At 39.4% G+C, this 70,139-nt stretch overlaps 7 protein-coding genes across 11 annotated transcripts; 1 reads left to right on the forward strand and 6 right to left on the reverse strand.

Moving 5' to 3' along the window:
• Window positions 1-598: 598 nt before the first annotated feature.
• LOC116264814 (delta(7)-sterol-C5(6)-desaturase-like) lies at window positions 599-2,355 on the reverse strand. Its single transcript, XM_031645224.2, has 2 exons — window positions 2,101-2,355; window positions 599-930 (listed from the first exon to the last, which is right to left on the reverse strand). The coding sequence occupies exons 1-2, from the start codon at window positions 2,309-2,311 to the stop codon at window positions 614-616; spliced, it is 528 nt and encodes a 175-aa protein (XP_031501084.2). The 5' UTR covers window positions 2,312-2,355; the 3' UTR covers window positions 599-613.
• A 14,430-nt stretch (window positions 2,356-16,785) lies between these two features.
• Window positions 16,786-19,936, forward strand: LOC116265023 (probable leucine-rich repeat receptor-like protein kinase At1g68400). The gene is made up of 2 exons (XM_031645536.2): window positions 16,786-18,329; window positions 19,012-19,936. Exons 1-2 carry the CDS (start codon window positions 16,952-16,954, stop codon window positions 19,650-19,652), a joined length of 2,019 nt encoding a protein of 672 aa, XP_031501396.1. The 5' UTR covers window positions 16,786-16,951; the 3' UTR covers window positions 19,653-19,936.
• Window positions 19,937-26,270: 6,334 nt separating this feature from the next.
• LOC116263963 (glycosyltransferase BC10-like) lies at window positions 26,271-30,048 on the reverse strand. 2 transcript variants are annotated; one of them, XM_031643814.1, is made up of 3 exons: window positions 29,861-30,048; window positions 28,930-29,745; window positions 26,271-27,119 (listed from the first exon to the last, which is right to left on the reverse strand). In XM_031643814.1, the coding sequence occupies exons 2-3, from the start codon at window positions 29,674-29,676 to the stop codon at window positions 26,478-26,480; spliced, it is 1,389 nt and encodes a 462-aa protein (XP_031499674.1). In that variant the 5' UTR covers window positions 29,677-29,745; window positions 29,861-30,048; the 3' UTR covers window positions 26,271-26,477. The 2 variants fall into 2 exon arrangements, with proteins under 2 accessions (XP_031499674.1, XP_031499675.1); XM_031643815.1 differs by having other exon boundaries at window positions 29,887-29,903.
• A 1,014-nt stretch (window positions 30,049-31,062) lies between these two features.
• On the reverse strand, window positions 31,063-33,714 carry LOC116264948 (glycosyltransferase BC10-like). The gene is made up of 2 exons (XM_031645419.1): window positions 33,153-33,714; window positions 31,063-31,708 (listed from the first exon to the last, which is right to left on the reverse strand). Exons 1-2 carry the CDS (start codon window positions 33,702-33,704, stop codon window positions 31,076-31,078), a joined length of 1,185 nt encoding a protein of 394 aa, XP_031501279.1. The 5' UTR covers window positions 33,705-33,714; the 3' UTR covers window positions 31,063-31,075.
• Window positions 33,715-35,701: 1,987 nt separating this feature from the next.
• Window positions 35,702-37,819, reverse strand: LOC116263588 (glycosyltransferase BC10-like). Its single transcript, XM_031643325.2, has 2 exons — window positions 37,331-37,819; window positions 35,702-36,405 (listed from the first exon to the last, which is right to left on the reverse strand). Exons 1-2 carry the CDS (start codon window positions 37,814-37,816, stop codon window positions 35,785-35,787), a joined length of 1,107 nt encoding a protein of 368 aa, XP_031499185.1. The 5' UTR covers window positions 37,817-37,819; the 3' UTR covers window positions 35,702-35,784.
• Window positions 37,820-39,471: 1,652 nt separating this feature from the next.
• LOC116264827 (glycosyltransferase BC10-like) lies at window positions 39,472-43,312 on the reverse strand. Of its 2 annotated transcripts, none has more exons than XM_031645237.1 (4): window positions 43,232-43,312; window positions 42,846-42,926; window positions 40,953-41,458; window positions 39,472-40,209 (listed from the first exon to the last, which is right to left on the reverse strand). In XM_031645237.1, the coding sequence occupies exons 3-4, from the start codon at window positions 41,451-41,453 to the stop codon at window positions 39,565-39,567; spliced, it is 1,146 nt and encodes a 381-aa protein (XP_031501097.1). In that variant the 5' UTR covers window positions 41,454-41,458; window positions 42,846-42,926; window positions 43,232-43,312; the 3' UTR covers window positions 39,472-39,564. The 2 variants fall into 2 exon arrangements, with proteins under 2 accessions (XP_031501097.1, XP_031501099.1); XM_031645239.1 differs by lacking the exon at window positions 43,232-43,312 and adding an exon at window positions 43,045-43,117.
• Window positions 43,313-44,539: 1,227 nt separating this feature from the next.
• LOC116264153 (uncharacterized) lies at window positions 44,540-59,807 on the reverse strand. 3 transcript variants are annotated; one of them, XM_031644200.2, is made up of 12 exons: window positions 59,442-59,807; window positions 58,647-58,794; window positions 57,652-57,803; window positions 56,642-56,824; window positions 56,478-56,553; window positions 55,053-55,130; window positions 52,996-53,081; window positions 50,853-50,926; window positions 50,105-50,150; window positions 48,626-48,735; window positions 47,789-47,963; window positions 44,540-44,980 (listed from the first exon to the last, which is right to left on the reverse strand). In XM_031644200.2, exons 1-12 carry the CDS (start codon window positions 59,709-59,711, stop codon window positions 44,822-44,824), a joined length of 1,557 nt encoding a protein of 518 aa, XP_031500060.1. In that variant the 5' UTR covers window positions 59,712-59,807; the 3' UTR covers window positions 44,540-44,821. The 3 variants fall into 3 exon arrangements, with proteins under 3 accessions (XP_031500060.1, XP_031500062.1, XP_049936484.1); XM_031644202.2 differs by lacking the exon at window positions 50,853-50,926 and adding an exon at window positions 51,058-51,131 and having other exon boundaries at window positions 44,543-44,980; XM_050080527.1 differs by lacking the exons at window positions 44,540-44,980; window positions 50,853-50,926 and adding exons at window positions 46,874-47,066; window positions 51,058-51,131.
• Between the last annotated feature and the right edge of the window lie 10,332 nt (window positions 59,808-70,139).

The following is a 70,139-nucleotide window of genomic DNA, read 5'->3' on the forward strand; positions in this document are numbered from 1 at the left end:
GTTCTCACATCACAAACACGAAGCAATGGACATTTGTGGAGGGGTTATTTGTTCATGTAATTTCTTATTCAAAGCAAGCTCTGCACCTTGTGTGTGCGCGTTTGTGTTTATGTATCACTTTACATGTCAACCAATATCAAGGTGTTTTTATATTATATTTATAAAGTTAAAAGTAGTTGTTACTGGTGGTAGTTTGACTGTGAATCATCATACGGGGTCATGTCAGCCGCTACAACTTTTATGTTGGCCACTATCTATCTTCAACAGCCATTTTAGGGATCGTAATTTTTGAAACTTTTATTCTAAGAACACCATTTTTTTGTTCTATGAAATATGGTTTAATTGTGGATGTTGTTTTAGAAACATGCATTCTTAGAATATAGTCTTTTTTCAAGAGGCTGTTCAGATCAATAACAGATGCATCTGCCGCAAAAAGTGGGGCAGAGTCACTTTAGTTTCATTTTGTTTTTGGATTAAATGCATGGGACAGTAACATTATTATGTTACTGTTACTAAATTAAACTGCCTATTGAAGGGTTATTTAAACATAAAATCAACATAAAAGCTCAAAACAGTTTCTAGATTTTTTTGTGTAAAGCACTAACAAAAATCATCAACATGTACCTGCGAACGGGGAAATAGTATCTTCCTTGTTAAATTCGTGATGGGTTGCATGAAAGGACTTGTAGAGTGGCCGTATTTCATGCATTAATCTATGTGTCCAGTAAAGTCCGAAGTCGGCGATGAGCAGATAAAGAGTCGTGTAGAGGATGTGCATGGGCCAACCAACTTCTTCTACTCTCACGAAGGTCTTTGTCCATCCCATCTCGATCACGTACTCTCCAACTGCTGGCAACAGAGTGGAGAGAGGCATAACCTTCATGCTCACCCATACTTGCTTTAGCATGACCCTGCTTGTTGGTATCCGACCTGCATAATATTGGTTGCACTCAAATATCACAATGTTTTCAAGTACATCACTCGGTCGAACGTTTCACAAGTCACAGTATATGTAGAATATGGAATACGAGACGTTCTTTATTTTTTTGGGGGGTTGAAGGATTCCGATCGAAAACCCACCTAGAGCAGTGCCCTTCAGTTAGAAGGGTGCCGAAAATATTAGTTTTCAGATGTCCCAACATGTTACAGTTTGAGTCTAAGCTCTCTCTAGCAACTTTTCACAATTGAAAAGTTACCTCCAAAGAGAGAGAGTCTAAGCTCTTTCTGGCACTTTACATAATGCAAAAGTTTCACAAGAATCGGCTAGTTTCACAAGAATCGGCTCACTTAAACTCATAACGACACAAATAATGTCAAGGTCAACACTATTCATTAATACCATCAAGATAGAACCTTCCAAAAGTTGACATAGAAAGAGAGAGATGGAAAGAAGAGAGAAGGACCACAACGGGTTCACTTAGCTTCCATAAGAGCACCCTTCAAAATTTGAACTGAAAATGTGTCTATAACATGTTACCAAACCCAACGGTTGCGCTACCCATCACTGAAGAAAGAGCCGAAAACTAATTCCATTCAAATATGTAAAACTTACAACAAATTTGAACAAAAGATGATGAGTAAAACTAAAGATAAAATCAAAGCCCCCAAAAGCCTTAACGATGGAAGTGACTTTTGTTATGAGATTGAAAGGTAAAACTTGAAAGTAGAACGTTTGTTCTCTAAAGAAAGCACTATTCTTTATCATCCGAATATGCCACAAGCCATAACCTCCAAAAAAAAATCACCATCTCTTGGATTTCTAGATCTCTCGCAGAACAAAAAACATGGTCACGCACAAACAACTTCTCGAACACGAAGGGGTAATTGATTCCATGATGCACAGACCCCATTTTGTGCTTCTAAACACCTTTAAAATAAGTGAAAATAGCTTCTTTTTTTTTTGCTTTGTCCCATAAAACACATCGATTTGCTAAGGGAAAACCCTGCAGGTTGACATGGGTTTGGACCTTATTCAAAAGACTAAATGGAAAATCATTAAATAAAATTTGGTGACAAGAAGTTACGAAAATACAAATATGAAAAACTAAAAAAGAAGAAAACAAAACAACTAAAAGCAGAGAAATAGGAGGGGAGAGAGACCATTAGGGAAGTAGACATGTGGCTTTAGGTGGTAGATATAGAAGCACCAGATGGTGCTAGGAATGAGGAGCAAGAGGGTGGCGGTGATGAAGTTTCGGAGCCACGACTGAGCAAAATGAGGCAACGCTGCCCGCCAAGCGTAGTCACCAAGAACCACATCGTTCCACGACTCCGTCATTCTCACGAACTGCCTCAGGTACGCCTCTTCCATCTCTCTCTCTCTCTCTCTCTCTCTCTCTCTCTCTCTCTCTCTCTCTCTCTTTCTCTCTGCTTGAGAACTGAACTGCTAAGAGTTGGCAATTTAAGTAGCCAGAAGAAGAAGGCAGGGGGAGAGCTCGCCTTCTTCTTGGATGAGAAGTGTTGGGATAAGGGTTACCCACACACCACCAATGTCTGCAACAAACATGCACCACAAAGGAAATAAAGGCATTTTTTTTTCTTTTTTTTGTAAAGTAGAGAACATTTTAAACGTTGTTTTTTCGCAAATCGTTATTTACCTTTATAAAAAAAAAATTCTTTTTCTATGTTAATGAGATATTTTGTTCATTGCATATCTCTGTGCATGAAAAAATCGTGTTCAAGGCGCTATAATACATAACCTGCTTCCTTTATAACTAGTGGCGGAAAAGGTCAAATCTCAAATAATGAAGGTGACCTTGTATTAAGAAAAATGACCTCCTTGTAATCACAAGAATGTAAAAGAAGAAAATCGTTTTGTTACATGACTTTAATATCAAATGATCCAAGTACTTCTCAAACAAGGCGACGCTTTTATAATAGCCTCCTCGTTATTTGGTCATTCCAAAACTTGATATTAACTTTATAATGTTTTGGCTGTTTGAATGCTCGACCGAAAGGGACATTTACAATGAAGTTGTCCTCGCACGGCGAAGAAGGTATTCTTGTTACCACACTAAACTAAGCACATGGGCAGCCGACACCTTCTTGGATTAAATCTCTCTGCGACACTTTTCTACAGCTTGGATCAGCGAGCTTTTATTCCTGACCTCATTAATAAATCCATTTTTGTGGATAAGGAATGCACCTGGTCTTACTTTTCTACCTTTTCTACCAAATAGAGATTATCTTCAGTATCAGAAAGAGAGGAAGAAGATAGAACGAGAGATATGGCAAGCTTAGATAAATTAAGGCTAAGGTAGAACTATTTATTTATTAAGGACGTGACAAATTGAAAATTGTCCTACGACGTCCTTACTGTTAAAAACATGAAACTAGAATAGAAGAGCATAGAAAACACTCAAGCATATACGTGGTTAGACATTGTGATGCCTACGTCCACGGGAATGAAGGAGCTCTCACTTTATTTTCTGTGATACAGGATAGGGAGGATGAATCCACAATTTATGGAGTACAAGCCAGACCAGATTATGGTAAGAGAATCACGCAGAATTCTCATAATTGTTCCTTTGATGAAAAAGGCAGTGATTGGATTCACCTTCCTAAGAAATAGAGGCAATCCCTGTAATTCTGCTAACACTTACATAGTTACCAAGCCGCCACACAGAAATTGGCTAATCGCCAGCCATTTCCCAACACAACTTTCCTAAGCCCAAGATAGCAGGGATGTACGCTGATCAAATTAGGATTGGATATACTAATCATATTTGTTTTTTGGTATATTCATATATTTGGACTTGAATCCGTAATCTGATTTTACAATCCGAATTAGATTTTTATATTCATATTAGAATCGGAATTTGAACGTATGTGATATTTGTCTGAAAATAAATCCGATCAAATATTGATGTATATCCAAATCCGAATCTGATCTAAATTGGATATTAAATTTTTTCATGTTTAATTTTTTCAGGTCCGTTCCGTCGAATATATGATTCAACTCAAAATATATTGACATCCCTAAAAAAAGAGCAGAGTTATATATCTATTTTACGGTCCAAAGACTATTTGTCTTCAGATATTTGAACGTTACTAGCTTATCCCGTTCTTCAGTTGGTGTGCAAACTGTATTCCAATTCCATTCAACAGAGGACATATTTTCAAACCATCAGAATTCCCCAGTAAAAAATGACGAGTCATCTTCTCATTTACCTTAGTAAGAGCCTCGATTTGATTAATTCGAGGCAGCTACTGATTTTTGTAATTTTATATACGTAAAATGGACATAGGATAAAAGTGGGGATATTTAACCTGTTTTATGAAATAATACAGTAAAATGTGGGGCCAGTTTTAATATATATATATATATATATAAATAACCGTTGATTTCACAAGATGAAGGGTTTTATTTTGATGTATCAGATGTCAATTAAGAGTTATATATATATAATAAACTGCCAACGTCCATTGGTTTTTTATACGTGGCAACATTAGACAAATGTCATAAATAATGCATTCCATAAATAGTGCACCATTTCCGATTAACATCACAAAATGTCAAAAAACTCGTACAATAATGGGGTTGGCCGACCGATTTTATATATATATATATATATATATATATATAATTTGATAGGTTCGACCTATTTGACAAAGATTGGAGGGTGCGTCATGGTGGTGACGGGTGTTGATTGATGGATGGTCTTGACAAAGAGGATCGTATATTTCCAATAGGCCAAATTTTCAGAAATGTTGACGGACACACCTATGCTTCTTCTATCGGCCAAATCTTCATACTAATCAAGAAAATGCGAACATCATGTGTGTTATGTAGACGCCACGGACCTCCAACCAGGTTATATTTTAACCATTGAGAATGGTAAATGAAGAGCCTTTATGTAATGCTAGTCCAAATCTTGCATATGGCTGTGGGAGAAATTATTCCACAAACTATTTAAGATAAACTTCAAGATGTCGTGATTTAACGTCTCTCCCCTTCCATTGAAGAACATCGTATCTCTCATCCGCATCCATTTGATGATTCTGGAAGCTCTCCTTGATGAACTAACTGCAACAAGTCCCTATCCGAATTAGTGTTTGTTCACTTGGAAAACAGTAGATCATAAGGTGGGGAACTTAATTCAAGGGGGAGTGAGTAGGACCCCACCACCCAATGTCGCCTCTAATCACTTTCTTAATGGATATGGATGGACTTTTGTCCCCTATATTTCATTTGTGCTCTCTCTCTCAGTCTCCAAATCTTCATCCAATCACCGCCACCGCCCGCAGACATGATTAGACTCATCGTTTGGCCAATGCAATGTGTGTTGTGAGAGGTTGGGTTATCATTTACTGAGAACCTGTCATTTAGTATCGTGCTGCAATTGCATGTGGAATTTCAGTCGGTACTCAAATGCAGCAAAAGAGTTTAAAGTTAAACGTGTTAAGCTTGAGCTCGACACCATCTATCTGGATCACCTTGAGCTGACCTCATCAAACCGAATCAAGCTCGAGTTGAGTTTAAGCTGGCCGATTTCGAGCTTAACTTGGTTCAAACAAATATGACAAGAACTCCTCAAATGTAGGCGTATTTATTTTAGGAATGTTGCTCACCTTACTTATTGGCAGAACCAACATACAATCTACTATGTATTTATTAGAAGAAAACCTAGTTGAGGTTATGAGATTGAACTTTTTCATGTGACTTGACGTTGCATGAATATTCATATGAGTAGACATATTTTCAAGAAGCGATAAATTGTTACAAGCTGAACATATGCAAGGTTTCCATATGCAATTGCAGAAAATACTGCCCTTACCTAGTGAACAACCTATGGTGCTACTGACATAACACCAACAAGTTCTGATAAGCAATGTTATCCATATCGTATGATATATATCGTATAAGTCTAAACGACCTATACGATATGCTTGCGATACGCGATATGCTTGTGTATGGCCTGTATCGTGCGATATGGGCACTGTATCATATCATACGGGTGCCGTATCGTACGATACTGGAGAAAAATGAAAAAGGGGCCCGACGGCCCCTTTTTTGTGTTCTTTTAAAAGCTACGCTCCTCTCTCTCTCTTTTCGTGTTTCTAAACACTGCAAGAGACGTGGGAGGGAGAGATTTTCTCCATTTGCATCAAGCTTTGCCACCGAAGAAACTTTCATTACGAGCCTCGTAATGGGAAGTGGGCAAGGTGGGAAGCATGGAGAAAAACGATTTTTTTGTTTCCAACACCAAAAATGTGAGAAATAACTCGTTTTCGCCAATGAATCGTTCATTTCTCTTATTTCATACATTTGTTTGTATGTTTTTACTTGTTTTGTGAAGATACCATGTCGGACTGTGCATGGCAGTGGGGACGGTGGGAAGCTTTCTTATTTTGGAATGTGTTGTTTATACTTCATACTTCATATTCATGAATGTTTCCTTAAATACATTTTTCTTTATTTTTTTCTTGTTTTTTTGGATTTTTTGTGAATTTTTATGATTTTTTGGAACTTGTTCGATTTTTTAAAAAATAAAAAATTAATTTTATGATATGCTACGCTACGTTTATAATGTGTTACGATATGGCATATAGGTCGGCCCAACTGATACACGATACGCTACGCCTTTTATAACATTGCTTATAAATATGGCCATTTTCTGTTAATGACTAAGGGGTAGTAAAACTTATTCATAAATTGTAGGCAGCAGATAACGGTTGCTCTTTGACAAATTTATCTTACTCAACTACTAATGCTTCAAATTAAGTCAAATTTGTCAATAAAGTGTTTTTCTTACCGTTTGACGGCCTTGAATTTTGATTCTAGAATTAAAGTTTCAAAGCAAAATTCCACCCCAAATCAGAACTGAAAGGAAAATTTAAGTTTTAGTTTTCCCTAGTGTTTGATAGTTTGGAATTTCGCTCCCAAATTGAACATAATGTATTTGATAAAACAGGAACTAAAACTATATGATTGATAGAATTGAAAACCCTTGGTGCTCTAAAGAGAGATGAAAAAAATTTAAAATTCTGAAGTCATAATTTCACTGCTTAAGATAGAATCGCCGTTCTGAAATTTGATTCAAGAACGAATGAATCTATAATTCTAGAAACAAAAAATTTTATTTGATAACACCAATTCTTATTTTATCAAAAATGAGAATTTTATTTTTTTAAATTCCACAATTTCGACCTCATGAAACACGCACTAAATTTAGAATGGTGGGAGAAAATTTTCTTTTCCACCCATCGTAGACTTCCTTGCAGATACGGGTTTGGTCTTCCTTCTTTGCTCAAATAAGGATGATTTTTTCTCCGAATCCGGAAAGGATCTGAGAAAAGCTTCAACGATTAGGAAAAAAAATTAAACTAAACTTTCTGTAGAGAAAACATCTGGCGACTCTTCTCGATCGACTATTTGTAGGCTTGCTGCGCCTCCTCTCCATCTGCCTCTCTCTCCCCGTGCACCAGTAGCGGAGCCATTGTGGGGCATGCGTGGGCGCCTGCCCACGCCAGCCAAAGAAAGCTCCACAGTTAAGTGGAGGCTCATCTGCCTCATGCCCGTGTGTTGACGCCGTGCTGCCCACGCCAAAAATGGATTGGGTCCAAGCCCAGCAGTCCAATTGATCCAGCTCCAGAAAACATAAAGCATTTTGCCCGCAGCCCCCCCAAATTCACCCGAAAGTCGAAACCGAAAGTAGAAGGCGACGAAGGGGCGAACCGGCGAGCGAAGGGCAAGGCTGCAGCCTGTAGAGGGCAGGCCCACAACCGCGCAGGCTCGCAGCAGCGCAAGCAGCAAGGGTCAAGCCGGTAGTTGGTAGGGTGCTTCTTCTTCTTCTTCTTCTTCTTGAATCATGAATGAATTGTTTCTTCTTCAATGGTGTTGGCCCTTTCATTTGTTTTCCATCTTTTCAATGCTTTTGAGTTTTGCCTCATGCGTCTCATTTTTGTGCTAGAGATAGAAGAAGCGGCTGAAGCGCCCGGAGAATCAAAGATCCACGGACCCAACTCCCACGGTGGTTGCTTTGTGACAACAAGCTACTGCTACCCTCCCTTTCTGAAAAGGTAACCTACCCTCCTTTTCTGAACACCGTTGTAAATCTATAGATGTGGTCTGCCCATCGCCAGTTGAAAATAAGATTAGATTTGTTTGTTTAAATGTTGGATTGAGATAAGACCTTGATTGCGATTAGAAGCTGGTATAGGTTTTCTTATGATTATATTTGATCCACATATCTGACCATCCAAAAGATCAATTATGGTAAATGAGATTCGATATGATTTGTTGAATTGAATGTGATGCAATTGAACTAATTTCACTCTAGAAATATATTTTAACTATTTTATGAACTCTTCCATGTGATAAGGTGAAAAGCGGTGATGGATTTGCAAAATTTTCAATTGAACACATCGTGACCATGTACACAACATAATTATCCAGATTGTCAAATTTTTTCTCTACTTCTTGCAAAAGGTCTGAGCTTATTCAGAAAGCAGAATGCATGAGAATTGCTGAAGCACTGGAGTTAAGTAAACTTTAAACATGACGCGGATTAAATCAAGAGATGAGTCTCAAACGACCTAGTGATACTCGCTGGAGTTCTCACTATGATGCCTCAGTCAATTTAGTCAACTTGTATCCTTCTGTGATTAAGGCATTAGATTTTATTGCAGAAAATATAAGTAAAGGAAAATGGGAGGCACTTGAATTGATACGTTCCTTGCGAAATTTTAAATTAATATTTGGCTTACATTTGATGTATAAATTTTTGGGGATCACTGACATGCTTTCACAAGCACTCCAATGGAAAGATCAAGATATTGTAAATGCTATGAATTTAGTTATTGTATCAAAAACATGCCTTCAAGATTTGAGAGATAAAGGTTGGGACTCTTTTATGAGTGAGATTTCTATATTTTGCAACAAATTTGATATATATGTGCCTGATTTAGAGGAGAACTATACACCTGAAGGACGACCCAAACGTGGACATGAAAGGATTACATTTTTGCATCATTATCGTGTTGAAGTATTTCATGCTGTTATTTGATATGCAACTTCAAGAGTTGAATAGTCGTTTCACTGAGGCAAATACAGAGCTTCTTCTTTCAGTAGCATGTTTAAGTCCAAAGAATAGTTTTTCTGCTTTTGACAAGCACAAATTGATTCGTCTTGCTGAGTTTTATCCTAAAGATTTCAATGGAGCAGACTTCTATAGACTTGAAAGTCAATTAGATGTATATCTTGAAGACATGAAAACCACTGAAGAGTTTTCAAATTTGAAATCTTTGACTGAGCTATCTGAAATGATGGTAACAACTGGAAAGCACATAATATTTTCTCTGGTGTATTTGTTGATTAAATTGGCACTAACTTTACCAGTTGCAAGTGCAAGTGTTGAGAGAGCATTTTCAGCTATGAACATTATCAAAACTAGGCTTCGTAACAAGATGGGAGATGAATGGGTTAATGATGCTTTAGTCACTTACATTGGGAGGAACACATTTGATAATATCAGTGACCAAGCAATCATGCATCGTTTTCAGAATATGAAAAACAGACGAGGCCACATGTAATTTTGTACATGACTATAGTTTTTTTGACTTGCTTGTTGAGGCCAACTGTAAATTTGTTTATAACTATAATCATTTGATTTATTTTTTATGCTAATTGTAAATTTCTTCATATTCAGTCATTTAATTGACTATTTTGATGTCATTGGCCAATTGTAATTTTGTCCATAACACTAATGATATGATTTGCTTGTTGGAACTCATTGTAAGTTTGTTCATAACTATGTTTATTTTGCTTTATTTTTAAAATAACATATATTTTAGTTTGAAATTTTTTTCACTTACTATGTACTAGTGCCCTATAGTTAAAAATTTCTGGCTCTACCACTGCCGTGCACCAAAGACTCGATGAGAAGAATACCAACTGGTGCAGTTCCTTTTCAAGATCTGTCAGCTGGCTCCAAGAATCCGCCGCCATTTTCTTCAGGTGTGGTACATTCACGTACTTCATCATCACTTTGTCATGAAATCATCTTATTAATTCCCATTACTTGTCATGTTCCTCTTCTTTCTACTTTAATTTTCCGTCTTCCCCCTCCCTCCCTCCCGTTGCACGGCTGAAATTCCTAGCTCTCTCAATTGTCCTGTCACACCCCTGGTTACACCGACCATGCACATCAAGTGTTTGCTGCAATAACTTAGACGCATTTCATAGTGCCATAGCATGTTGTCTGACTGGCCTAAGCATTTGCCTTGACCCATTGAAGCAATGTGCTTCTTCCTACCAAGCTATCCGGTAATGCTGATAGCAAAAAATCTGCTGGAAAAAGTGATGCAGGTTCATGTAGCCTTATGAATCTGTTAATGTCTGACTGGCAAAAGTGATGCTCAATCGGATGCAGAAACCTCTGATTTTGAACCTTCATTATGGCAGCCTTGTATGATATTCCTGCCTACATTATCAAAGATATTCTCCTTCTAGAAATCTGCTCACTTTCGTTTGTCTCGATGATCAGGGCTCATGGTATGTCGAGAAATATCTTGTAGTTTGTGATTTTAATTTTCTTCAAACATAATATGTCGGTGCATGCATCTATTTCACATCTTAAGGGGTGTCTTTTAGAAGAAGATTTTGTTATTGGAACTCATGTTCCTATAGCACAGCTTTCAGAAATCTTGTGTTCTTGTTAGGGAACATGCATGTAATTGTTATGAATATTGTTTTTGAAATCCAAAAATCAAATGATGGACATATTGAATGCATCATGTTTTCTAGAATAAGAACATGGTGTTTGTAGAAGATATATTTCGGGAACATGTATTCAAGGAATGCAATATTCTTCTTACCAAATGGCCTCGAGTGTGACTTGTTTGTTGGACAACTCTGATTCATTTTAGCGTTATGCATGGTTCCTCGGTGAGTTTTTATTTGGTCATGAAAACTACTAGAAATGAGTTTGCTGAAGAAGGTTACAAATATAGTCAAGAGGGAGAAGCCTATAATGTTTCGGCTGCTCATAAAATTATGCCGGCTGTTAATCTTTTCATATGCTAAATAGGTCACTCTCATAGCTAGTTGGTAAGGCTGTTCATAGTGTGTGTTTCAGGTTTGATTCCTCTTAGTGTTAGATTCTGGTAACTGTTAGATGTAAAGGCTGAGGGCGAAGTCACGCAAGATTTCAGGACAAGGGTTATACTTGTTGTGCCCCTTCCCAACACATCTTTACTTCTCTTGGATGAAAATTGATCAGTATATTTTTCATAGTAGAATATTTATAGTAGTGGTAGCATATTACATGTAGCTATAGAAGGCGTGAAGTGAAGGCAAAATCAAACAGCATAAGGTAATTAGTTATTAAGTGGAAGATAAAATAATTGCATTTCTCAGTTCATGAGAAATTATCTTCTTAGCTTTACTAGGTAAGTTTCTCCATGTTTGTAGTTCTTAATTGAAGAATTCGGTATTCTTTCACTACCCAAAGCATGTTTTCGGAGAACTGAACTTTTTCAAGCTTCAGCAACTATATCTAAACATGGGCACTGGGTCGGGTACCCCGGACCCAGCCTGACTTGGGCGTGGGCTTAGCACTAAAAAAACAGCATGTGTTGAGCCTGATTCAACTCCATAATTTTTTTATTAATATATATAAATATATAATCATATATATTATTACAATTTGTTGTATTTATATATTATTATATATATATATATATATTTAATATAATATAATCGAACTGGCCCAAGTCAGGCTCGAGTTTCAGGTTTTGGGCTGAGATCAAGAGGTATGGCAGACCTCAACGTGACTCTTGTCAAGCGGGGCTTAACCATATCAAAGTGGTGGCTTGAACATCAGAATGCTGCATTCATATGTTTGGGCTCTGTTCCGTTGTTCCCCTAAATTAACGAAAGCGAGTAAGGGTCGGTATCGGGCCGGGCCGGCCCGGCTCGGCCCATTTAAATTAAAAAAATATTTTTAATTATAAAATAACATTTTTTAAATATATAATATATTTATTAAGAATAAAAAATATTATTAAAAATAAAAAAATTTAAAAATATATATATATATTTTTAACTTACTGGGCCTAAACGGGCCGACCCGAGCCTAGCTGTCAGGCCTGGCCCAAACCCGGCCCATACCGAGCGGCCCGATGCCCAACCTCCCTTCTGTGCAGTGCTGGTCGTCCCATTGGGGATTGTGTCAAGGATGCTCAAAAAAAAAAAAAAATACAGCAGGCATTCGTTCTATTTGCTTGTCTTGCACACATCAAAAACCTTTGTTTATTGTACCCATTTATCTAATTACATCTTGAAACGTGACAGCATGAAATAGCATCATTACTATCTATAGTCTCCTTTATGGTAGCGGTTTGATCAATATATATCAACTCTTATCTTGTCTCCATACTGTAGCAGTTTTGTCAATACATATTGCTCTGATCCCTTTAAGAAGTATAATGCAAGCTGGTGGTGTTGGTGTTAAGGCCGTTCACACTAAAGAAGTTAGCATTTCGAATCCCATCGGCACTCTCATGATCCAGTACTCGTATGCTTTTACGCTGGCTCCTCCTATAAGGTTATGAAAAAGAAAAAATGATATTTGAATGTGTTGAATTGTTGGTCCCACCTCTACTTTGAAGGAACTTTGCTTTCCCGCTGGCCGAGGCACGAGATTCCCAAGAAAGCAGAGGACGACCAACTTGACTGCCTGAGGGTCCCAGCCTGACCACCAAGGGCCAAGGCTGGGTTCGGGCTCCGGTTCGGACTAGGCTGTTTGAAAGGCCGTCCCAAATACTTACACCATTTGGCGGCACACTGTCGGTCCAGATCGCAAACCTGGCAGAGGAAAAAGTTAGAAATTTTCTTGGGCATCGGAAGATCATCAGAAGATATTGCCAGATTCCGCATTATAAATAAATTGAAATCACGAGTCAAAGCCCGAACTGGACGTGTTTGAAAATGGACAAGTCGTTCTGCCATACAATTTCAAACCGAGAACTTGTTCCTTTAAGGGATGTTTAACAACAGTAACATAATGTTGTTAATGAGTCAGGTTTATTAAACACTTATCGTGTTATTTTGCCAATATAAATATTTTCTAGGACATGTCCATGAAACAGTAATAGATGCCGAACGGCCTCTTAAAAGTTCAACTTTTTGTTGTCTAGAATTCCCTTTCTTTTTGAATTGTATGCTTTATAAGCTCCATATGAAACTCAACTAAGCTGACAAACGACATCTTGATAATGCATAGTGATGTAATAATGTCAGTGTTAGCGATGGCAACTGAACACTTCTCAACTTGGATAGCAAGTCTCCACTATTGGTGTACGGAACTTGATTCATACTGCACACTCATATGCAATACCATGGATCCACTGAGATTTTTTCCTTTGTGATGGCATTTATGTCATTTTGTACAAATATGGGTTTCGCACTAATCCTTATATTGAGAGGAGGGCCGCAATTGTATTTAGTCTTCTCTGAGAGTGTCTGTTTTTCATCTGTGAGTGAATAGTAAAAGATCTGTGCGACCGTGGACATAGGAGATTTTTTGATCCAAACCATGTAAATATTTGTCTTCTTCCTTGTTGTTTCTAACTCCCTCTTGAGAGTGCGAGAAAAGAGTTTCGTGTTGTTCCTAACATCCACCACTTAAATTAATTAATTGTCCTCACATAAGGTCGCCATAAGGTTTGTAACTAAACCGATCGGAATTACTTCTTTCCCTTCTTTAACCCTCCTTGCATTGTCCAAGCTGCATTGCATGCGTGTGTATCAGATCCTAGTAAATACCAAACTCTATAACTTCTGGCCTCATATGTTCACCACCTCATCTGATCGGAACATTGTGCAAAATCAGCTTCAGTTCAGTTTGTATGGCTCCTGTTAATCATCAACATCCAAAAATTCCGGTCATTAACTTTCAGGGTAGCTCTAAGCTCTTGAATCAATCAGCTCATTTCCAGATAAATGTTACCAATATTCTCTTCATCCTATGCGAAGTTTACATAGACATAAATTAAAAATACAGGGTGAGCGTCAGAGTGGCAGATGCCCTCAACGCATCACATCATGACATGAAAGGAAAATGGAGGCAGCAGGTCCCAAGACCCTTCCCTCCCCTTGTGAAATTCAGAGCCCAAGCGGCAGTACTCTGTCGCTGGGACCTGAAAATCTGGGGCAGGGGAAGGCGCTCTACCATATTGAGTTCTCAACGTGTTTGATGGCATTGTGAAGTGAAATAATATGGGCAGGTATCGATATATTTTTAAAAACAAGAAGCCCTTTCCAGAAATCAAGAGCAAAATCGATGTATCTAAGAGGTAAAAGGAGAAGGGAAGAAGATGACAAAAGGTGAAAGATTAAAATGCAAAAAATCTTTGGCACTTAATATTTAAAATATGAACTTGGTTACTACTATAATGTAGCAATTTACAAAGGAAAAGAGACAAGCAAACGCTTTTTGCTTTCCCTCAGTGGACAAAGGCCTAGTGTACTGCAACAACCATTAGGGCATCTGGCTTTGTAGTTTTCCTGATTTCAAGAACGAGGCAAGTAGTAAAAGCTTTGGGTCCACATTCCTCTTCTCCTAAATTTAAAATAAGTCACTATTCAGTATTCACGGACGGTCAAAGCAACAAAAGTGGAAGTGAAAAGACCAAAAAATGGGTCCGCGGAGTTCTTTTTGCCTTGAATTGGCCCATTCGAATCGAATTGGTGGCAAACTGATTTGATACTTTGGTTGATTTGAGGATACATGCATCACATTTTGTGAGAGTTTAATCGAATGTTAAAGGAGGAATCATTGGGAACACATAAGTTTGCCGGTTTTGAGATTGATTGTCATGGTCCTTAACCCTTTTGCAGAAGAACCATAGCTATCACGGGTGGTCTGGTGTGACATTTTAGTATAAAAAACGATTCAATGTTCGGGCTTTAGACCTACACATCCAAGTTGAATGGTGCTCCTGTGTTTTAAGGTGGTAGAACGTGACATTTAAGTTGAATGGTACACCGTTCTATCACTGATATCGACGCTGCTCAGGACCTCGAAGGTAGGAGGAATGAGGGACCTTTGTGCCTCGCTTCGGGCGGCGGTAGGATGATCCTCTCGCTCACCCAATTAACACAAATACAATAAATTGGGTTAATGATCTCCTTCAAAAGTTTAGAGAACAAGAATCGTAAATGCGCGATCCTGATCAGATCGGTCAATGAATGCTACTGACCTATGGTGCACCGATTATTCTCATCGTACAGTATTCTCTTATTTGAGGTTGCGATTCAAACAGTTATGGCACCTGGATTTGGATATGGACCTTTATTCCCTTTGTCTGGATCCATGATCTTACATGGGAACCTCGGATCCACATAAGATTGGATCTCAAAGGGTCCATCCGTCGTTCGACTTTGGGGATGTAGCAAACCAAGATCCAGGATTTGAATCCAATAATTTGAATCCTGGTCCACTGGCGCTCACTTATATCCGGGTCCGGCAACGAAAATTTAAAGTCCGAACGTCAATCAATAAAGTTTTATGGCAAGACACAACACACAAGGCTGGCGTGATCGTGTCCTGCAAACATTCTTGATCTGGATTTGTGAACCGACCCGGATCCATTTAATACAAAGCCAGCTGACCTCTCCAGTTTCGTACCATCAAGCTCAGATGCCGACCCGTCCCATCCCTATCAAGCGGGGGCATTTTCGACTTCCCCGAGAGAAAGGAGCTTTCCACTGGTAGCGTTGCACCCCGGCCAAAAGGCTAAGAATAAACGCTCGCCACGTGAAGGAAAGAAAGAAAATAGATGTCCGGGAAAGAAATGGCTTGATTTCAGGATGACAAGCGGGTTAAGCACCTTGTAGAGAGAAAAAGCGGGACGCTCTCGATCGTGTCAGTAAAGAGGCGCCTGCGCCTGCGGTGAGATTTCTGCATGCACGGACGAGCCAGTGCTCGCATTTAACACACCTCCTTTGGTTCACAGATTTCCAGAAAAGGGCTTCACCCGGAGAAAATTTTGCAAAACAAATCTTTAGGAATTTATTGACAGCCTGGAAAATGATTTTTTTTTTAATTTTTAATCTAAAAATTTTATTTCTATAAATGTTGGCAGAGGTGGAGCCACATAATGTGGAGTTTGCTTATCAATTCTATTCGATTTAAACAAGCGATACTTTAATTGACAGCTTCATTACATGCCTTTCATATCCTTATGCAACTCTACACAACATTTTAATTGGTATTCTTAGTTCGTTTTTCAAGTAATCCCCATATTATCGGTCTGCTTAATCTTTAAATGAATAGCAAAAAAGCTTATTGATTTGTTAAGATTGGAAGTAAGTACGATTCATATGACTACACTAAACGCATTAAACGAGTTTGCGGTGAAACACGCAAGGTATAGCCAGGAATTTTTTTAGGAGCGGGGGTCAAGAGGAGCGAACGCCAAACTAAACAAAATTTATTTTTTCAATATAAATAAAAAACGGGTGGGCCATTTTCAAAATTTTTTTTCCTTTTTTTTTTGTCTTCCAAAGGTCTGGCGTGATCAGAATTTTAAAAATATACAAAAACCTGGAGTAGGATGCATACCCGGTTCGATTTTATGAGGGGGACCGATCCGAAACCGGGTCCGATCCAGACCCGGGAAAGGGGGGCAACAGTGTTAATTGACAAGAAGGGGAGGGTCTTTCTCGCTGTTACTGCACCGATCTTCGCTCCACGTGAAATGTCAAAAATAAACAAAAGAAAAAATGCCAAATGAATCCCACAATAAAACATTTATTAAAAAAAACCCGTTAGCCAACTTCCTCTCTCTCTTTCTCGCTCTCTCTCTCTCTCTCTCTCTGAGCAAACTGTCGCTCACGCTGTCCCAGACTCTGCAGCAACCTCCCTTTCTCCTTCTCTTTCTCCCTCAAACGGGTGGGTGCTCAAGAAAAAGAGAAGGGGAAAAGGAAGAGCAAGAAGAAGAAGAAATGGGAGCTCCGAAAGCCTTCTTCCATCACTGGCTTCCCCTCTTCTTTTTGCTTCTTCATGCCGTCAATGGCTTCTCTTCCTCTTCCCACTCTCTCGGCCCCGACCTTAGAGCCCTCGTCTCTTTCAAGGCCACTGCTGACCCGTCCAGCAAGGGACTCCCTTCCTGGAACCTGGAGAACCACCCCTGCAACTGGACGGGCGTCACCTGCAATGCCCGGGGTGACCGCGTCTTCCGCCTCGTTCTCGAGGAGATGAACCTCACCGGCAGCATTCTTCCCCTGGCCTCCCTCTCCGGCCTCCGTGTCCTCAGCCTCAAGGGCAACGCTCTCGCCGGCCCCATCCCCGACCTCTCCAACCTCACCTCTCTCAAGCTCCTCTTCCTCTCCCACAACCGCTTCTCCGGCCCCCTTCCCTCGTCCCTCTCTCTCCTCACCCGCCTTTTCCGTCTCGACCTCTCGTTTAACAGACTCTCCGGAAACGTCCCGCCGTCCCTCAATGCCCTCTCCCACCTCCTCACCCTCCGCCTCGAGGGCAACCTTTTGTCCGGCACCATCTCCTCCCTCAACATTACCACCCTACGCGACCTCAACGTCTCCGGCAACCACCTCGCTGGTCCCATCCCGCAGTCCCTCTCCGGCTTCCCGGCCTCCGCTTTCGCCCTAAACTCCGCCCTCTGCGGCGCACCGCTCCCTCGCTGCAAGGCCATCGTCAGCGACCCGCTCTCTCCCTCAGCAGCTGGCCAGATCCCGGCCATCGTCTCGTCCATGCCGAGCACCAAGCCTGCCGGCGCAGGTTCCGGGGCCGAGGCCGGGGCCACATCCGGTGAGGCGACGCCGCCGAAGCGAAGTGGGCGTATGAGCAGAGCGGCATTGGCGGCGATCGTAGCGGCGGACCTGGTGGTGCTGCTGGCCGTCGCTGGCGGAGTTGTGTGCTTCATGTGGCGGAGTTACGCCGGGCGGCGGGCAGGCAGGAGGGTACGTGAAGGGGAGAAGATCGTGTACTCATCGTCGAGCCCGTGTGGCCGGCCGGGTCCGGCTGGCGCCGGCGGTGGGTTCGATAGAGGGAGGATGGTGTTCCTGGAAGGAGAGAGGCGTTTCGAGCTGGAGGACCTGCTGAGGGCCTCGGCGGAGATGCTGGGGAAGGGTGGTCTGGGCACGTCGTACAAGGCGGTGCTGGACGACGGCAGGGCGGTGGCGGTGAAGCGGCTCCGGGAGGTGCAGGTTGGGTCGAGGCGGGAGTTCGAGGAGCGGATGGAGGCCATCGGGCGCATCCACCACCCCAACCTTGTGGGACTCACTGCCTACTACTACGCTCGCGACGAGAAGTTGCTCGTTTCCGACTACCTCCCCAACGGTTCCCTCTTCTCCCTTCTGCACGGTAAAGCCACAAGCGGTTTTCCGGTCACCGGTTAAATCCGCTCTCCGCCTCCTCTTTTCCGTTACCTTTTTCTCGTTTCTTGTGCTCTTTCTGGTCCAAGTCCAGAGAATTTTTTTTTTCCCCTGCAAGGATTTGGACCAAAACAGCCTCGCTTGTGACTTTTTTATGACGGAAACGTCCTCGTCACGTGTCCGCTCCCTGCGCTAGTCGTTCACTCTCTCAACAGTCCTCGTTTTATTGGCCGAGAGAGACAGTACACTTTTTAAAATCCGCTCTAAGTCGGGTAAATATCAGGTTAAATATCAGACTAGAAACAGGACATGCGGATTAAAAAAAGATTAAAAACTAGTGTATTTAAAGTATAATAGTTAATTGAATTTAAGTATAATAGAACATGTCCTAACCACATGGTATGAAAAATTCATAAGATAAAAAGTAATGACGAGATTTTCTACATATAATTGTAATCCAGATATACATGTGAGAAGTGTATATGTAAAAGCTGATGTCGTAAGGTAAATTATTTCAGTTATGTTCATATGAAAAGTGTGCTAAGTCGTCTCGGTGACGGAGTTGCATGCAGGGTTATGTTGAATATGATGATTTTCTTCCGATGTTTTGAACTTGTCAAGTATATTTGTTGTTGACCGATTCTGTAATGCCGATTTGCATTTTCCGGCAGGAAACCGCGGGCCTGGTCGGACGCCACTGGACTGGACGAGCCGGATGAAGATCGCTATCGGCGCCGCCCGCGGCCTAGCCTACCTCCACCACACCTGCCGCTCCCCCCGCATCTACCACGGCAACGTGAAGTCCACCAACGTCCTCCTCGACCGCTCCGGCAACGCCTGCGTCGTGGACTTCGGCCTTGCCAGCCTCGCCTCGCCAGCGGTCGCGGCTCGACCGACCGGATACCGCGCACCGGAGGTATCCGACGGCCGAAAGGCCTCCCACAAGGCGGACGTGTACAGCTTCGGCGTGCTTCTACTCGAGCTCCTCACCGGGAAGTCGCCGGCCGCCCCGCCGGAGGAAGGCGGCGTCGACCTGCCGCGGTGGGTCCAGTCGGTCGTCCGGGAAGAGTGGACGTCGGAAGTGTTCGACCTCGAGCTCATGCGCTACAAGAACATCGAGGAGGAGATGGTGGGGATGCTGCAGATCGCCTTGTCATGTACGTCGATCTCCCCAGATCAACGGCCCAAAATGGCCCACGTCGTCCGAATGATAGAGGAGATAAGAGGAGGAGAGCAGTCGCCGTCGCACGAATCCTTCGACTCCGTCTCGTACTCGCCCTCCGTATCGGAAGATAACACGAGTCAGGAGTGATCAATCGGGCCGGCTCGACTCGGCACGTCCCTTGTTTCTTGTTTTCCTCCGTTTTGGTAGTGAAGAGATAATGCTGTATGATACTGCAGATTATGGGTTGGTTTCTTGTGGAATTTGTGGTCATGGTTTTTTTTTTTTCTTGGGTTTTTAGGTTTTTATTTTTATTGTGTAAATCTCTTTCGTTCCATGATTTAGAAGTGAAAATGTATGATGATCATTCCCGAAGTTTGTCAATTAACATGATAGCAATGAAAGCATTAAGGCATTTATCATTTTCTATTTTATCCTCGAATTGTTCTTCGGATTTGAGTCAGAGCTCTAGCGTGGATCTGACCCAATTCCATGTAAATCTTGAATCGGAATTTGTTTCCAAAATCTCGCCTCTAGTGAATATCATCCAATTGATTCGGACGCAGTAAAACTTTGCGGCTTCCGAGGCATTTTCATCATGGTCGGCAGCCGCCGGAATAACAACCGGCGGCTGCCTTTTGAGAAGGCGTCGCGTGACCGGACTATGAGTAAGTCTTGCCTGTGAGTTTAATGAGTAGCTGTTGGTGCGTGCTATTAGAACTCAAGGAAAGGAAAAAGGTTCTATTCTAGCGGCGCTGTTCAATTGGTGCAGTTCTTCATGAATAAACAATTTGACCTCAAAGAAAGTGTTAGAAATCATTTACTAGGCCTTTAACTAAGCACTATTTATCACTCCACCTAATTTAGAGGAGGCATTGGAGCAAGAAAATAACATAGTAATGGGACATTTATAAGACATTCATAAACCACAGTTGCCATTCTTTACAGGGTTCTATTTTTTTTACACTTTTTTCCGACAAGTTGAGGTTTGGCCGATCCCCACAACATTTATGAAGAAAGATGCACCATGAACTATTCTTCTTGCTTTTTTCCTCAACATGGAGGACATAATGTGATCTACTATTCAAGTTCGAAACCTAAAACCTTTAGGTGTTGTTTGACGATAATAACATATTATTACTGTCTGGTGAATCTGGTGAAAAAAAAAAATGAAGCAGATGCACAAAGCATTTGTTACGGTATTTGAGACAAGTTTTTGTTACGGTATTTGAGACAAGTTTATGAGACAGTAACATAATGTTACTATTGCAAAACAACTTCAAAGGTGATCTACAATCCGTTTTATATGGAACCCACAATATAAACAAGCACTAGAAAGGTGTATGAAAACTGAGATTCCCTATTATCTCAAATCACCTTGAATATCATACACCAGATAAAAAAAGCCCCTTAAGAGTAATGTTGTTAATATTAGTTTGCTTGTGAATACAAAAAAAGTTGATCGATATACATCAAGTATTTAAAACAGGCCGTATCGAATTTTTCTAATTTTAAAAAGAAATTTAGAATATTTTAGATTGATTTTAAGACATTAAAAATGTAGATCACGAATAAAATCAGCAAGGGGTCAACACCCTCCCATTTTAACGACATTGTTTAAGAGACAAGAAGCTGTATTTAATAGTTGCAAGTACAGGAGGAAGAGCTTCTCACCAACTCTAGAACCCTTAAAAGTTTTCATCAAATAGTTTAGCCAGGCTTCTTCCTTCACATCAGGGCCATCACATGTCCCTTATTAGACATGAAGAATATGTGCTTCCATAAATTAATTCCTCGTGTTTCGGCCGATGCATCGGGAAGGTCGTGGCTCGACCTGGTTCGTCACCTCATACTAGGGCTGCACACGAGCCGAGTTCAGCTCGAGAAGCTCGACTCGACTCAAAGAGCTTGAACTCGAGTCGAGCTCCCTGACACAAGCTCGAGCTCGACTCGATTATACAGCATTGAGCTCGACTCGAATAACTCGTTTATGTTTTAACTTGTTTTTTTAAGTTTGCAACTCGTTTAACTCGTTTAATAACAAAACTGCACATCAACAAGAACAGTACAACCATGAAAACAAGGAGTTCAACATAAAAAATGCAAACAAGATTGGGGAACAGTTTAACAAGCAAACTATTCCTCGTGCATCGGCCGATGCATCGGGAAGTGGTGCTTCAGTAGGTCGTGGCTCGAGCTGGTTCATCACCTCATGCCAACCAACCTTGTCTATAAAAATATTGATCCATACACGATCTAACTAAGTTGGTAGGCAACATTGACTCGCCGATTAACATTCTTGTTCGTGGTCGCTTAGTTGGTTTCTAGTTTTTTTTATGTACCGTGTGCTGATATGAATCGAGCTGCATCGAAATCATGATTTTATTCATAAATCATGAATGATGAATTAATTTTATAGGTAGGGATGTGAATGGGTTGGATTCTTGGATTCCAACCAGATGTACAGGTTACCATATTTGATTTATTAAGTCTTCCACATATTAGGCTTGGAATATTAATAAAAGAAGTCCACACCATATATCCACATCCAATTTTTAGATTCATAATCAAAGTCCAACTTTGGGATTCACATCTAAATCTGAAAATGTCTTGTAAATAATACATAATTGAATCTGAAGTACTTTATGATATGCAAAAGATTGTCTCTCTCAAAATATAGTGATATTGGATATAGGGTATTTATATAACATAGAAATCAAATCCACATCGAAATTCTTTTGTGATTAGATATTCATTTACACGTGGATTTCATTCCAAATACTATGAGATGTCATTTTTTAAATCCAAATCCAATCCAGTTCTTTAATTGGGTTATATTTTATTTTGATGACCAAGGAGATTGTCTAAGTTAATGTCTGCATTGGATTCATAGATATATAAAAGTCGAGAATCACTTTACAACAGTCATGCTGCTCCTAGCAACGATTTGTTTTCTGTTAACTTTTATTGGACATGATTGACTAGTTCTGGGCCTGGTCAGACCCGTTTCCGAACCTATAAAAGGGTTTTCTTTACCTGGAATAGACGATGAGAGATAATTTGATATCAATGAGAAACTCATATTTGAGGATTTGTGGTCAAACTCTCATCCAAGCAGGGGCGGAGCCAGGATTTTCTTCAGGAACGGGCCGACAGTCCAACCTCTGGATCTGGGTAGGGTCAAATTGAATTCAAATTCAAAAAATACATTGCGCAATTAAAAAATTTTATTTTTTTCAATGTAATTTTTTTTTTCATTAGTCAAGGTGGGGCCACGGCCTAGGCGGCCCCCCCTCCCTCCGCCCCTGCTCCCAAGTGACCTCAAATTTGATGTTTTGGCTATATACTACTGATTCCAAATCATCTTTTTTACTTAGTTGTGAAATCTAGTGTTTGTTTACTCTTTGGGTCCTAAATAAAAGGAGATCGTAGACATCTTATCTTAAATCCAAGGCTATCAAACACATAAATAGTATAGAATGATCTTAATCTAGACCCGCGCACCTAAAGCTGCATATGGGTTGAGTTGAGCTCCATAGAAGAGGTTCGAGCTCAACTCGATGATATAACATCTAGTTCAAGCTCCACTTCGTTTGAATAGTTTACTTTAATCCACTATGAATGTGCAACTGACAAAAAAAAAATGCAATGAAAGAATGCACATGTACAGCATCCAAATATCTCCTAAATAAAAGTTTAGCATCTCATTTTCATATGTAGTCGAGCTCAGCTAAGTTTAAACTAGTCGAGTTCTTACAACTTGAACTAACTCGTTTAACATTTCAACTTGAACTCTCGTTTACAAGCATTTACAAGCGAATTTGAAGCCAGTCCCAATTGGCTTGATTCGTTCTAGGTGCAAATAATTATGCCTTAAGAAACTAATATTCTAATTTTTTTTATGATATATAAGGAAGCAAACAAACGGACAAACAGTATTTTTAGCCAATAAACTCTATAAGAGTACGTTGCCTCATAAAAACTACTTTTCTATTTTTTATTTTTTTCGATTGACATGAAAAATTTTACTTGCCTCCTATATTTATAGAGAAGTAAGATGATTGTCCCCTTGGATTCTTGCTGTTGTCTCATGCATGAGACAAAATGTACCACGTCCGATCTGCGAGATCCAACGGCTGCGGACTGCTGCACTCGCTGCCCTCGGGTTGCCCGCCATGTACGGGCAGCCAGCAAGTGCAGAAACCCGACCTTGTCCAGCTCCAACTGGACATATCATGTGTGGGTCCCACAATCCCGTTGCCTTGGGCATGTGAAACTTTTTTTTTTTTTTTTTTTAAATCCCATGAACTCAGTTTTCTTTCTCAGTCGTGAGAAATAAAACGGGCGAGTGTGTACGATTCCACATCGGCTTGACTTATATGAAGTTTCATAAGAGCATCGTATTTTTGGTTTTAGAAAATATGATCTCGTTATCTCTAGAGTTTGTTTATTATATTTACCAAGAATGTTCATAATCATTATGATTTCTGAAAATAAGCACTAGGTCATGACTAGTCTTAAAACATGTGTTTGAAAATTTTATTTTGATTGCCCTCTATTAAGTTTAATTTGATCTTGGGTTGTGAATGATCTAGATGTTAACAACCTATCGCCCGGAAAAAGAGCCACCAAGAACCAATATTTCTTTTGTGTCGAGCCTCTCGGGTTAAATCAACAATGCACCCTTCCCCTTAGATATTAAGCGCAAGAATCAAACTAGAAATATGTCATTTCATATGCTCTCGACCAGTTATATTTTGCCCCGAAGCAATTTGTTCCTGGGTTATTTAAAAAAAGAAAAGAAAAAAAAAAGGGTGAGTTGTGATTCCGATTGGCTCACAAAGGCTAAAATGTCGCTCATGAAATTTATTTGAGAAAGGAGACAATCCATGTGTTGCCAGTGCAAAGGGCACCACTGCAGCCTGAATGATGTTGGACCCTGAATTTAATAAAAACGCTACACATGAATCATAAATCCAGAATCCGTACTTACTTGATCTGAAAAGACTGAGTTGAGTCTTTTGAGTATAGAACATGCAGTACAGTGTCGACTCCATTAAAATGTGGTTAAACCATGCTACCTACATGTGAATGGCAGTTTAAATAATTGAGCTTTCTTCTCTCTTCACAGTAAATCCGACAAATTACAGGACATGGGCAAAGCAAATCGACGTTCAACTTGAATGTATTTTTGGTTCCTATTCACGAACTTCCATGCAAGGCAGAATCAGTCAATGAACTTTTCTGATAAGCATGAAAATTTACACCACGAAAATGCCAGAGAAAAGCTTGATAAGAATTTTTCACCCCCTTCTGTCAGTAAGTCCAACGCATTCGGAAAACTTGGTGGTTTCCGTCGTCGTCCATGGGAAAATGACACAGCTCTGGACCACTGTCCTACACATGTCTGAGGTTTCTTAGATCCAAACAAGTGAAGGGACATTTCCTCTGTGCAAGGGGAAGTGCAGTTTGAGCGTTTTACACCAAGAAACAACTGAAGCAAGGCATGGGAGGCTTATTCACCTCCTAAGTTAGCAATCTGACACCTTCAAAGGACTTGGCAGTTTCTCATCATCTAACAAAAGAAGGCGGACAATTAAACATGAACCGCCATCTCTTCTGTCTCCTGTTTGGATCGATGTGAAATGTAATTGGCAACTTATGGTTAGCGGAGTTCACAGTTCAGGTCTTACCCTTGTGGAAGATAAAGTACCCATGTTCTCAAATGCCCTAAAAGATGTTCTTCAACTTAAGTAGTCCCTTTGTGGGACCTATGTGCAGTCCTAAGGCCATGTGGTGCTGCTGTGTAGGGCACTGCTACTTGCTTCCTTTTCCATCTTCTCATTTATTAGGTTTGGTGCCTTTGTCTATACCAAAGGAAGGAACATGCTTTCTGTCTTTGTGTTGTCCATGGCCTTAGATGTCAAAATTCTTTGCCCTTGCAATACAACCATTTTAGAGGATGTGAAAGACCCAAGATCCACCTGAGTGTAGAAAAGTCCTAAATCTTTTGATAAACTTAAATTTCCAAGGCAAGAACAATATCCTTTGAGGAAGATGCTTCCTTTCCAGGGCCATTTCGTTTGAATGCTTGAAGAAAATGCTCATTGGAACTTCATTGGGACTGTCAAAAGAAAATCAATGACAAATAGAAAATATGTTTCTTCATTAATGTAAACCATGTTTCTACAGCTAGCACTTGCAGAATTCAAAGTTTACAAACCACTTTCCTTCATTATAGCAGAAGGATGTTACGAAAGTTAATTATGAAAACAGTCCACGGCTTTGGGTTAATCAACAGCACTATGAGTGAGACATTCTTGATGTTGGGCATCAACATGATCAACGTCCTTCAACAAGCTTTGAATTACCAACTAAAAGGGTTCAGAGTGAGACGGCAAACATTTGGGCCTTCATGTTGGTGTTTGTAACATGGAGCAATTTTGAAGCAGTACTATCTCCCTCATGGTCTAGAAGTCGACCAATTGTTCAAACAAGTTGCACTCAATTCGGTGAAGAACAACAACACGCAACAATTTGCCCTTCATGGCCTACATGTCCGGTTGATCCCTTGCAAGTCACGTCCAATTAATTCAAGCAACAGCTGGACTGATCAGTTGAATCCGGTAGCAGAGAAATGGTAAAAAAAAAAACCATAGTAAACTCACAGAAATGAGCTGGAAACGAAAGATGGTAGGATTTAGATGTTAGTCCCTTGTTCTCATCTTACTGCAAAGTAAATGTGGTGAGATAGAAAGTAGGATCTGTTTCACCTGCCAGAGTGAAACTTGTCTTCATAAAAATTTTGATGATTACATAAGTCTGGGTTTCCAGACTAACAGTCAAAATCACAATCTCTCCCTCTCTCTCTTTGATCTTAGGTCATTTCTTTATGTACAATCCTTACTGCAACGAATGCGGTAAGTGAATCTTCTGTTAGCTTTTTTCAGATCAATACAAAAAGAATCAATCTCTCTAAAATCCAAGGACCTTGTGTCCCAAATTCATCAGTCTATCCAAAGCATCAGGGTGGAACTTCCTAGCAAACAGGTAGCAGACAGATGTCAATTCCCCATTATAAATGCACTGGCTTCCACCTCTCAGTCTCTTCATCAAGTCAGCGGTCACGTCCCACCGCTTAAACGTGGCTGGGTGAGCCTTGTCCGCAGACCAGTCCACATAGGTCACGCTCCTGTTCGAATTCCAGGCCCCGAACTCTATGTTCACCATCGTCGGAATGTAATGCTCGTCCGGGCAACGATGCCGGCGTCCCTTGATCTTAACAAACTCCCTGAAATACTTCCTGTCTCCGACGATCTCCACGGCGAGCTTCCGATCCATCTCGAACCACTGCGACCCTTTTCGCCATTGCCGGCGCTTGATGACGGGGTACATTCGATCGCTGTACCGGCTGCGGCCGGACAGACTCGGATCATCGTATATCTCAACAAAGGACTGGCTCGAGTTGATGAGGTAGTCGTAGACGACGAAGAACGGGAAGATGGGGATGCACGACTCGGACACGAGCACGAACCTCTGGTTCGAGAAGTCGAGCAGCGCGTTCGCGAGTAGGCGGCGCTCCGCTTCTACCATGTTGAGATTTCCCCACGTTACTTTCTGCGTCGCCACATGAAATTGATCTCAATCAAGACCGACCACTGGGGAAGAGGTCGAGTCACAATAGTGTTATCATGTGAAAATCGAATTTTAATGCCTAAGAAAAAAAAAATTGGCAGCGTAAATGTGACTTAAATGGTCCGGAACCCAAAATCTGGCGTGTAAATTATCTCATTAAATCTTATAACTAGGACTTTATAATACAAACCCAACGATTCAAAATTTGTGAAATTTTGTGCAAGTTATAAAATGCTCTTTTGTACGTTGAAAGAATCATTAATTGGTGTGCTTTTTTTTCATGTTATTAGTGTTTGTTTATTACTACATGATTGAAATGTTTCATGACCTCATATTGTCAATTTGATTCTTTCAGGCGTACGGTTTCCACATGCACTAGACACATCAATCCTAAACCCTTGGAGGGTTTCGATCCTTTTTTTTTTAAGAACCGTGTGGTAGTAGAAACACGATTGTATCAATCTACCAAAAAGATTAAATTAGACACATAAAATACTAAAACGATAAAATACTAAAACTATCGTTTTAGTATAAACACTTTGTAAGTATTGTATCAATCTACCAAGAAGATTAAATTAGACACCTAAAATACTAAAACTATCGTTTCATCATGAACATACTTTAAAAAGATAAATTCATCAAACACCTATAAAAGCGTTCTTAGAAGTCATGTCGAAGTGAAATGAAAAGAAAGACGTGCATCCAATTGAGAGGGATGATTACATATGCATGATCATGGAGAGCATGTAGCATTTAGCAGAATGGGGTGCCAGACACCAAACATGGTCTACATTTCTTGGGACCTCATCTTTTAAAAGGCAAGTAAACCTTATTTACGTGCCAAAACGTGGGGATATATACCATCAATATAATATGTTTTCATACTTTTGAAGGTCTAACTCTGTTAGATGGACAACTGAAGCAGATATAGGCAGAGCCAGGATTTTTTTCAGGAACGAGCTAAATAGGGGCAGCGTTTTGTGGGTTGGATTTGGGTAGGGCCATACTTGTGCGTTGGGTTCCTCGTGTGACGCATGTCTCCTATCACCAAGTCCTATCACCGTTAGTGACCCTTAATAAATCTTTCCGAGCACCCAATTACTTCATTAAAGTCCTAGAACAGGAATAAAGCATTGCAGCAATTGGTGTTTTTTCATGTTACCTCACAAGGGAGCCCAAGCGTCACGAATACGAAAGGATCATGATCAAAGAAGTGATGCCTAGGTTTTTATGAGCCACATATACTTAGGTCACGACAAATTATTGATGAACAAGATAAGTACCTCCTTGTCCCATTTAAATTATTTAATGTGTTACTTTGTCGTATACCTATGCTCATCGAAAAAAGCCTATTTAATATATAAATTTTCGTAAAGTAATCAACGACAATTGCATCTTGTAATTTGCAACCAGTAATATATATATATATATATATATATATATTGCTACCACTGTATCTTGAATGACTCCTTTTTATTTTGTATCGTGTCTGGTACCTAAAAACAGTGATCAAATAATTCGTTGCAAATGCACTTTCGTGATAGTTTTTTCAGCACATAATAAAAAATAATCATCTTGATAACCAGCCCTCTAATATACACCGTCTGATCTAATGGACAATTAAAGAAAGAAAAAAAACATGATGGACATTTTCGTTATCTAAAGTTTATACATTAATTTTTTCTCAACGATCAATTTGACAGCTTTGATTAGATGGTTAGGTTTGTCTGTAATACTACAGCAGAAATAAAAGAATTTCTTTCCGTGGTTTTCAAGAAACTATGGTACGTACCTTGCTTGGTATTCTTCTTCCATGGAAAACCGATTGCTGAGAGGCTGATCCATTGTAGGAGGGTCTGGTATGAATATAAATTGAGTACTTACCATCATTTCCCTTGAAGAATCTCTCCCACAGAGGTGCTAAGGGAAGAGGTCCCCTTGTCAAGAAGAGGAAGGCAACCTTGGGGACCCTCTTAAATGGATACTCTTCCACCTTGGGAACCATGGACGCCCTCCACAAAAGTTGCTCATCACTCATTCCATGCATCACAGAAGGAGGCCGTATCCATTCCCTGAGTTCACCTGCGCCCACTTCTGTGTTCATGCTATCCGAATGCCTCGAAGAATTCGTGTGCTCTGAATCATTAACACAGGCAGTGTGATCAAGTCTGGTTCGAGAAGATCTGCACTGTTGTTCATCTAACGAGGGCTGTGATCTTGTGGCGCTGCAATTGGGTCTGCTAATTGTTACGTTACAAACATGACAGGGAGGAGAACGTGAAGAGTTTTTGCCGTGAATCTGATCGCAGAGGGGGGGATTATTTGCAGAAACGTTGAGAGGAAATAGGTTAGAAGCTGTTACTGCTCGATTCAAAATGGGAAGGTAGGTAGGGATCTGAAAGCTGGCAAGGACACCAAGAGTGATGCCAAAGGCGAAGAGAACAAAGTGGGGGATGAGATTAGACGGGTAGCACCTGAATTTCAAGAAATGAATCGGCTCACCCGCCCGAGGATGTTGCTGATCAAGCTTCCGCTCCATGGTCAGTGTGCTGGTTTCCGGTGCAACTCAAGCTTCTACTTCATCTGGTTGGTGGTGCAGTTCCATAGTCTGAAGACGACAAGTTGGAATATTTTAGTAGCAGGGAAAGGAAGACCAGGCCAATTCATTTATTCTACTTGGAAATTAAACAGCTCAGGAGATCTGGTCGTCGTGAAGGCATCACCTTTGCGTATCATTCCAACAACATACCTGCGCTTGGCAAAATTGAGAGCCATAGAAACAGAGATTACAAGGCGTGGACCGCAAAGCGACTAAATAAAATCTGTGAACATTTTTTACAGGGTCACGGTATTTCTGTTCAAATTAATCTTTTGTAAATTTTATTTTATCAAAATCTGGTGGCTCCGCTCTCGGAAGTGTATATCTCATGTGCAGAAGTATAGATCATATATGACGTTCATTACAGGACCTTGATGGGAAAGTTAGTAGTTATTTTTCTTTCTTGTGAGGGCCAACCAAAGGCTTATTCAAATAAAATATGCAGTTTTTGATAGGGACCAATTAAATTGACCTTTTTGAAAATTTTAACACGTAAAAATTTTATTTTTCAAAATCTTAGGGGCCGGACCCGCAGGCATAACGTCAGCGCAATAACAAAATATTAGGGACTTAGGGGAGGCCTGAAATCAAATCCATGGGCATCTATAAGAGGCTCATGCATTGCTCAGCAATCTCATTCATAACTTGTCAAAGGAGATAAAGAATGCAGGAAGATAACATTGTTTGTGGTCATCCTTCTTCCAGGAAGCTCAGCTGAAGTTGAAAGTGTCAAATATGGCGGAAAGTCCTTTGTTGTTAGACTTAAAAGGTAAGAAATGGCCCCTTGATATGGTCATATGCGAAGGGGACGAGTGCCACGCGCGGATGGTAGAACGAGTTGCGTGCACGCAATAATTATACACCAAAAGGATTTGAAGGTATTGCAAACATTTTTGAAGAGAAATAAATGGTTTGGGAATTCTGCTTTTTATTTTTTTCAATGTTTAAAGCTAGATCCAACCCGTTTAGGTTGAATTTGCCCAAGTCTACATTTAATTACAGAGGAAAACAAGCAAATAATTGGTCACCATATCCTTTGTTACATAACATACGCAACGCGTTCATTTATGCCTTAATCTGTGGAATTCAACTCCATTAATCAGATTCGAAAAAGGATAATCCAGCCATTTCTTTTGAAGAGTGATTCATAATCCACTTATATATTGGGAAGAATAGATAAACAGAGTTACCAAACTCATAACATGCACAAGACGGGACACAAAGAACAGAACAGAACAAACACAACGATCGATCCAGCACGAACGACTGAATCATTCAAGTTGATGACCGCCGTTCGCAACTTGATGTTGCTCTCTCTCTCCCCCTCTTTCTCAACTTTCTAGAATCCTAAGGCTTGGGATGCCATGTCTAGTAATGTATCTAATGAATCAGGGAAAAATTTTCTAGCAAACAGGGTGCAAAGAGATGTCTCATGCCCATTATACACGCACCTATTTCCATGCCTCATTTTCCACAGCAAGTCGTATGTGATATCTAGCCTACCAAAGCCAGCTGGGTGAGGCCCACCCTTAGACCAATCGACATACGTTAAGCTCCTATTGGCGCCCCACGGGCCGAACCTTATGTTCATGAGAGTGGGAAAATAGTGCTCATCAGGAACTGGAACCGGGAACTTGTCAAACAGAGGAAAGTAAGTATTATCTGAAACTATCTCCACTGCAATTCTTCTATCCACCTCGAACCACGCCAGCCCTTTCCTCCATTGCCCGAGTCTGATGAGAGGAGCCATGCGACTATCGTATCGGCCCCGGCCGAAAGGCCGTGGATCATCATATACATCTACAAAAGACTGCGTGGAGTTGATGAGGTAGTCGTAGATGGTGGTGAAGGGGAAGAGGGGGATGCAAGATTCTGACAAGATCATGAACCTCTGGTTCGATGGATCGAGCAGCGCATTTGCGAGAAGCCGGCGCTCAGCTTGCACTAGGCTAATATGTCCCCATTTAACTTCCTGCTCCATCAGCAAAAGAATTCTGTTAGCAATGTTCATGCATTTGGGTGGCACATAAATATATTCGGCTGCACAAGTTAGTGCTGCTATCAAAAGATAGCCACATACAGATGCATAATACAATCACTAATTGAAAGTATCCATGTAATTTAGGCCCTGTATGCTTATATTTTGGTTGGATGCAGGTGTTCAACATAGTGAAACTATGGTCGTCCAGTTTTCTTGATTTCTTTCAATTTCTGTCGTAATGTTCACGGAGGTGATAAGATAAGGTTATTAACATCTTTGTATATATAAAGAGCAATCCCCAAGTAAGAGGACATTGGCCTGGCTACTGTATTTGAAAAGGATGTTCTAGATCACATGCCATGGTTGAAGGCAGAAGAGGGGTGCATGTCTTGTTGACCAGATGCTACCAAGTATAAAATATGTAGGACGTGTCATTTATATGCCTCAAGGCATGGCTGGGTATAATTTATTGCATGATCTATGCACCTGTTGGCTCATGGGATTATCTTATCTTGACCTTGACCTAGCCAATAACTTACAACAACCAAAAAAACAAAAAGAATATGCCATGAGGGTGGTTCTCATGCAATTACGTGGGACTCATTTAATTTAGAACAGAGGGGAGTTGATGTGAAAGCCAGTTCGCCATCAAATTGTAATAACCCTATGAATGATGTGTATACAATATTGGTTGATGATTTGACCATTGATACGTAGTGCATTTTCAACAAAATAGTACAAGTTTTAATTAAAAGAAATGCAACCTGTAGTATGTTTGGAATCTATGGAAGTTAAAGTACGATTCCCTTTTTTTTTTCTTACTTCTTTATGAAATAGAGATCTTGGCATCTTAAATATATCCAAGGTCAGGTTAGATGAAGCAGGGCCAAACATAGAGCATCTGGTAGCTATTAGCTTGTCATTCATTTTCAACACCACTTTCCAAACTTGGTTACAGATTTCCAAATTTTGGAAAATTTGCAGGCTCGGATGAAATTCCAAAAGCAAAGAGACAAAAAAAAAAAAAAAGGTCAATCGTCGACATTGTTTCCCTGTGCTACACGACTTTAGACCATAACTTCAGCGCATCCTTGAAAATACTGTGGTCTTGTTACAAGATCTATCAAGGACAATTTAATCAGAGAAAAGAGCAACATGGTTGAAGCTTCTCTTAATTTGAAAATTCCATGCTTTTAACGAGTTAGTATATATATAACAAGATAGACAAAGAATCCTTGTTCATATTTATTTTACGTATCTTATAATGTGCTGAACTTTCCCAAGAAAGGGCGAGCTTTCAACAATTTCACGAAATTCTCCAACTATTACAAGATTAATTGTGATCATTCAACAATACCAGTTGCCAAACATGTTGTGAGTAAGTTCATTCCGAGAAATTAAAGTATGAAAAAGAGAGTTTGATTCCTCCACTTACCCTGCTTGGTATTCGTCTTCCATAAAAGATTGATTGCATTGGCACAGCAACTTTGTAGGAGGGATCGGTGTGGACATAAATCGAGTACTTATCATCATGTCCCTTGAAGAACCTCTCCCACAAGGGTGCCAAGGGAAGGGATCCCCTTGTTAGGAAGAGGAAGGCCACCTTGGGGACTCGCCTGTGGGACTGCCTGCTGTGGATCTTCGAAACCATGGCTGCCCTCCAAAATAACTCATCGTCTTCCATGCCATGATTGACAGTGTGATGCTCTGTATCTCCCTCCGTCTCAGTTCCGGCCTTCTCCCTTGTCGGATTGAGGCCGGCGGAAGCATTTGCTGCACTCTGAAGTGGAAGGAGGAAGAAGCTGAATCCTGAGGGATTGAATATGGAGAGGTGTCTGCTGATATGGAAGCTGGCAATGAAACAGAAGGTGATTCCAAGGGCAAAGAGGAGACAGTTGGGGATGAGGTTGGTCGGGTAAAACTGAGACCTAAAGGGATGAATACCAGCTTGGACGTGTTGGTGATCATCAGGTTTCTTCTTCTCCATAACAATGGCGACTCTGTTAGAAAGTTCTTTGCTGATGTTTCTACGTCTGACCTTCCCTGTTCAATAAGGGGCGGGGGGAAGAACCAGGTCTGATGCCATAACAAACGCCTTTCTGAAAATCAATATCCAAAGGACCTTGAATTTAAAACCACAAATTACTAACTCTTGGAGTGATGTAGTAGCTAGTACCGTTTAATATCTATGGCTGGGTCCAGAGATGAGCATATAAAATGCTCATCGTGCTCGGATGACCTTGTTCTGGATCAACAAAATGAATATTGGACCTTCCAACTCATTTTAGTTTTATATTGTTTATGAGAATTTTTCTGTTTGGACCATATTTCCTATAATAGTTTCAAGGAAAGGCCTCGAAGCAAGCCTTAGAACTTCCTGGTATGAGATTCAGTATCTAGCAACTGTTACTATTTCTAAGGATGGGTCTGATTAATATATTGTCCCGGCCCCGGCCCACTCTCAAAGCAAGCTTGGGTTCTTAGTCTAACGGATTCCGATGGCGCCCTAGCAATTTTTGTTTGAGACCCAAAAAGGATAGGAACGAAAACAACGAACCACTTAACAACCCTGTTTATAAGTCCCATAATATTTTTTCCAATCTAAAATACAAGACTAAATTTTTTAGATGCTCTAATTCGTCTTCTTAAGGCACACACATCCAGACTTGTGGAACCCTAGGTTCAAGTGTTGAATCGACTCTGTAACAGTATAACAACTCAGTTTACTCCTCATACTTGGCTGGAGCCCCTAGTCCGATGTATTCCAACTTGCCCCTAGCAGTTTTGGTTTCAAACTAATCAGATCAACCTATTACTTAACAACTCTCTTTATAAGTTCCTTAAGATTTTTCATAACTTAGATACATGTCACAACTAAAAATAAATAAAGAAATAAAGAAAGAAGGGGCCTCAGTTGTCTGAGGTGTGTGTGCTTATGATGCTCCTCTCAATGGGGCTAGGTGCTGGGGCTCCAACCGTGGTTCTGATTTCCGTTGTATTTGATTTAGTCTAATAACAGAGAGGAAAAATGAAGGGAAGTCCCTGTGATTATTAATCGCTACCCTGTCCACATTTCTTTTATACAATCCATATATTTGTTTAAAAGGTTCGAAATACCAATAGCTGTACAAAGTAGAGGATGGCCTCCTCCTCTGGACTGCCAACGAAACCAATGTTGTAGCCAATTTCTTTTGTATTAAGATGACAAATGCTTCTTCTTCGAAAAATAAGAAAACCCTTTTCATTAATGGAAAAGGAAAACCGTAGTGCTTGGTGTTCGTGAATTTGCATAAACTGAACTCTCTCCCATGCGACAGCTTCTTTCTTAGCTTGATGCAAATGTCAAAGGAAGTTATGATGCCAACTATAATCATGCTGTAGATGAGGGTACAACAGAAGGATATCAATCTCACCACAATTCGTGAGATTCTTCACAATAGCAAGTGTGATGTTGTAGATAGGTGACGTTCACAATAAGAACAGACAAAATCAAGATCGGTTAAAAGAGCAAATAGGAAACAAGACCCGGTTGGTGATCACTTGAGCAACAGTTAAAAGGAGAGCTGTTACAAGGAAGGCACAATCACCAAGATGAATTCAAATTATAATGTAACTGAAAGCAATAAAGCTGGACATTCGAATTTGAATTCTTCCCTTGTAAAAGATGTAGTTTTAACGAACCTCTATATGTTTCGGTGGCTATCCTCTTTTAAGTCTTAACTAAATTTCCCTATTCCATTTAGTTTTCTAAACTTAATAGCAAAAAACTGGTGAAATTTTTCTGCACAATGAGGATTGAGACCGCAGAATAAATGAGCCTGATCATGAGAAGAAGTTTCATTTTTCTATTAAAAAATAAATTGATGCATGGCTGTTCAAGTCATCGCTTCGCGTAGTTGTGAAGGTACTTCATTTCGATCAATTATATCGAATACATTTTCCTAAAAAGAAGCTCATCTACGGAACTAGTTTCGTGTATGTGCAACTAAGCTGCGTTTCAAGCAAAATATATTTGCTGCAATCCCACTGAACATCAACACAATATGACATGATTCTCTCTCTCTCTCTTAAAATCCTACAGCGTCACGCCCCCATTTGAGCAACACATCTAACGCATCAGGAACAAACTTCCTAGCAAATAAGTTGCAGAGAGTAGTCTCCTTCCCATTGTACTTGCACCCATTTCCTCCCCTCATTTTCCCCAACAACTCCAGTGTGAGATTTGACTTGCCAAATCTATTTGGGTAAACAGGGCCGTGCCAATCCACATATGTCAAGCTCCTGTTTGCACACCAAGCCCCGAATTTCATGTATACAAGCGTTTGAAAGTAGTGCTCATCAGAACAGCAGATGCTTCCAAACAGAGGAAGGTAGGTCTGGTCTGAGATCATCCCCACCGCTGTTTTCCTGTTCACCTGAAACCACAAGGACCCTTTTCGCCATTGATCGATTTTGATGTGCGGCACCATGTGATCCTTGTACCTTATCCTCGAATTGGCACTCGGTTCTTCTATATCTAGGAACGACAAGTTGGATTTCATGAGGTAGTCATATACTGTGCTGAAGGGGACCAGAGGGACGCAAGCTTCTGACAGAATCACGAACCATTCGTTCGAGAAATCGAGCAGTGCATTCGCGAGGAGGCGCCGCTCTGCATGTACCACGCTGATCGCTCCCCACCTCACATCCTGCCTCAGATCAGAAACAAGTGTTTGAATAAAACTGAAATAATTATGTCCTTGGTTGATAGCTGAGAACTAATTAAAAGAAAATAAGATCCAAAGTGGATAATGATCTTTGAGGTTATTTAGAGTAATTCTTCGAGTATTTACCATCTAATATTGCAATTGATGAGAGCAAAACTCTCTTAAATAGAGAGCCCTGAAGATCAGTGGATGTCTGGCAACACAAACTGAAACTACTCTATAGCATTATCTACTGCTTCTCTATCTGATAAGAAGTTTTGAGCTTTAGGACATCGCTTTCATTTTCCCCTTAATTTTCACGGTTCATGTTTGAAGGCAAAATCCTTAGCTTCCTATAGTCTGCAGTATGCACCTCTCTGATGAAATCAATGCCGCAAGACTGTTGACAGCCTTAAATTGCTAGGAACCAGCTATATAAATTCAGGGTCCCAGCACTCTTTCGTCGGTAATCTCAAAAACGAGTCTTCTGCCTTTGCTTTAGCATTATTTGTCTCAGTTTTGCTAATAACTGCCAAATGGACGATCTCACATTAAAATTTATCAGTATGGGCCAAATTTTCCACCTTTTTATCTTTTTGACATTGAAAAAATCCTTTTTCTTTGACTGTTGTTCGGCTTAATAGCTTTAACTAACCTGAACTATCAAACAATACTATACGCAAACTCTCATTTGGCAGTTGTCAACAAAAGCGAAGCCTGTATTAGGAACATTCACACGTACAAAGACAAGGCTTTGTGACACAAACATGACGACTAGGATCAGTATGTATATTATGTGAGTGATCTGCCATATTTGAAGCAATTCCTTCAAAGCTGTTGGCATATCAAAATATGATTTCTTAAAATGAAGCAACGTGAGGCATGGCAAATCATATATGAATTCTGTAGTTATATTGCACCAAAGTACCTTGCTTGGTATGCGTCTCCCATAAAAGACTGACTGTTCGGGGACCGATTCATTGTAAGTGGGGTGAGGATGCACGTAGATTGAGAAGTTGCCATCATATCCCTTGAAGAACTTCTCCCACAAGGGCGCGAAGGGAAGGGGTCCTCTTACCATGAAGAGGAAGGCGATTTTGGGGACTCTTTTGTTGGGGTATTTCTCAATGTTGGGGATCATGGAAGCCTTCCACAGCAATTCTTCATCTGTCATGTTATGATATGCAGCGCTCGCGCTGGCGCCTTTCTGCTCCTGTAATCTCAAGTTCATGGCCTCTGGATTGAGTATGAAGGTCAGGTTGCCGGAGGCATGGAAGCCGGCAATGAGACCGATCGTGATGCCGAAGGCCAAGAGAAGAAAGTGGGAGGAAAGTTGGTAGAAATGAAACTTCAAGAAACTGTGAATTAGCCCTTGAGCTTCATGATGCTGGTGATCAGGCTTTTTCCTTTCCATGTTGCTGGCAGCAGCAGTGAACTGGGGATGGTGTTGATCATGGCATTGTAGTCTTCTTTATAAACAAGGGGAGGAGGGAAGCAGGAACACGGAAGTAGTTTTTCAAATTGTTTTTTTGTTTTCCAAAGTGATTCCAACTGGTGACAGATACTTCAAACGCTGCTTATTTCCACCAAATTTTACCAATTAGCTTCAGTTTTCTCCAAAAAAAGGGCAACGGCCATCGAGATATTCTCACCCCATGTAAATGGTATATATATCTTTATCAAAGGGCAATTGGAAAATACTAATAAAAACTCTCATATTCCAATGTCTATTATACTCGTGAATTGGTATAATAATCTAAGGATAAACATTAAACTTGTTAATTTCTTGACTGCTGATAATTAAACAAAGCCCTCAGAGGAGGATCAGTCCTTCTACAACACAATCTAAAACCCGAAGGTTGTCGTCATTTTGAAGAACCCACAAAACGAAGACGTTCTTTTGCAATTTAGTGCAAGCAATATACACAGTTCTCGCCAATGAAGAAACTGGGGAAGTAACGTAGTCTCACAACTTAGTTGCAAGCTAAGGAAACATGTATTGTAATCAAGGACTTCATTTAGAAGCCATCTCGATCCTACGAGTCAATGAAAGTTGAAGATGCCAATTGAAGAAACAGGTTGGAAAGCTCAATTAACTTGCGTCCACTAGCCTTCATCGGCCAGCCAAATCTAAAGCAGTGGCTACGTTTCTCGTATATCGTGTAGCTTTTACGTTTCTATTGATTCTTTTCGTAAAAATGAAATTAATATATATATATACATATATATATATATAGTTATTGTTGTTATTGATAATCAAATGTTTGATCCATCATGATGAATAATTAAGAGTAAAACAAGAAGTAAAAAGTAATATTCATTATCAAATATTACTTTATTTTTCATTGTTTTTCTTTCAACCGTCATCATAATGGATAAGTGAGCTGAATCACCCGCCATTCACTTTATATATATATATATAGCATGATTGGTTTGGAAAAAATGAAAATTATACCCATTAATTGTCACATAAAAATGGCATCATTATGCTTTCAGTCATATTCCCGCGGTTCTCTTTAGCAGATTTGGTGATTCATACAAGATTTTTTTCTTGCATATAATGACTATGTTGAGATGTGCGAAAATCATGGAAGTTTTTTGTTTTTGTACGTTTAGTTGACAGTTTACAAGGAGAAATGGAGAGACTATTTGCATTAAAAGTCAAGAAACAGAAACGCTGAACATCTTTTGACTCTTATTTAAAAAATGAGGTCCACTTTTATTCTTTGTTTAGGCAAACTGGGTGCCAGCTGCGAAAAGTTTTCATAGTTTTCGTTTTTCAGATTCTTTTCAAATTCATCAAATTTGCAGATAAAGTCACAAATTCACATGATATTCGATTTTGAAGAACTGAGTGATGAACTTCAATAAAACAAAAAAGGGGGATTTTTCGTTTTTGCTTGCAACAATTTACTATTTGCATCCGTCAGGTTGAGTTTCTATTGTATTTTTCTTCATTTTTATATTTACGGATTTGAAGCATTGATGTTTTCATCACCTAATTATCAAATCTATTTAAGATGCTGGTCGCTTTATTTCAAGAAAGTTTAATTTTCTGGACACGTGTCAAATCCCCAAGTCACTCTCAACATTCAAATCAGCACTCTGGATGAAAGAACAACGATTTGATTCGGGGTAAGAAAGACATAGATGCAAATAATATCATGGATCAAAGGCCATGAGAAGTGGCCCGATCCGCATCAAAGGTGCAAGTGCAGTGGGAGAAAATTTCCTAGCGAAGAGAAAACAAACGGATCTGCTGTTGAGACTGTACCCGCACCGACCCGTGGACCTCATCCGCCTCAGCAACCTGACCGTCGTATCCTTGCGCCCGAACGTCGCCGGGTGCGACCCGCCCCTGGACCAGTCAACGAAAGTCAGGCTCCGGTTGGCGTTGACCGAGCCATAATGTTTGCTCACGAGTGTGGGCAGGTAGTGCTCGTCGACGTAACAGGGCGGTGTGCAATGGTCTCTAAACAGGGCGTAGTATTTCCGGTCGGAGACAATCTCTACGGCCAGTTTCCGGTCGACTTCGAACCACTGCGAGCCCTTCCGCCAGTCGGAAAGCCTAACGTCCGGCCACATTCGTTGGCTGTAGCGCCCCCGGCCGGCTTTGCTTGGGTCGTCAAGGACTCCGACGAAGGAGTGGTTCGAGCCCATAAGGTAGTCGTAGATCGTCGAGAAATTGAACAACGGGATGCAGGATTCGGACACCAGCACGAACCGTTGGTTGGAGAAGTCGAGCAGCGCGTTGGCTAGCAGGCGCCGCTCCGCGTCGAGCATCGATGACCGTCCCCAGTGCACGGCCTGCAAGTTAGCCACCGCTCACTCAGCACCACTCGATGCATTTAAAATATCGAAATGTGCATGGCTATAAGAAATTTGGAAGAAATTAATGAAACTTTGGAAACCAAAAATGTGCTCGTGAGATCACATCATTATGTAAATGGATTTTTTTCCATATTCTTGCTCCAATCTTGAAAAGATTCAGCTTAGTCCTTGAGGTCAAATTTCTCAACAATGTAAATTAATGACGTGAACAATCATAATTTTTGGCATAAAATTGTCCTTATGAATGTCATCTATATGCTTCCATTATATGCCAGTTCATTTCTGAATTGGTTTTCTCTTTTGTTGTAAATGTGCTTCTCAAGTCACCATTTTTTTTTTTTTGCATGTTGATTGTGATTCTTAATCTTTAAGTAGGTGTCTAATTACTTAGGGTTTTGGCTTCATGGATTCAACATGGGAGGCTTTCACATGCAAAAGCAAAAGATCCATGGTTTATCAAACCTAAAATGCATGCTTTAAAATCTTCATTTTAATTTTTCAATTGACAAAATGTCTGAAGGCCCTAAATCTATACATCTCAAGCCCTGAGAATCCTAGATCAGCATACACAAGGGGAATCAAACGCCTCTTGAATGCCATTAAAACTTGTATCTTATATGCATGTCTACTTCCTACTTTTGAAGATCTATTTCATTCACTTGAAACATAAAAGTAATTGGTTCCACCATTTTGAGGTTAAGTGAAGAATGCAAACAAACCTGGCTAGGGATCCTCCTCCGGCAAAAAACCGAGCAATCAGAAGCCTCCACGTCATACAAGGGCGGGCCGTGAACGTAAATGGAAAAAAGACCATCATGTCCCTTGAAGAACTTCTCCCAAAATGGCCCCAGTGGAATGGGGCCTCTTGTCAAGAACATGAATGCCACCTTTGGAACTCTTTTGTGTGGGTAGTCCGCAACACGTGGCACCATCGAAGCGCGCCACATCAGCTCTTCATCAGTCATCGAGTGCATCAGCTGTGAGGGAGCAATCCACTCTTTGAGTAGGGCTGGTGATGAACTTGAAGAAGCAGGACAAGGAGGAGGAATGGCTGGTGTTAGGGCCAAATATGTTGTGGGCAGATACTCATAATCAGCAGGCCCAACATATGGCTTCATATAGAAGCCAATGATCATCCCTACTATCATTCCTGATCCACATAGTAAGCAGCACAGCATGATGGTCTCTACCTGGAAGTTCAATTCCTTCCCTTGCTTCATTTCTTCTGCAGATGGCATCAAAGATCACAGATCTCTTGACAAATGTTCAAAAACATTCAAAATCTCATATCTTAGCAGTAGAATTGTGCACCCCCATGAAGTTTTGGACATCTAAAATCAATGATCTCAATTTTACCACTCTTTTTCCACAAACTTTACTGCACAAGTGTTTATGTTTGGTATCTATACGCCAAAAAAATTGTAATACAACGATCTGTAAGAAGAAGCACGCGTCGACCCCACTTTCTGCACGTTATGCTACTCCTTAACACATGGTCAAAAGTGTAACTCACGAGCTCATAGCTCATTGAGAACAAGTAGTCCCAAAGGGGTGGCTGTAATTGTTTACAGGCTTTTAGTTTGTCATGCCAAGATTAGAAAAAAGTGTCCTTTAATGACACTACTGAAACAAAGTAGGAATGAAAGTAGGAAAGGTCAAGCCGAGCATTAATAATAGTCGTCTGTGTAGGCCGAAGGTTTTCCAAAATGCTCTCAGTTGTCTTTTCTTTTTTAAGGACGCGCACATATTCAGTCCTTACATCTTATTCCTTAATTTGTTATCCTGTGACAGGAATTCCGACTCTCGTTGTCGTAAAATTTATACATGCAGATGCCCAGTAAAACATGGGAAACAACAAATAGTACATAATGTTTAGAACTTCGTGCAATCTAATTTATACATCTGAAACTATTTTGTGTTGATCGATTATTAGGTCTTATAGACGTGTTGATCATGATCTCGATCACTGGTCAGATTTGTGGGAGAAAAATATACAGTAAAGGCAGATGGTAAGTGCCACAGAATGCATATTTTCACACATATATTATTATTATTACTATATGGTTTTATCGTATTGTATATATGGTACATTAAGCGGTTTACATATGTTGAGAAAGAAATAAACGCACAAAAAATGTTCCTGGCGCGTCCCTACTTCTAGAAAACTGTCCATGCATTTGCATGTAGTTTCCCTGCCAGAATCTGGGGGAAGCTAAGGAGTCATTTGAAGGGCAATATGAATTTGGAGGCACGAAGGGATCTGCATGACAGTTTAAAGTTGCCCTCTTCGGAATTCTAGAGTTTCAGTCGACGGCGTACCTAGTTAACTTGGTATTCTTTCCGGGACATGAAGTTGCGCGTAAATGCGTTTTATCAGTTGATCAAACGAGTGACCGGAGAACCGATCGCCCGGTGACATCGTCCTCCGACCGATTCCATTCACGCTTCTGGTCCGTTCAACCATGTGAAGGTCCCGTGGTCTATGACTCCGTCGACACTGGACGGAAACCAAACTTAGTCGCCGGCCCCTTTAACCGCCGGAAACTGCACTAAAAGAAATGGAGACAGGGCAGGGGGGTGTGGGGAGGGAGGAAAGGGGGAGGAACTCTTACCAGCTCCGTTCCGATTATTTTCCAGTTCAAGAAAGAAATCAAGCTCCCATGGAAAACCAAGTTTGTTTGATCTCCTCCAACCTGAAAAGGGAGGAAAAACTTCGTCAGATGTTTTCACCAAAAAAGAAAAGGGAGAGAAAGTGTGTGGTATGTGTGTTTTCGTGTTTGTGTGTCAAATTGAAAAGACGCCATCATCAACCTAAGTAAGTTTATATTCCCACAAGATTTGCACGTAATTAAGTTCATTTCCATCTCGTCGATCAAGGGGAAATTTAACTCCCCCTCTCTCTCTTGATCCCTTGGCCTTGGTACCATCAACCATTTAAAGCAAGAGACAGATAAAATAATGAAAATAATCTTCTAATAATGATAAAATCAACCAGCACCTCTGGACTAGTGTCTGCAAGGATTTGAGTTTTCGAGCAGTGTAGGAATAGCAGGTAGATGGTGGTGTGCAAATGGGGAGGAGGAAGACGAAGAGGGGCTTCCTTAAAATGTGAGGAGCTGGGCGAAAGAAGGGTGGCAGGAAAAAGATCTTCCTCCATGGCACACCCGTCCTCCCGCTTTCCCCTTCCATTAGAAGCATGAAACTGATGTGGTCTCTCAATCTCTCATTAATTATCCAGTAGCCTTGGTTTCACTTCTTTCTTTTTCCTTGTTTCCTCTCCTGCTTTTTTACTTTAACCCCTTCCTCCTTCTGGGGAGGAGGGCTTTTTGTGCGCTTGAGTTTTGTGGTATGCGTTGTATGGGGGACGGCCTCATGGAATATGTTGGCTTGCCAAAGTAACGCAGCCATGGCAAGCCGGAAAACGATGGCACTTTCATGCTTGTTCGTTATTATATATCTCTTTTTACTAAGTTGTAAGAAGAGCTGTTACCTAAAAATTAGGCTTTGTGAAAACCTGGTCTCTGGTTTTTGGAACTTGACTTGCCAGCGACTGACAAAAAACACTATTTTCTATGGAAATTATTTGCACCCTTTTTAGAGTGTCCCCAAACACTCTTAAGACTACTAATCTCCCTTTATACCCAATATATACACTGGACACCATTCTTTTAGGATTGTGGATCTGGACCCATATCAGTTCTCTCTTCCCAGCATCTGATCCAAAACCAATATCTTGTCAATTTGGGTGGGTCTAGATCCACCTCCTTGATCATGTCCTCCTGGTCGTTTGCATTCATATCCTATCCTGACCTTTTATTCGTTGTGGAAGATGGGATTCCAAGTGGTTGAAGGTCTTCACCAAACCCAGCTGCGATTGCAGGGCTAAAAGCAGCATATCTCCAGCTGCTTCATCTCCTAATGAAGGCATCAAGTCGACCCAAATAACCAAACACGAGAAGTCCCCACTTAACTGAGCCCGGTCTGCACACTTCTTTTCTCGGCAAAGGCATTATTAGTACAAGATGCAAAAAAGACGAACATTATTCTCCAACCCACTTCCTTTACCATCTTTAAAGGATTATTAGGTCGCATCATGAGTCAACCAGTTCTAAGTGGTTGCCAGTTCTACAGATAAATCGGGCAATGCAGAAACTAGGCCAGCGTGACAAATGGTGCATATTGTCTTAAGGTCATTTTCTCACTAGGAACATTTTCGGGTGATTCATGAGCATGAAATGGGAAAATTATTGCAGGTAACATTTTCGGGAATTATACCGTCACTCAAGGCACAGGCAGGGCCACGGTCATTGATATATTTTTCTTCTAACGCAAATATGCCCCATGACATATTATCAGTTCTACACCATGGTGCCCTCTTTCCATATTCAACCTATAAGTTAAAAGAGGACACTCTCGTTCACCACAATAAGAAAAGATTAACATAAAAGTATAAAAAACATTTAACTACAACAGTTACATCCTCAGATGGTTGAAAAAGTCTGCCCGTCGAACCATTTCCATTGAGTATTTGAGATTCCAAATCTTCAAGGACTCGATACGAACACTTCCTTGGGCAAGCGACTGCAGATTAGTGGCGAGCAACGAGCATTGCGATTCCGACCGCCGCAATTGCCAACGAAATCGCAGCAATGTGTTTTACCTTTATCTCTCTTCTCACGATCCTCCAAATACATGGAACCAGAAACATCAGCCCGCAACTTGCCCGGAATTTTGCCACAGAGAACCCCTGAGCACGCACAGAAAATTTAACGAACATTTTCTTGGGAGTTTCCAAACGCAAATGAATACATGCACTGAGATGGCTCCGATTCATAGAGAAAACACGGTGCACAAGCTTTATAATCGTTCACGAAAAGAGAAGCTTAAGGCCTTTGATATGCCTAGAACCATGGAATTTTAAAATCAGCATGCTCAATTTTTCATAGTTTGGAACTATTAAACAAACAAGGTATTTTGTTTCCAGAATTAGGAAACTCAAACTTGGAATTTTGATTTCATTCCAACTTAAGCAGGAATCATGATTCTGGAGTTTTCATTCTTGAACCAAAATTCCAAACCATCAAACGCCCCCATTCCATGGTGTAATCAGGAATTTTGAGATGAGGGTCATTAGTTCAATAACTTTCACAGTTTTAGGGGCACCACTATATATAAATGAGTAAATCAAATTTAAGGCAACAATATATAAAACTAAAGGATGTTTGTGGGGCACGTGTGGGCAAATCACCGCTACTGTCCTATTAATACATCGCAAGGAGAAGTAAGGTTGCGAATAGCTGGTATACGGTTCACTGAATACACTTACTAATAGCTGGATTGGATTCGGCTGTGCGGAATACCTTTACCATATCCAACCCACTTTTAATGCTAATGAAACGTCCCATTATCCAATTTTTCAAATGACATATTTTGTTATCAGGTGAGCAGGGTGAGTATTTGATTACACTAATAAAGATGAGAGCCGAAGTCTCTCCCCCTCTCCCAATGCCTCTCTCCTGCCCCAAAGTTTAGAGATGGACCAGCGCGTCAGTTGAAGACTGCACTGCAGCCACCTCGCTCATCGCTTCCCCGAATTGGGCATCCATGTCATTCGTATCAACGACCAGCCACTAAATGGTTACTGACCGGAGCCAATTGTTCAAATCCCCTGGGGCCAAATAACATGCTTGGTTTCTTCCCCAGTTTCAAAGGCTATGGATACAAAGACCACTTAGGGTCACCTGGGGTCGTTTGGCAGGAAGGACTGCCAAACGCCTTTGATGACACTCAAAAAGAACTGGGTCACATCTTAGTCCAAGTATACTAATAAAACGAGATTTTGATACTCATACTGGAGGATTATCCACATCTATCTGAGATTAAGAGCACACGGTACACAGAGAATATGACAACCGTTTGTCCATGCACTTCCTCACCCGTATGGACGTACTTGTTGATGGAAAAGAAGATGAGTGAAGATCGGCCTTGAAAATGGTGGCACATCTCTATTATGTGGCCTCATCCGGAAACAACTAAAAGAAACTCGGACTGTTGACAGTTATAATTTTAATAGGATGCTCAAAGATCACCTTTATCTGTATATTTCTTATAGGTTAATGCAGATGCTCAGAGAGAGAGAGAGAGAGAGCATGTGCGGCCGTTTTGCGCTTGATGGTGAGGAAGAAATCACATCGTTCCTGAATTCGTCTCTACTGAATATAGCAAGTTGAGCATGGCTTGCCAAATCAAACCCAACCATCAAGTTTTGATCTTTCAGCTGTCCCGACTCCTAACAAGGACATGCTGCTCATCTGGCTACTCTGAAAGAGACAAGCCACTGACACTGCTTGAGGACAGGGACCAGTCAGTAAACACATTAGTTAGCAGATCTACCTGTTCAGATAGTATACTGAGTCAGCCAAAATGATGAGAAATTACTACGGATTTTCAGCTGACCAGAATGCCGCTGGCAAAATTACTTCTAAAAGTTCCTATATGAACACAATTTTGGACAGAGAACTGCAGTCACTTCACCTTTTGAGACCACCAATCAAAATATCTTCTCGCAGACACCATTTTCATGGAAAGATGAAAGTAAGATGGAGTTTTCTTGCCACTGGTAAATAGAAGGACGCAAGAAAGTGGAAAGTTTCTGCATCTAAATCCATGTATGGGTGAAACAACACAAATAGTCTGTTCTAGTAGAATTAAAACTTAGACGACAATAGCAGACGCCACGTGATCACAGGTCCTTCTCAGGTGTGACCCTCAACTACACTCATCTTCAGGAGAAAAGGTTGGTAGCTGGAATGGAATCTTTCCAAGGAAAAACCCTGCATCACATCGGATCAAGTCCATGTTCAGATAAATTCAGTTAAATAAATATAGTGGGAAAACTGGTCATTTCGTTCCTGATCCCCAGTAAGCGTAACTCTATTTTCCTAAAACAACTCAAATGGTCTTCAAGATCTGGAGTTTCCATATGATTAGTAAATTCCTAGGTTCAAGCATTTGGTAGACAAATAGGTAGTATGTGCAGCAATAATAGCACCGCCCACCTGGCTAGGGCTCAAAGTTGGAGAACAAGAAAATAGCGTCCCCGTCGGGTCTCTTCCATGTTCTGGTACGTTCTGCAAACCTCCAGCTTACCCACACTCACCCACATCCTAAACTCCTCCCACCACCTTTTCTTTTTCCTTCATGAAATTATTTTGCCCTTAAAAGGCATCCATTAGCTGCTCCATTGTGCATTGAACACTTTCAACAGCTAGTAAGCCCTCCTTTGTGCATGTATATGAGGACCAGCCCTGTTCCGTATGGTTTTTCATAGTGAATTAACACAAGCCTCACTGTTTGTGTGTGGCCTTTGAGAGATTACTCCTCATTATGAGAGTGACCTTCGTTAACTGTGAACCTTTCTTTGCTTTCTCGTGAAAGCGTCTTTGATATCATAATACAGAAGGTCTCCAACCTTATTGTACCCCAGCAGAGAAAAATTTAAAGAACCTCAGAACATAAAAGTAAATTAATGCATCATGTTCAAAACTTAAAATACCTTGGGCAGCTTCCCTTGAAGTGCTAGGTGGTCAACGTGCAGTCTTACATTTGAGGAGGCATGCACCCATAAGATTGGATCTACATCGGCATAACATTTTGCCACGATGTCATATAGTGTTTCTGCTCCATCCTCAACTACTTTCAAGATACTGTTTTCTCGGTCTCTGCGATGACTGTAAGACAATGCATTGTCATTATTAACAAATCTAGTTCAAAAGGAAAGTTGGGAAAGTTCATCACCCTCTTGTCCTCACAAACACGTGTTTGAGTGTGCATTCATTTTGCACGGACTATTTGAAACGATCTTGATATTATCAAAATTTTAGGCATGGATGTTCACAATTATGTCTGGGGGCCTGGGCTGCGGGCATGCCTCGGACCGACCCTGCCCAGCCTGACCTGATTGCCCCAGCCCTACTGTCAATTGTGCACATGTGTGTGTACGTGTGGTGGGGGTTGGAAGACGTAGTTAATAGGTTGCCTTCAAAAGTTTCTTTTCCAGTCAAGATAACTCTCAACGGATCTTAAGTAGCACTAACATGCGACTAACTCATACCACCACAATGACGGCATCAAGACCAATGGATATAGGAGGAAATGCCAAACATAAGACAAATCTTTTATTTGAAATTTGGAAAATCAGAATATATAAAGCTTTGCACCAAGAAAAAAGGATGTGACTCTAAGCTTATCAATGACGGCTGGAAAAAAATGAGACAACAGGTGGCATGACATAACATCATTGTAATCCAAAAGTAAATCATGATAAATTGTCTACGTTTTCTCATTTGAACACAAAAATTGAAAGAAGGCATCAAAACAAGGTTCATCTCACTTGAGATAACTGCAAAGCATCTGCATAGGCCAAACATTAATCCTTCCGTGCATAGGGAGAAGTGCATGTGGTTGTATCCCTAAGAATTTGTATGTCGTCTGGAAATAATCCTGCAGATAATAAATCCTCCAACACTAAATTAAATGAAATTAGAAATTGGAACATCTGGCACACTTTAGTCAAAGCTTTTCAAAGATTGAAATCGTGAACAGAAACAAATATGTATCCCTTCAACTAAATGACTTCAGAATGGAAAGCAAGCCCATGGCCCAGGATGTTATTCATGCATATATCGAGAAAAAATTGTGTAGCGACACTAACTTTATATTCACTAATGCATGAAGGACAGGATAATAACAAGATAAAGCCATGTTTCAACTATTTATGAGAATTGTTTTCCATCTGAGTTCCAAAGTGGTGGTTCCATGTACTTAAAAAATTACAATATCTAATATAAAAGCATTGCCAAAAAATAACATTTCAGGTTTTTACCGCCAAGATTTCTTTGGCATTGGCTCAGAAGCTTGTTTTCCATTGAAAGATCTTGAACATTAGAAATAAAAAAAAAATATGAGACTTTGATCAAAATATAATCATTAAAATATCAAAATAAACATCAAATTGATAACCTTTGTTTGAAAAAACAAGGCAATAAAAGTGCAAAACTATATCATATTCTTTTCCTTTTTTAGTTTTTTTTTTATTTTCCCACTTTTTGCCTTTTTTTTTAAAAAAAAAGAAGGTAACACTTTGTTCCAATGACGCAAAGAAAGGGCCATTTAAATTGGTTCCTACTTAGATTGTAAAAATGGCACCTCTGATGCTTATGTCTTTATGAACTGTGTTGCTATCAAAGGTTCGGCAGCTTTTAACGGGAAGTACTGCTACCCATTCAAGGTACGTCCATCATGAACCCCACCCAGAAACACCCTTTCACATCTATGAACCGTCAAGGAAACTATTGTAAGTTAAGAACTTGAAATTCTAAGCTTTAAATGAAAATAGTCAGATGCCAGCTCCTTTCTGCAGATGTAAGAACTCGCTTCTAGTATAATTTTGCAGCTATCACAAAATAGCTGTGTTTAATAACGTGTGGAGGAATGTAAAAACTAAATAAGATATGCAATGGAATTCTGTCTTTAAAGAATTTAGTGATAATAATGACAAGGTCCTAGAAAATTGTAGCCTATGGTGAGGCATTTTTTCAAAATAACATGGATAGGGGTATGGCAAGGATATAAGCATATATGTAGTTCACAAACAACAAAAAGTAATATTTAACAATTAACAAACTATGACTCTAGCAATGATTTAACAAAAAAAAAAAAAAACGCATATTGTCCATTGCAGCACCCCCCACCTGCACCCGCACCGCACCCAAGTCCTGTCGATTCAGGTGCAGCACTCTCCCAAAGAGTTCACGTTACTTAGGTTATAGGAGAGAGGAACAGCAAAAATTGAGCCCTAAGTGATACTTACCCTCATGTTTCCACCAGATCGTATATCAAGAACTGCACTCCCATGTCTAAAGGCAAAAATGACTTATTAAAACCAATTGAAGCACACAATATTTCAAAAGTTAAGCAAAATGTTCATAACAAAATTTCATGGTATCACAATACAGATGCAATAGTTCATTCTAAGCTATTGATTGACGCTGCAAAAAATGAACGAGAATTACACAGACAGAGTTGCAATTTGTTTTTGACCAATATTTTTAAGACAACAAACGCCTTGCAGAGTACAATGCTGCTTTGAGTACACATGCGCAAACATGTCCTCCTGTGATATTTATGCTTATTAGAAGCCCGGAAATTAATAAGTCATAATGAACACGCCCAAAGAGAAAAAACTAAGATCACAATAACTTCAAAAGTAACAGCTCCTTGAAAAGAATGGTGAAGGCCTTTTCATTGAATAAATGCAAAATACACTGACATCGACTTCTCAGGCATCAAGGAGAATTACTTAACACACGAAAAATGGAGATAGTGCAACCTTTTGTATGAACGTCACCAAAACAACAGAAGATTAAAAACCACGAGCTAGAGAAGAATTTAGATTTTTATAGAATACAGATTTTCCTGTGGGCCAAAAGAGAATGAAAAAACAGAAGCCACAAGGCACTAGGTGTGCATGGTGAACCGCATTTTAAACGTCTAACTGACCATTGGCTTACTTGAAGTTACTGTAGACTACCTAATGGCCTCAGAGAAAAGGAACTCACCCAACACAATGGTCACCAACAATTAGTAAGCGTGTATTTGTGTGCAAAAGTGCCATGTGGCCATCAGTATGCCCCTGCAAAGTGGAAAATCCACTGACAAGGCACTAGGTGTGCATGGTGAACCGCATTTTAAACGTCTAACTGACCATTGGCTTACTTGAAGTTACTGTAGACTACCTAATGGCCTCAGAGAAAAGGAACTCACCCAACACAATGGTCACCAACAATTAGTAAGCGTCTATTTGTGTGCAAAAGTGCCATGTGGCCATCAGTATGCCCCTGCAAAGTGGAAAATCCACTGAGAACTGAATGAAGGACACGTAAATCATCAGAACATTATAAATAGTAGATGAAAATTAAATAATGTCAAGCCAATGCTTCTTGCATAATGCAACAGATTTTTATCGTTAGACGCTGATGAAGCCAAAATGTTTACAAGATTAAACCTTATAAAAACATGATTTTCTCAAGTATACTTCTCAGACAATCAGCAAAACTAAATTGAAAGCAATCAGCAAGAGAAGAACCATTATGGAAAATCAGGCATTCAAGTATCGAAGGAAAGGAATTTGTATACGCACCATTCTACATTACACGCCTTTGCTTCAAAAAATTTCAAAAATAAAATCATCTAAAAATTTGTCATAAAATAGCATCGAAGTAACATATTTTTCCACTATAAATTTCATGGAAACAGCCGCAACGAAAGGAACAATGTGCCAAAATATCATCTCCACAAGTTGACATTCAAAGAAATTATTATTGAAAAAGAGCCAAGTTCAACAATCAGTCGAGTCAAGTTCAAGCATGCAGAAGAACTAATGCTAACTAAGCTTCTCCTTCCCCAACTTTGTTGGGGGACTTTTCTTAGTCCTCTAAGTCAACAAGCCCGAGTGGGGGACTCACAAAATCAGCCATAACTGCATTATTCAACTTATCCGAGTGGTTATTTTTTGTCAACTTTAGACCGTAATGGAACATACATTTGGTGTCTTTATCTAGAAGAGAAATCAAAGTGTGGCTAATGCAGCATCAAGATGCTACACCTAGGTTTTCCTCACTTACCCTCTAAAAGTACATTCTGTGTGCTATCGATTTTTTTTTTTTTGCACTTAATGCACTTCTACTTTTTCCTAATGCCCTTCACTACTATATTAGAATTAATATTTAGCTCTAGGAACATAAAAACAGCTAGTATCTCTCTGACTGTTTCAAGAAGGTAACACAGGAAGTCTAGAACATGTGCATAGAACCTTTAAGCTGGGAGCCCTTCAGCGTATAGAAATTGAAGGTTAAGTGGACATGACAGGCCACAGAAATTAAACAGAACCATGACAATATGAAATTTAGATAAAATCCAAATGAACCAATAGAAGATGAATCAAGTGGTAAGAACTTAATTGAATAAACAGGAAATGCACTTCTTCCTCATATAGGACGCAGGTGCAAAAATAAGTGCAGGACCATATATATATATATATATATATATATATTATAGAGAGAGAGAGAGAGAGAGAGAGAGGAGGGGAAGGAAGGGAGTAGGGGAGAGAGAGAATTGATGATGAAGAGCACTGGAATCATTGTGAACAAATAGTCAATAGTCATAAGACTCATAACAATAAGTTAGTTTCTTTTCATTTTTATTAATCAATATAAGCAGAAAAATTAGCATATTCAATCAAATTAAGAAAAGTATCATTATTCACATTTTATAACCATAACAAATTTACAAAAAGGAATCATGAAACAAGAAACAAATCAAATAAAAAAGAACTATACTTGATGTATTATCTTTATAAACTAATAATGTGTACTAAAATGGCTTAAAAACTTTTTACTTCATTTTTTTGATATACATCGACTTCATCCAGTCTGGCAGATCCTCCTTAAAATGAACACTCAAACATACAAGATGAACATATGGACCAAGACACTTGGAGATATGAAAATTTTTATGGCAAAGATAAAAATATTTTTTGTGTGGCAGAAGTTTTTGCTGGACATCAGTGCATATCAGCTAAAGGAAGCCACAGATACTGCTAGTCATGCATGCAAAGCCAACCGCCTTTGCTACACCAAAACTCTGTATGCATGTTCAACAAGTTCAATCTACAGCAAAATGTTCAGAGTGCACTGTAATTACTGGAGCAGCAATAACTTCCAGTTCATGTCCAGCAATGCATATCCTTTCATCACCACATACAGGAGTATAAGGTAGATGCCACAGATCTGCCAAACAGTTAAGAAAAATATGAGAGAGAGAGGCAGAGAATACAAAAGAGAGAAAGCAATCTAGATTACAGGGAAGGACAGTATGTTGGAGCAACATCATCCTAGATCTGAGAGAAGTGGAATTGTAATGAGAACACAGAATATTGAAAAAAACTCTCCACCAAAAAGTATTCTTAAATATCCAAAATCAGAACCTTACTGATGATACATTTGATTTTTCCTTCTCATGCTGAGACCTAGATGGAACAGCAATTTCTTACAACTTACCAGTATTGACAACATCCAGGTGTGGCCAACGCCATATTTAGCTTATTAATCACTGATATTTTCCTGATTCTTCTGCTTTATTGGCTTTTATGCTAGAGAAATTAAACTTCAAATGATTGACTCATCTATAAAGCTTAAGCATATGAAAAGTACATCTTTCAATGTCCATGAACTATAACTGCATGTTCATTGTGCAGACATTGATCAATCAAGATATTGACAAATCATGACATGGAACTGAAGACAAGTTTGAACCATTTAATAGAACCCATTTCTACTGCCAAACTATGAACAAATTGCAGATTACTGTGCCCCTTTTTTTCATCCTTGGAAGGAGCATTACCATGACATCAAGAAAATTATTCTTTGCTCTGGAATCAGCAAAATATCAGAGAAGCAACTTTTTAACTAAAATTAAGATCCAACATAGCCTTCTCTACAGTTAATTGAGATCCAACATAGTCTTCTGTACAGGCACATGTTCAAGTACCTCTGAAGTAAATTGTCTCAAATTTGATCATATTTATGAATTACATGATTGACTTAATATGAATAGATCTTTGATTCGACAAAATTTTGCTTGCATACAGGATTACCTGGCATTTCGACAACAGAAAAGAAAAAGAAAGCAGTTATGAGAACTCCAAACTTGTGGTTCAAAAACATATATCTGTCCACATCGGATAAACACAATTCAGAACAATGTTTATCAAATAAACCATGCAGATGACATCCACAGCCAAATTAGGGAGCCAGTAGAAATTAAAAATTAAGATCAGAAAGGCAGTTGACAATCTTTGTGAATCGCTTTGTTGCAAATCAGCTCTTTAGATTCTCACGTAATATTTCTGCTGTGGAACTGCTCAGGTCATCACATCCTTTATAAAGCCTCAGTGTATCAATGGGTCGGACAAGTGCCTGAAGAGGTTTAACTGATGAGAAGTGTCCAGGATTACAGTTATGCTACTTTTCCAGTTGTTGCTCTGAAATTCAAGGTTGTATGTTGGTCAGCTTTCTTTTTTGTATTTAATGTCAAGTCTCACAACTATATCATTCGGACCATCAGCATGAAATCCTTCAGCGATGGTTCAACTCAGATACCTGAGATAATGAAACCCACTGATAGCTCCACAAGAAATATTCTCGACGCTTCATCATATGTCTCAGACTATATGTCAACTCAGAAGAAAGGTTCTGGATGCTTCATCATATATTTGAATATTGCAGGCCTATCACGATGGAGATACAAGGAGGCCGTTTGCCTATCTGGCTCATCCAGCAATTTCCCCCATCTCTCATTCTTATCAATCCAGCAGAATTGAAAAGAGTCAAAAGACTCCAAGCGGTTATATGCTCACAATGATATCTACCTGCACTTTGCTTCATGTAAGACTATACATAAATGACAAATGAACAAGAGCCAAAGAACACATATATCAGTACAATGGTCTGCACTCTGCAGTATAATTATTGAAAAATAAAATCAAGTGAATGAAAATTGGAAAGAAGACAATGCATCCACATTATTAACACAGATAACAGTACAATTTTCATTTCAATAACCAAATCGTTAAAAAACTTACTTTGTGCACTTGTATAGACATCATATAGATATCTTTAGGATGATGAAAAACCCCTCGAAATAACTTGACTTGCATGTAAATTCTAGCATATTAACTATAAACTATCAAATAAATGAACCTTTTCCAATCCGAGACATAGTTCTTTCATGTGCAATAAGAACAGCATCAGGGTTGCACCGCTGGATGACTGATAGACCTGAAAGCAAATTCAGCACATGGACTTGATACTTCAAGAAACATCAATATGTCATATTCAATACATGTCAAAGAGGAAACCTGAGTCCTGACATCCATCAATTTTTTCCAGATTTTAGTGAGAGGCTGGTTACTTGTTCATCCTATCTAGAAAATTACCAATCAAAGTTTGTGCAAAATTGCCATTTGTTATCATGATTTCCATGTAAATTTTTTGTTTTTATTTTTTCATAAAAAGAGTTGCCGGCTCGCATCTACTACGCATCCACTCATGGACCATATTTTATATAGACTTTGACCCAAAAGCAGAATCCAACAACTTCAACGTGATCAGCCTAGTCTATGTATTGTGTTTGGCTTAACCATCACCAGATAATCAGTGAAAATCACATATGAAAACATGAAAAAAAAAAAAAACCATTGTCAGATGTAGATGTAACCTTACTGTCATAATTTAGTGTAAAACAATATACATGCAATCATAAACATGGTCCAGATGTTAATCTTGGCTTTTCTTGATTGAGCAGGAAATAGGACAAGAATATCTGGATCTAAGACACCACCAATTTGGTATCAATAGATACGTCAACATTCAGCTTGCAACTGACCAACCAACATAAGAAGCAAATTTAACCGGATCTCTCTAACAACTGACCCATTGTGAAGTTATAGCATATCACATACAAGTGGACTGCATCTTGGCTTCTTTGAATGTTATCTTCAAAATTCACAATATCATTCCTTAATTCATTATGTTTCAACTGTATGTTCAAGTTCAATATCAGCAGCTGCGTTCATGCTCCTGTTGTGGCTTTTTGCTGATTGATGCTAATCATTAAATCCTTTGTACATATTATGTCTTGTTTTCATGATAAGTTTGGAGTCTAACTCCCCGCAGGTTTTGATTGAAAGTTCAATGTCTGCCACTAAGAGAATAAGAATGCATTCACGAGCTTCATGAAGTGAACATAGAAAAGCATCGCAGAAGAGACCATTTATCTACCCACTAACATCAAGTCTCTTCAATATATGTCAGAATTGGGTTCACTATTGAAAAAGCACTATCTGTACATTAATTATTGCCAACAAAAAAAAAATTGCAATTTGATCATTATTATAAGAAGTTTGCACTTATAAACAATGGACAACAGCATTGACAATTGCAAAGTCAAACGTGAAGAACAAGAAGCCAAGCACATCCCTCATCACATCAGTTCTCGAACACATTAATGTAATGGCAACAATTTTAAAGTTATATGTTATCTATAGTTTACATGAGTACATCAAGCTTAGGAATACAGATCCAAAGGAACTAGAGTAGCTCAGGAACAGCTAAGGTAAACATTACCGTCAACATGATCATGATGATGATGAGTAACAAAAACCACTAGTTTTCTCGGCAATGCAGTCACAATCTCCTCCAGCTGTTCCATAAGGTCATGTGTTAATGAATACATCACACATTAAACTATCTATAGATAAAAAATTTCAAGGTAAATGTGCATAATTTACCATAGGATGCAGTGCTGAATGGCAACCAGGATCAACTATAAGAGCATCTCCATAGACAGAAAAGCCTGAATTTGCAAAATTATGGGCACAAGTATCTGGTGCAATAACAACTAGGTTTGTGGTACGAAATGGCCTTCCTGTTCTACTGCCCATAGGTAAAGCAATAACTCCTAGAGGATATTCCTGAATACAGCATAAAAACATGCATTTAAGTAATGGTGAGGAGTTGTTTCAGCCAAACAAGAAGAAGATTGCAAAAGCATTTTTCATGGTATTTTTTGTGCCAAATGACTAATATAATCCCAAACATGTAGAGGCCTTTTTGGTTCAAGACATGTCAGACGAGGGTCAAAAAGCAATGAGCAACTTACAACCCACTGCCAGGATAAATATTTTAGAAACGATCACAATTTCATCAAAGAAAGAGCATATTGTCTCTCTCTCAAATATAGAGTCCCAATTATGGTTCTTATACTTATTATTACAAAAATTTGTTGAAATATTTACTACACATCAAAGGGCACTTCAAGTATCATCCCATATGTATTTAATACAATAGACAGGGGAAGCCTTCCAACACAAAGTTATATCTTGCACTTCTCTCAAAGAAGGAAACAAGTAATGACTAACTTGAACATCAGCATAGGGAAATCTGTATCAGCAATATGGGACATGCTTTCAGATATAAAGAACAACCTATGCAGCTAAGGCTTGTGAATATACTAAATAATGAGAGAAAAACAAAAAATGGTAGAAGATTTTATGACAAAAAAGAAGAAGACTAGATAACTGCATCCACAGTTCCAAATGTTCAACCGTACTTATTGATCTGTAATACCAGATCATAAACCATCTTGAGTATACAACAGAGTGCCCAAATACCAGGAAGAAACTTAAACAGTATGCACGAAATATTATTGCAATCAGAAAAATATTTCTATTCTGAATTTTTTCTGATGCGTTATCAAGTTTTGTTCCTGAATATAAATATTTTCAGTTAACCAACTTACTTGGTAAAGAAACTTCTTGTTGATTTTGAATTTCGACAAAATGGATGAATCGGCTAAAAGACCAGAAACCACCAGAGGCCCCAGCCGACCATTTTTCCGTTCCACTTGAACAAGCATGGTTTTCAAGCTCAAGATACTCATCCATTTGAGCCCTACAATACCGAAGCTTGAGAAAATTAGATGCCTATAACAATAAAGGCTTATTAAGTTCATGCGCGACCAAAAAATGGAATAGTTATGGCTGGACAAGTTTAAAATAGAGCCATACACCCATGGCATTACAATCAGAAGCCTAAAATCGATCATAGACCAGTTTATTTTCCCAAACAGAAGTCAGGGAACCATTCAGATTATATTGCAAAACCAGTTTCCATACATTTAATTCTGGATCTAACAGTAGCATGCAAGATAATGTGTTCAAATCAGAGTCGCTAAGTTAATCCCACCCAGAAACAGGTTTTCATTGTGAAATCATTGAAACTTAATGGAATATACAGATCTTACAAGGAAGCAATAGATTAGGTAGAAAGAGAAAAAGGAAGTCTTTGAAGTAAAAGAACAAGGGAATCAGGATTTCATTGGTTGGGAATCAGGCTCGTGCTTGGTAATCGGTTGCCTAACGGATTCCACTACCAGATTAGGAGGCAAGATTCTTTTTTCTTACTCTGAGTGATTCCAGTAACTATGTCTATTATCACAAACATGCCCTTTTTTTTCATAGTTAATTAACACGGGAACCTTGGAAGTAACTGCAGATGGTCTCACAGACTTTCATTGGGTGCAGCTTAGTCGCTGCATATTATTATTGTTCTTAATTTTCTAGCATTCATCTATGCTTCATATCATCAAATTGGCAGTTTAGCAACGATAAAATCACAAAAATTTATACTAAAAGACCTTGACGCTGAATGCCACTACTAACTTTTACTGATTACTGACTATATCTGAAAAGCTGTATCTTAACAAAATTTATAGCCACATTTACGAAGTCCAACCTGATGAAACTGAGCAGTTGTGCACTAAGCTTCCATGTATAAACAGAGTATGAACACGATGATCTGGTCCAAATTCAGGTTCTTCAACATGCTTCAGAAACTTCCAATGCCGGAAACTTGATTTTTCCATGCCTGCTGCAGCAAGAACCTAGAATAACACTTGTATGACCATTACAGAAATGCAAGAGCAATAAATTTTTCATCACAATCATTTATAATAATAATATAGTCTTGGACTAGGTAGTCAAAAGCTAAGTTATCAAAATAGGCACTAGTGGTCGGACTAGTCACCCATTCTGGCTAGGCACTGGTCAGCAGTCTATGGAGCCCGCCCTTTCAGTCTGCTAGGCTCACATAGCGGCCTAGCCGATAGTCATGGACTTGACCGACTAATCAATGACTACTGACTAGTCATCCACCGCCGGTAATGAACTTTCTTTCCTTTTTCCTTTTTAAATAGATTACCTAGATTAACTTAGAAATAACATTAAAACGTTAACTTAGAAAATGTAACATTAAACAAGCGAAAGCCATTAAAAACAAAAAATAAACAGCGTCTAATAGCAAGAAAAATTTCCTCCCATAGGAAGGTGAATATTGTTGAAATTTAGCCTTCTCAAACAGAAATCCTAAATTGCTAACGTAATTATTTCCTCGCTAAGGTGTTATAAACACGTTCCTGCATTCGCACTGTCTCTCAATGTAACAAAGAACATTCCACTTCGTCTATGTTCCCTGTTCAGCAAAATCACAATCCGCACAGTCGAAATCAGAAAATCTAGGTTCAAAAGATACCTGAGCGACCGCTGATTCAACATTGAATTTTCGGAGATCGATGCTATCCACGTAAGCATCCCAGCTTTCAACAAGGAAACTCGACTCTGACTCTCCTTCCAAAAAGTTGAGTGCAGCAGAAGGCAGATCCCAGAGGTCGGAGTCAAGGTAACTCTGGTATTCTTCTCCGACCGGCATGTCCGGTGGTAGCTGCTTGGCGACGAGAAACTCCTCATCCGAAGGAGACCTGATTACCACGGCGAGCCTGTGAACCACCGGAAAGGCAGCCATGGAGACGGCCGAGTGAGTCAAGTGAGCGGGCGCGCGCGCGAGAGAGAGAGGGAGAAATGGTTGTTGTCCCTTGGTGGTCACTTCAGTCCGTCGCCTTGTGGATCATCTACCATTCTACCTGCCGCTTCGGTCTGAACTTTATAAGTGTTGGTGGGACCCGGGCGTTTCCGTCCCTACCCAATAGAACCTGAGGACTTCGTGGGCCCACCTTGATCGATTTTCATCAACATCCCCCTAGTTGTGGAACATTTTTTCATATTTTTTATTTCTACATTTTATTTTTGTATATTTCACCTTTTATTTTTTAGAAGTTTTGTAATTGTTTAAAAAATTGCCGAAACTTTTCTGACATTTTCAACTTTATATTATTGTATTTGAAAAAAAAAATATCAACATGGACGGCATCCTTCACGCTCCTTCCTCTCATCCCCTCATATTTTATTTTCTCCTAATTAGAATCAGTGAAAAAATCTCTTTTCATTTTTATTTTATGCACTAAACACAGTTAAATATGTGCATCAAACACAATTAATTCTACCCTGCAAAAAACTTATTTGTAATTAAACATGACCTCAAATCGGAAGAAGGTTAAATTTCATCTTGTATTTTTTTTCATGAAAATTTACCTACGTTAAATTCTTCATTGCAATCAAACGCAGCCTAAGTGAATATTTTTAGGAATTTTAATGGCGGAGGGATCGAAGTATAGCCACACGAATAGAAATTTTTAACAAGACGAAGCAACCAAGATACCAAAAAAACATACATAATCTGTGATAGATATCAAGTTGAATTCCCTTGGTCAAGTCTCAATCCCGTCGTTCTGTTGTCTGAGTTTTTCAACGGGGTTGTCTTCCCTACTTCTTCATAATTAGAAGAAGAAGAGTTTTATTTATACTCTATGCTAACGTATATTCTTCTTTCAGTCAGTGCACTATCCCGCCGTTTGTTAGAGAGTTGAACGTATAGAACCTCCAGATTGAAGAAAACCAAGTTTTTTATATTGGCAAGCGTCTCTGTTGGCATAGTACAGGGAGAACTTTCTCCTCCTCTTTGAGATAGTTGCAGTCTGCGATCTGATAGAGGGATTTGATGTCTTATGCTATCAAACACGAGGAGGCCTTAGAACCCTGTCCTTGAAACGTCAGAAACTTACAAAGGTTAGTGAATCAAACAATGTCGCCAAACATGCCTTGTGTCCCTGGCCCAGCCTTTAACCACTGTTACAAATGTACAGGTTTTAAATGGTGCGCTTTTCTTTCTCAAGTATAATATGGCAAAATTGTTTTTCTTGGAAAAATCTCGGCAAGTTTTAAACACATTTTAAAAAACAATCAAAGTAACATGAAAAAAAATGCGAAAATAAAATGATGTAATAAAAAATGTGAAAAAAATCAATAAATGCAAAAAAAAAAAAAGTGTTTAAAACGTGTGAAGACGGGTTTTTTAAGATCCATATCAGTGTGTCTGGTGCCAGCCGGGGTCTGACCACGGAGAAGGAGAGCTAAACAAGCTGAACTGGTAGCCAATTTCTCAAGCAGATGCCTTTGTTCTGAGAAATATATGATCATGAACTGAAATTAATTAAAAAAACGTGTATAACATACATCTTATTAAATCTGTAATCCATATTACAGTGTATAATTTACATATATAATTGCCTAACTGACATTGTGCATACATGAAAGATATAAGTTTATATGTCGCATCTACATATAACATGCCACTTTAGCTGTGACAGATTGATTACCATGCTTCTATATTAACAAAAGATTACTATATTCGAAAAATACAAAGGCGATTGAGAAACTAAGAATGATATTATTGCAGAGGATGATTACTTAAGACCTCCCTTCTATGCCATATTGGTCATGAGCTGGACCTTCTTCCAGGGCATGTTTAATATTTCCAGATCTTTGAGATCCGACTGATATCCACATAGAAATATTGACATAAATCCCTCAAGAAGAAAAGGCTGTCTGCTTAAGCAGATTCGATCCGACAGTCCATCGGATTGAACTCAATCAGCAGGTCAAAAAAGCCCCATAAAAGCGTTAACAAAAATCCAAATGAAAAATTTACCTTGATAAAATGAAGGATATCTAAACTAAAAGAAATATTATATATATATATATATATATACGGATCAGGAAAGTTTGACAAGGTCGTGGTTGGTTTTGTTTCCAATTTGATTATAATAATTTATTTTCAGATGCAAAATCTGATTTTAAAAGGATTGGGGTTTGCCCAGCTATCTAAAATACCATTTAGCTTTGATTTAGAATTAAACAATCAAAATTGGTTAGACAATCCATTTTTTTGCAGTTCTTATGGGATTTTTGAGAAAAGAAACAAAGATTGAACGAAACGAAGCTGGTTGTATGCCCGGTGCATAGATTAATGGAGTGGCTGTGCGTTCTAAATTCATCAAGTTCAGCTTCCTGTAACTTTGTACAATTCCAGAGCATCCATTCAAAGAATGTGCATGGGAGGAAGAGGCTGGCCATTCTGGCCCATTACTAGAACACAGAAGACAGAGAGAACAGGTTGTTTTACAGTTCAGGAACAAAAACCGAACACCCTCTTAGTTTTTAACGAATGAACGATCAGAAAAAGGCATGGCAAACATAGATGGTTGCATGAAGATGTCGATCGATGCCTGATGTTAACCATGTCAATGCCTATGATCACAGCTTGATCAGTACGCACGTTGACAAGGTGATAGCTTGGTCACCGACATTAATACCAACATGGTGGATGATAGATGATCATGACGATGTTAATGTTGATGATGTAAATGAACCAGATGCCGATCCTGATGAAGACAGTGTTGCTCTTAAATTGATCAAACGGCTATATCACATAGTGCCAGTGTATAGTCCTGCGGCTTTGAAGATATAGGCCAAAAACCAATACATATTTCTTGACAATGGTGATATTGTTGACGATGATAGACATGAAGGCGACGCATTTGGTGATGATTTTCACAAACTAAGTGAAGCTATTATATAAACATATACTTGGGCCGATCTTTGGCATCAGATTCTTCTTCAGGTCATTATTTGACGCATTGAATGATGTTCTGTGTTGTGAGGCAACAAAACAATAATATCTGTGTATTCACAATGTAAGCTATCGTAACTTCAAACAATTCTCACCATCTTTATTATTTCAATCGTTTTTCGTGATTGCAAACTCATTTCACCATTCCGTTTGGTGGAATGGTGGAACAGAACGCTGCATCCTGTGAATTCTGCCTTCTGCTCCGTGCATCAAAGCAACTCTAAGAGGATGCTTGTTCTGCCGTTTGCAGAACGCACAGAATGCATGCTTTTCACTGGCAGCAAAGCGTCGCAAACGTCGAACATGCAGAATGCACCCGCACCGCACATTCTGCAAAAGCAAATATGGCGTTCCACTGTGTTCCGAGACCAGGACGGCCTACTCATGGCGTCCCAAGAACGTGTAGTCAAGCATCTTCTAATGTCCCTCTCTTGTAATGAGTCAGCCATGACACCAACTCATCGGATTAATTCAGGAGGATCGAGTTATAGATGTAATGGTGGATTACCATAATATATGTACAGTATGCCGTCGTTCAGTTCACATAGGCACCACTATTTTTTATGAGCTAATTCAAGCATTTCTGTTAAGGGGCTTTTGATGTCTGAGAGTTGGAATCAGAATTCCATAATCAAATTTCTACCTGAACCTGGAATTGGAATGATAATTCCTGCTCCAATTTTCCTTTTCGTTAACAGTATGGAATTGTCATTCTTGAATAAAAATGACTTGTTTGATCCAACGGGAATTAAAATTCTGGAACTCATGAATTAAAGCCTTCATGTCTTGTGCTCTAAAGAGAGATGAAAGTATTTCTAAATTCCATAATAATAATTTCACCTCCTAGGGTAGGATCATAATTCAGTAATTTTGATTGCGGAATAAGCCTATAATTCCAGAATCAAAACTCTTTGTTTGATAACTCAGTTCTCATTTTTGAAGAACGAGAATAACGATTCTAAAATTCCATTGGTTCCAAGTGAATCAAATGCCCCCTAATGCTCTTATATGAGTTTCAGGTCTAGCCTTCTAGGTTCCCTTCTGAATTCAATCAAAAGAGGAAAGAAGGTTTTGCTTCAGTGTGACTGACTGCTAGTCTTGCTGCTCTTGAAATGTTGAGAATAGAACCTTGTGACGAGAACAAATTGCGGAGAAAGTAGACACGAAATTTGATAAAGAAAGTACAACAGGTCACTGCAACAGCCTACTAAAGCATCTTCATCACACTCGGATAGCACCAGTTCTCCAACCTAAAACAAAATAGCACTGTTCCTGAATGGACCTAAAAGCATCGATGGTGGCCTCTGCTTGCCACTAAAGACGCAATGGCTCATCCACCACTCTGGCTGTGCTTTGTTTTTATTCAACCAACAAATTCCCCTCCTCCACTTCTTCTACGTTTGGAGATGTTCCTCATGAATCATGATCTCTTGTTGCTCGGCTAGAACTTCCATCTTTTCTTTGTGTGCTTCTTTCCACTATTATCTCTAGCTGTGCCCTATACTTCATCCCATGGCTAAGCTCTCATTAGTTTACAGTGTTCTTGTTGGTCCATTTCTTCTTGAACACCGAATGGCATCTTCTTTTATCCCAAGGGAGTTGGTCCAACGGAATTGAATAGGGCTGGCAGGCGACCAGTGTTCACTGCGATTCCCCGAAGGCCAACTCTTTATGCTGCAAACGAGGGGCCACCGACACCCAAGTTGAATCATGGATAAGGCAGCAACTCAAGGCACCAACGCAGGCCCTGTACCCTGAGAGATGAATGGTTGGGTGGAGACTTCAGTCTTCTTCGAGCTGTGGGTCAAATCCCGCTCACCCAAATAGCGTCTTGTTTTGAAACTCATAGCTAATTCTCAACCTTACTTAGCCAATTTCATAAAAACAACTTGATATTAATGTTTTAAGGGCACTTTTATGTAAGCTTGTACATAAATCTTGCATTGGATCATCATGCTTCATACTTTTTGCATGACATTAATTGTCACATTGTTACATTTTTTGGACAAAAAACTCAACACTTCATGAATGAAAAAGGCATAACCTTTTCTCTAATATAACTTGTATTATTGAAGTATGTGGGTCCGTTGCTTCAATGAAGTAGAGCTCATCCCTTTGCTAAATCAATCAGCTGTTCTTGACCGCCATTATGATCCCGCAACTATTGATCAAATGGGCTTTTGGCCCTTAGAAAGGACATACCAAATTGAGGATCAGATAGGGATCATAAACGTAAGGTGTGTTGGCTTTTGAAGCTCCTTTTTCTACTTTGTACGATTTTCATGAGGGAAATCTAAAAGCTAAAGTTTGTTTTGACAACCAAGTATGACAAGATAAAGGAAAGTGAATTGTTAAAGCTTTAAAATGTGGAATCTACGTATAGAATAATAGATGAACTTCTATATTTAGTGTTATGAAGAATAATGCTTTCCATCATATCTTCAATATATAATCTCATCTCTTATGGGAAGCGGAACAGCTGAACTAAGCTCCCTTGTTTTTTAAATTTTGACATTAATTGGTACCGAAGAATAAGAAATGAAATCAAAAGCAGATGCTAGCTTTAGAAATTTATCAACTTCAAATCGCATGCTTTGTATCCACACACTAATATAATAGCCCTAGTGCTTAAACTTTCAGTAAAAAATACAAATGTTCGTTAACATATATCCTTAGATCCAAGCATGGAGTACAAATATAAAAGTATATCCTGTATGTCATACACATTGCCTCGATTCTCATCATCCTTCACTTAAAAACATGAAAAGACTTTTCCACTTACCATCTTTCACATCAAACACGAAAAACTTTGTAAATTGTTTTTGAAACTTCCACCTTACAATTACAATAAGTTGGTGGAATGACTAGTGGCTTTTTTTCTTCGTTTTAAATATCTTAATCAAGCATTTGCCATGCTCCCTAATCTGTTATTAAGTAAAAATGTTCCATATGCTGTTTACTCCAATGCCCATTAACATATGAATAGCAGAATTTTTTTTAGTTATTATTACAAAAAAATAAAATAATGCTGAAAAATCTCGACATAAAGCTGAGGTGTGCCACTGGAACGCAACTTTCCATTATTGTCAAAGCTACCTCCGACTCAAAAGGAGATGAGATGTTCCTCTCTTTCTCATTCTCTCTCTCAAAAGATAGGCACAGAAGGTGTAGTGTCAAATTTAATAATTGTATGATTCATGACTTTAATGGAACAATCGACCACATTCATGTGGGAGTTTTTTTACATTTACTTGTGTTGCCTGAACTGGACAATAAAAAGCAATTGAATAAACATTTTTCAAATCTTTCTGTTGAATAATCTTCTGTAAACTTTTTCCTTAATATAATGAACTATGATAGCTTCCCCCACCATCTCAAAAGGAAACATAAAAGAAAAATATCCAGTATATAAAGAATAGTCAACTAAACATAAGATATCATAAACACAAGAAGGATGACTCTAAATTAACCATGCTGCATTGCATTAATAGATCTTTCCACTTATCGCGCTTACATCATATGTGTTCCTGTCAAAGAACAAAAACAAAGAAATTAAGCTCATACCAAAAAAAAAAAACACTTTAATTCTAAATTGGCTACCGAAGAACTTGGTGAATTCGTCATTTAATGCTTAACTACACTCCCAAATCACGAATCACCAAAAAATTGAGTCGCGCAGATGGCACTTCTATGCATTGAGTTCTTATATTTCTGCAATTGACTCCTACTTCCGGTATCATATCAGCACACAACAAAACGATTTGTTACATGAATGTAACTTTTTTTGGGTGGCGTTGAAATGGGAAGTCACCTTGTAATTGAGACTGAGGTTTCAACTTAGTGGTAAAAATTTGCCTCGTTCATTTGTTAAACTGAGGGAAGGAAAATTAGAATTTTCATTACTGTTGCTATTCTTATCACTTTTAATTGAGCTAAAACCAAAATTTTTCTTCCAATAATAGCGGGACAAGGGACCTTGCCACATACTTGATATATTTGACCAACTTCTTATCCCCTCGCCAACAATATATAATATAACAACCCGACCCATTTCTGGGCTTGGGCCCCTGGTTCGACGGATCCCAACCCGCCTCCTAGCAGTTTCGGTTTCAATCCTAAAAAGAATAGGAACCAGGACAATCATCTCATTAATAGTCTTCCTTTATAAGCCCTTGAAGATCCCTCACAATCTTCGACATAAACTAAACTTCTGGGGTGTTACATATAATGGACACAAATTCACTATGCATTAGGCAACGATGCATGCAAAAAATTATCGATTACAATGTGATCTATGAGCAATATCAAAAAAATTATCGATTACAATGTGATCTATGAGCAATGTGATAAGAAGAAAGTGTGGCAACTAGGCGAAAAAAGTTGAGGACCTTCCTTTACTGATTTAGGCAGCTAGCATATAGTACTCGAAAAGGCTAAACCACATACAGTTGTCCCCAACAGAGTGCGCAGCCAAAAAAGAAGGTGTGCCATGACAATAAATAAAGGCTTTCGAAGCTGGTGGGCTACAACGTTGCAACCAATTGGCTCGCTCATGGCAAAGCACTAGCTTCAGATGTGACATAATCGAATTGTATTCGGGTGCAATGTTAGATGCGATTATCTGAATCTTGTTTCAGTGTTCTACCATCGTTTCACAGATGAAGAGACAGTGAAGGTTCAGTTTCTTTAATTTGGTGTTGCATGTATGCTCTGAGGAAAAAATTGATCCCTTGGGACATTGTTTGAGCAGGCTTTCGTGTTTGCTTCGGCAGAATCTGATCAACGGAGCACTGGTACAGAAGAGACAGAAAAGAAACAGTTTAAGTTCTCAACCAAACACCTCAACGAAAGAAAGAAGAGCTAATTTGTTCATGTCCTGTTCTTCAAAAAGGAAAGGCACGAGACCAGATCAGTATTTTATTTGGGGAGCGGCTGTGACTAGTTCTTGACTGGAGGAGACACCAAGGAGAAACGCTCTGCCTCTTCATGACTTGAATAGCAAGAGACAGAGGGGAGCCCTTTGGTGTTTACCAGTGGCCGAGCCAAGAATTTGGGCTGAGCGGCACCAATTAGAAAACCTTGTGGCAGCACAATGAGCAACTTTTAAAATTATCATTACAGGAATAAAGAGTTTTTGTAAAGAATAGTGTGGGCAACTGCCCACAGCCGCCTATATACATGTCGTATGGTATTGGGCAATAAAGAATGTACTTGTGGCTGGCCTTTTACATCTTTGTGGCGGCTAGTGTGGTTAAGATTGGAAGGAATCAGCTTTACTCAAATCTGATGTTTGAATCACTGGCTGACTTAAAGGTGTTATGTGCTATGCAGTATTTATTCTTATTATTAATTTTTATATTTTTGAAATTTTTATTTTTTATCATAACACTGTTCACAATCCAAGACTGCGCAAAACTTTGCCATGGAGAAAGAAATTATTATTTTTATTCTTCTTTTGCTGGTAGACTTATTCCGCATGGTTGTCCTAGTTGGACTTAATTTTGAAGGATGTCAATACCTAAACCCAGAAAAGAGGAAAAAAAAACCCATTTGTGTAGATATTCTTCATACAAAAGAGAGAGAGAAATAGAGATGGGAATGTATATCAAAATTTAGGAACAAAAAGTTTCCTAGATACAAAAATTAGAGACAAGAAGTCCCTTAGTTATAGTAACAAATCGTAAAATAGAACCAAAAGAGAAAATATACAATACAACTCACAAAAAATGAAATAAGAATGGCAAAATGAACAAAAGATGAGCGACAGACTCCGGCGAAAAGAAGGTATCCCTGAAGACTCTGTTGTTACGCTCTTCCCAAATGCGCCATCAAGTTAAAATGAGTCACAACCTCCAAATACGACCTCAGAAAACAGCCAAATTGAGAGAGATGTTTTCAAATTTATTAGTTGTAGTCTAAAACCAATGAAATTTTGAAATTCTATGGGCATGATTGGATGACATTCATAAACAGTATTCTAGAGTTACCTATACATTGATATAGATAGGGGAGTCGGTCCCCCGCCGGACCCCGTAGTGATAGAAAGGGCCAAATTATTGCTCCAAATGTTGGCTCCCAGCACACAGTTCTCAAACAGAACAGCCATAAGCAAGAATCATAAGAATCGAAATAGCATCGCGGAAAGGGAAAGGTAGCCAAGAGGAAACGACTTGGGTTCTCGACCGCAGTCCCATCGCATGGCACCTGCTTATCCAATTAAGCAGAGAAACGACGTGTTGGAGTTTCTTCTACCACATTTTTTTTCCCAAGAGATAACGCCGGTTAAACGGAAAAAGTAAACCGGCAGAGGTTTGCTGGTTTTGCGCCATGAATCCAGGATCAGCGGATATGTATTATTTGTCCCCAAAATTTTTACCATAAGCATAATAAAGAAATACTCATAGTCCTCTCAACATGTTAAGTTAATATGTTAACCTTAATAAAGAAATACTCATAGTTCTCTGAACATGTTAATATGTTGGTAACTTAGTTGGGTTAAAAAAGGGATCTTAAATAGTTGGTAAGTTGTCCAGAGTTTTAATCTCAGTCCTTGCTTGCATAAAAAGTTTTTGAGTTTAAGCCACTTTACATTGGAGCTTTATACTATTTTCAAATGTAACCAGCACCAACCTTGCGCTTTGTTTCGTTGGAAGGAAAGGGAGTGAAAGGAAGGGATGGAAAGGGAGGGAAAGAAAAGGGAAGGGAAAGGAATGGAATGGAAATGAAAGGAAAAAGTTGATTAAAAAGCTTGTTTGGATAAAAAGAAAAGAAAAAGAAATGAAAGACTAAATAGCACATGGATTTAAAAAGGAGGAAAAGGAAAGGAGGGGTAGTGTGGGAATAAAAAACTCTTTCACTTACCTTTCTTTCCAATCGGTCCAATTTGGGTGAAAAAAGATTTACACTATACAATCCCTTCATTTCCTTTTCTTTTTTTTCCCTCCTCTTGCAACCAAACACGTTTTGCCTCTTTCTCTCTTTTCTAATTAGCCAACCAAACAAAAGAGGTATTGCTATAATAAAAAAAAAAATGTATGTTTATATCTAGCATTTTATTGTTAGACAAGACCATCTCTATGTGGCTTGCCCAGTGCTGGGTTCTAGATTAACATGGACAAGGTTGTCATTCCCACTAAATTGTGAGCCTTATAGAAGTGGACCCGCGTAAGTTTTGGTTTGACCTAATTATCAAAATGATCTCTGATGATGACCAATATCACTATACAAATTACAAACCATTATTCAAAGAACGGTAGGTTCAACTTTCAATTATGCGGATAACGACGACCAGTCCTTGGTTTCAAAGGTTCAACTCTTTCCATGGTGCCCGAAGAATTTTTACGATTTTCAATACGTTCTACATAT

This window comes from Nymphaea colorata, chromosome 11 (assembly GCF_008831285.2).
Source record: "Nymphaea colorata isolate Beijing-Zhang1983 chromosome 11, ASM883128v2, whole genome shotgun sequence".
Lineage (NCBI taxonomy): Eukaryota > Viridiplantae > Streptophyta > Magnoliopsida > Nymphaeales > Nymphaeaceae > Nymphaea > Nymphaea colorata.

What these genes read in the sequence shown, in the direction of transcription:
- LOC116265023 (XM_031645536.2), top strand. Translation starts at nt 16,952, where the DNA reads ATGGGAGCTCCGAAAGCCTTCTTCCATCACTGGCTTCCCCTCTTCTTT. An exon ending in CCTCTTCTCCCTTCTGCACG is followed by an intron (nt 18,330 to 19,011) that starts GTAAAGCCACAA and finishes ATTTTCCGGCAG; the next exon opens with GAAACCGCGGGCCTGGTCGG.
- LOC116264153 (XM_031644200.2), bottom strand. Translation starts at nt 59,711, where the DNA reads ATGGCTGCCTTTCCGGTGGTTCACAGGCTCGCCGTGGTAATCAGGTCT. An exon ending in GATCTGGTGGAAACATGAGG is followed by an intron (nt 48,736 to 50,104) that starts GTAAGTATCACT and finishes TATTATCTGCAG; the next exon opens with GATTATTTCCAGACGACATA. An exon ending in TTCAAGGGAAGCTGCCCAAG is followed by an intron (nt 44,981 to 47,788) that starts GTATTTTAAGTT and finishes GTGCGTGCTCAG; the next exon opens with GGGTTCTCTGTGGCAAAATT.
- LOC116264814 (XM_031645224.2), bottom strand. Translation starts at nt 2,311, where the DNA reads ATGGAAGAGGCGTACCTGAGGCAGTTCGTGAGAATGACGGAGTCGTGG. An exon ending in ACATGTCTACTTCCCTAATG is followed by an intron (nt 931 to 2,100) that starts GTCTCTCTCCCC and finishes AATATTATGCAG; the next exon opens with GTCGGATACCAACAAGCAGG.
- LOC116264948 (XM_031645419.1), bottom strand. Translation starts at nt 33,704, where the DNA reads ATGGAGAAGAAGAAACCTGATGATCACCAACACGTCCAAGCTGGTATT. An exon ending in GAAGACGAATACCAAGCAGG is followed by an intron (nt 31,709 to 33,152) that starts GTAAGTGGAGGA and finishes CTGATGGAGCAG; the next exon opens with GAAGTTAAATGGGGACATAT.
- LOC116263588 (XM_031643325.2), bottom strand. Translation starts at nt 37,816, where the DNA reads ATGGAAAGGAAAAAGCCTGATCACCAGCATCATGAAGCTCAAGGGCTA. An exon ending in GGAGACGCATACCAAGCAAG is followed by an intron (nt 36,406 to 37,330) that starts GTACTTTGGTGC and finishes GATCTGAGGCAG; the next exon opens with GATGTGAGGTGGGGAGCGAT.
- LOC116264827 (XM_031645237.1), bottom strand. Translation starts at nt 41,453, where the DNA reads ATGAAGCAAGGGAAGGAATTGAACTTCCAGGTAGAGACCATCATGCTG. An exon ending in GGAGGAGGATCCCTAGCCAG is followed by an intron (nt 40,210 to 40,952) that starts GTTTGTTTGCAT and finishes GCTAACTTGCAG; the next exon opens with GCCGTGCACTGGGGACGGTC.
- LOC116263963 (XM_031643814.1), bottom strand. Translation starts at nt 29,676, where the DNA reads ATGGAGCGGAAGCTTGATCAGCAACATCCTCGGGCGGGTGAGCCGATT. An exon ending in GAAGAAGAATACCAAGCAAG is followed by an intron (nt 27,120 to 28,929) that starts GTACGTACCATA and finishes GTGGCGACGCAG; the next exon opens with AAAGTAACGTGGGGAAATCT.